The following is a 72,089-nucleotide window of genomic DNA, read 5'->3' as shown; positions in this document are numbered from 1 at the left end:
GACGACTGCAGTCAATGAGGATACATGCACACACAGCTTGTTTCAGGTTTGGGGCCTCAGTTTGGGCATGTGCACATCCTGAGGTTACAAACATGAGATGAGATGAAATTACATACAATGATATTTTTATTTTTGAATTTTGTTTAATTAATCCACTTTTTGCAGGTAGTATATCAAGAATGAGTTTTTAAAAGGAAGGGTATAAACTAGGAGAGGGTGGTGATTTAGGAATCAGAGATTTGAAGAGGATTCCATGCATGGGGTGATTTTTTTTAAAAAAAGCAGCAGAGAGGTGGGAGTGGAAGTTGGAAGTGAAGGAAACATCAAGCATAAACTTAATTTCACCACATTCTGAGATACACTTACAGTATTGCTGGTAGACAGGAAAAAGCAGAGGAAAGCAGGTGCTTTTACTGTATCAGGAATTTGAAAAAAATAAAATAACAGTTAACAATTACAATAAAGAAAATCTCAGCAAGTAAAATCTCAGCAAGTACAAAAGTTCCTCAACTGCACTAGAACAGAAAGGTGCATTTAAAGTGCCATTTAGTTGTTATTTTTACTAGGATCTCCCTGTCTGATCTTTGGATCTTGTACTGAAAGTAACAGTGCAATAAATTCAAAAGTGCTAGTGAACTGCCAAAAGTGCTGTATTTTTATTTTCAGATGGTGATACAAGTCTCTGAAAGGAAAAGACTTGCAATCTCAACTGTAAGCATGCAGCAGCAGTTTAAAGGGTACTGAAGAATTAGGGACGAATGTGAGAATACTGCAGCAATCATTAACAATCAAACTTTCTAATGAAGGCACATATTGTTTTTCTCTCTTCACATAGATCTATCATTTTAAAAAGTGCCTTTTGCAGAAAAAAACAGATAAAATGCTAGTATAAACAATAGGACAGAAAATTATACTGAAAATAGTACAATAATGCCATTATATAAATTGATGGTACACCTACTCCTTGCAATAATATGGCAAGTATTGGTCACCCTGTTCCTGTTGCATCTTTGTGATATCGAAAGGGTTCAGAGAAAAGTGACTAAAAAACCGTGAAGCACGAAAAGACTTCCCCCATATGAAATGAGTGTGAAGAGATTTAAATGTTTAGTGAGGAGACAAATAAGAGTGGATGTGCAAGTGGTTTATAAAATAACGAATGCTACAGAGAAAATGCAATGGGTATGGGTGTCCCATTTCCCTTCTCTCATAATAAAACAACAAAAGGCTAGGTCAATGGAACCGAAAGACAACAAATTTAAGAGAGATAAAAGGAAACTCTTTTATGCAATGTCTAACTAATTTACAGACATTGAGCTGTGGGTGACAGAAATTCTGTTAAGAACTTTGGATTTGGAAGTTTGGCTTTGTTAAAATCAGAATGAAATCAGATGTCAAAAATTCTCTGAAAAAATTCTGAAAATAAATTTTGTTTTAGATCAAAATTCATTTTGATTGAGGGGTTTTTTAATTGCCTATTATAATATAAAATAAACTCATCCAAATGAAAAGTAATTTCAAAAGGAATAATTGAAATTTTTCATTCTGAAATTTCAAAAAATAGAACATTTCTGCACTGTGGTAACTTTTTCCCCCTCCCAGTTTTTTTTGCTGAAACAATATTTTGGCAATATTTACACAATATCACAAAATATTTTGATTTAAATGGAACTGCATTCTCTGATGGAAAATAGTTCCATCAAATATTTTTTCCAACTATGCAGAAATTATTGCCACGAGGTGTCGAGCTCAAAAGATTGGGAATATCCAGACAAGGATTAGACAGTTATATAATAAATGACAAGATTCACGATGGCTTTAGACAAGACTTTTTAAAATGTAGATGGGATTTGAATCCCTCATGCTTCAGGGCATAAGACAACTACTGACTGACACCGTTAAGAAGAAATGTCCACTATGGGCAAATTATTCTATATTAGCCACTGCTGGGTTTCCTGAGTCTTTCTTTAATGCTTGTAGTGCTCACCACTGACAGATGCAGGATATTGAACTAGAAGGACCACTGGTCTAATCCATTATGGCAATTTTTATATTCCTGTGTTCAAAACTTTACTGTGCTATTGTTAATCTCTCCACAGGGATCAGTTCTATATCAAGAAACAGAGATTCAGGGCATAGTACAAGTTGTCAAATAGTACACAGAAATTTAAGACCTCTAAATTCACTTTGAGTTCACCTTCAGTTAACGTACTGAGAAAAACTGAATCTGTGGGCTTGATTCACCATGGTGTTACTCCAGTTTTACATCAGAGTAACTACTGAAGTTAATGGTATTACACTAGTCTAAAACTGGAGAAATGCAGTGGTGAATCAGACCTTAAACTCAATTCTCCGTCCAGTCCTGCAAAATTTTATTCATGTGAGTAAGGGGTTGCATATCAGTCCCTCGCTCTCTAAAACTCTGAACAGCTCTGGCGTTTGATAGCGTCATGCCATTAACAGCATGTTATGTCTTTAATGAAGTGTGGAACCACTTTGTTTTGAGTACCCTGTCATAATTAATTTGGAATCTGCTGTAGTAATATTGATGGTAATGAATTCATTTTATGTTAATTGCTATGTCATATGCATTATCATAGGGATTTCCATTATAATTTTGCCTGAATGAAAAACTAATTGCAAAAACAATTTGTTTAGTGTTCTAAAACACTGGAAGGAAAGAAACATGCCTCCTTTTCAATATATACAAAGCAGTATTGGTAACATGCCTATCCACAAATGACTCTATGATCAAATAGGGAGCTAATGCTTAATCCACCACTGTATGCAAAAGATGTAGGCTCAGATCTTCAGATGGACCTTGATTCAACAAATCATTTAAGCACATGTCTAGTCCCGCTGACTTCAGTAGGACAACTTAACTGCTTAAAGTTAAGCATGCACTTAAGCGTTTTGCTGGATGGGGATCCTGATATCAGATGGCAGACTTTCCTTTGACCGTAATGGGGCTACAATGGATTTACACCACTCAAGGATCTGCCCCTTGGGTGCCCTCTCAGTGACAGCTGCTGCACAGAAATGGTGGTCCTAGCCATGACTCTGTTTTCTCAGCACTTCAGCACCTCTCCTTGTGCTCAGGGGACTTGATCCCTCACTACTGATGTCAAAGGGAACAGGAAGAAGTCCAAAGAGGGAGTAACAAGCTGCATTACAACTGCCTGAGGAGCAAGAGAAACAGAGAAGTCAACTTTGCACCTTCTACCCACCTCTGGACACACACAGCCATAATGTGGACCTGAATCTGTGACCAATGCATAGATTATCCTTTGTCTACCTGTAGCTCTCCTCCTCCTTACTATAACAAAGTCTCATCAACACCACAAACTACAAAAAAACCACACTTATCCTGTCAACAGCTGTTTTCATTTACGACCAGAATCTGGCATGAAATATGGGGGATAGGTGTCTTGTTTGTTTTTGCAAGACCATCAAAGAGAGAACATTAGTAGGAAAGGTTTCCTACAGTTCTAGTATCAAGACACTGCATAGTCCCTGTAGCATAGTTATTCATATCTATGTTCAAAAACGTTTTTAGTGCACGGTCAAACTTTTATCTGAATGGTCCAGAGGTTCCCATTCAGATAAAATACTCCAACATTTGGGTGCTTATTCAGAGCCTCTTTGATCTGTACAATTACGTGCAAAAATATTGCAAGACTAGCTTTTGGGGGAGGGTGGAGGAGGATGGTCTTCTGCTTATAGCCTGGAACCATGATGTGATAAATGAAGAGAAAATGAACAACAAATTTCACTCAGTTTTTCATTTTAAATGAGGTTGGTTATGGGGAAAGGTACAGAGGCTCAGGCCAGGTTTTATTTTATCTACACTGTAATCATCAACCCCTGTTTGTTTGAAAAAGACTACTGAAAGGTTGCTGAATTGTTTTCTAACATTTTTATAGTAACATATAATCCAATAGCTCACAAATAAATGAGGTAGAAAGAAGTTCCCTCCCCAGTTATTTTCTATATTAGAAATTCAAGTCTGATCCGGACTGGAAGTCTGCACAGAGAGTGGGAGAATTAATGAAAGATCCACCTCACAAGATAGAAGAAAGTGGAAGTTGAGTTGAAAGGGGAGGGGAATTAGATAGTTTAAATGTCTGTTTTAAACATCTCTAACTATAGTGGCAAATTAACATGTCAGAGAAATTATATTAATGATTTAACACCCCCCAACTAGTCCTTCAGCAAAATAACAGCAAAGAGCTACATTCCTAATATTTCTCCAGTAAATAAGAAAGTAGAAAAATGCCTTTAATTTTTTTTAAACCCACTGACTCTTTTAGACCCTCTTTAAGTACAACCAACAGCACTAAAGCTCTCTTATGCCACTGGATGCACCACAACCTTGGATTTTAATTTCTCAAGAAGCATAGCATTTGCTACCTAATCCCAGCTCTGCACTGGTTAGATACCTGTCTCACTCTTTCCTTCTGTTTTGTTTTTTGTTGTTTTTTTTTGAGAAGAGGGAACTGGCAGATAGACTCACTATATCCCAGTGGTCCCTTCTGGTCTTGGAATCTATGAATTCCTCTTGGCAGCTTCTTCCTGGAGAGGAAAAGAAAAGGCTTATCTTGTGCTCATCCTTGGCTCTTCTGCAGCAACACAACTAAAAACTGCTCCCCCAATCTCACTGCTGCTACTCTGTACCAGTCCTCAAACCCACTCTAACTCTGAAATGCCCCAGAATGCAATCCTGTTATAGGAAATCTTGGATGTTAGCCTCAGAATTAGGAACTTAAAGGTTCAGCAGAATTGGCTGCAGTGAGACAGGAAGAACGTTTCTGGATCCTGGTCTTTGCTGCAGACACAGGAGGGAATTTCAGTCCCAAAGAAGAAGCCACTTGGAAAACTTGTGCGGGGACAGTCCTGCTGCTTCCCCCACCATACAAACAGGACGGGCACTGGTCTACTGGTAGAAGCAGTGCAAGTTAAAGTAGAAGTAGATGACTGGGTCTCCCCAACAGGGTAAGTTAAAGGAAAAGGGGCACCAGGCTTGTTGGAAAATGAGGAACACAGCAGAAGGAGGCAATGGAAAAAAATAGCAACAATTGGTCTGACTTTTGCTTTGAGTTTTAGACAAGCTTGAAGAGAGCTTGACAGGGTGCAAAAGCATGTGAACAGAACTTGCCTGCAGGAAAGGTTCATTGAAACCTACATGATCCAAAACTCAGCAGAATTTGCCCAGGAATACATAGAATTACCCAAAGACACCAAATCCTGCACTGTAACACATTTTCCAAGAAGGGTATAAGAGATGTTTTCAGCCTTGGTGCCAATGGCAATGCCAAAGCCTTGTATTTCACCATAGTGGATGGATTTAAGTGACTGAGACAAAAACGAATTTACAAATCACCTTGATTTTGATAGATATGTAGAAGGGACCTTGAGAAGTCATCAAATCCAGCTCTCTACACTTCAGTGTGAACAAATAACCTCCTTGTGCCAACTATGGGTGCCCTCATTGTCTTCTGATTTTTATTTCTGAGTTGATAACCATTTTGCCGGTGTTGTGGATCACCCAAGTGGTTGGTGTCAGTATGTAAAATCATTACAGTACTTAAACACTGAGGATTACGTCTGAATTTGCAGTTAAGTAGATGCCAGTTGATTTGAGATTTGTCTTTCAAAGTGAAAGGCTCACGGGTCATGCTCCAAGATTTATCCATTTAATTTAACATGTAGGAGATTAATTAAGATTATAAAATGTAAAAATCTGGAGTTCTGCAAAGCACAAGAAGCTGCTTTCTGTCCTCAAGTGATGGTGAAAATGGGGGAAGAAGGACATGCCACCAGCTCCTATCGGGCCTTATTTTGGTCAAATTTAATCATTGGGAGTTTTGCAATTGACTTCAATGGTGGCTGGATGAGCCCATTAAGAATTGAAGTTTAAAGAGTAAAAGCTAAGTAATCTACAACAGGAAACTTGTTCTAGATTTGCTTTTTAGTGTGATGGGCAATTTTGGCCGGTTTCCAAGTATTTATCCCACTTGGGGCGGGTGGGGAGAGAGAAGAACTCCATTACCTTAGACTTTAGGTTGCTCAAATGCATTTCCTGTCAAGGCAATCTTTAAAAAATTTACAGCAAAGCCAATATTCACATCCACAGCAACCTCAAGTCACACCTTTTACCACCCTCCTTAGTGCCATAACAAACCACTTTCAGTGCCCACACAGAACCATCGTACTGCACTCATCTTGTTCCTCACTCCAACCTCAACTGGACCAAGATAAATTGCCTCTGGCCAATATTTTCAAAAGTAATTAGTCATTTTGGGTGCCCAACTTAAGAAACCTTAAATGGAACTGATCCTCAGAAAGCACTGAACTAGCACTTTGTGGAGAAGGTAATTCTGTTTTATGGAGGAATTAAATATTTCAAAATTTGGTTTGGTTCTGATTTAAAACCAAAAATTTCAAAATTCTGTCAAAGGGAATGGAGTCTAGGCTCCAGGGCAGTCCACCTGACTGCATGACCCTGACCCATTCTCCCGGAAGGCCCTGGGATCCTTGACTTTTACATTCTTCCAGGAGGGCTGCTTCGAGCAGTGGACCCTGGAACCCCTGGCAGATAAGCTGCCAAGGAGTCAGGCAAGCAAGCTGGCAGGAAACCTGGCAGTTAAGTTTTGAAACCTGTTTAGTAGGCAGGATTCAAGTGGACCTCTGAGTGTGTTTCATCATAACTTCACTGAAATCAAGCCAGTTTTGTGCAACATTTAAATTTTGACAAACTGGCAAATTCCAACAAAAATTGTTTTCTTGGAACTGCTCCAACCAGTTCTACACAGAGTACTCATCCTCTGAAAAACTCAGACCCCTTCAAGGCATCTCAAGTCAGGTATCCAAAAACTGACGTGCCCAGCTTGGCAGCAAATCTGGAAGCTGACATTAGAGCGCTTCAAATTGGAAATGAGATGCAACCCTTTAACAGTGAAGGCAATTAATCATTAGAACAGTTTACCAAGGGAAGCGGTAAATTCATCATCACTTGCAGTTTTTTTAATCAAGACTGGACATCTTTCTAAAAGATATGCTCTAGTTTAACCACAAGTTATTGGGTTCAATAGAAGGGAAGAATAGTTTCCTCTACTATAGGAATTACCGAGTGAAATTCAATGGCCTGCATTATGCAGGAGGTCAGGTCAAATCATCATAGTGGTTTCTCCTGGCCATAAAAATCTATGAATCTATTGGTCTCTGTGGTAAGCCATAAAAGGGTTAGGGCGAAGATGTCAAATAACTGTTTACATTATGAATAATTTATTTTGAAGAATGTCCCTAGGTTAACATGAAGCCCTTTGTGAAATTTAAGATGTGTCACTTTTGAAATTGTATATCAGAGGAGCCAAAAACAACATTAGGGTCTCTGAGGAAATCTTTAAAAGGAGTGATTTTATAACTTTGAGAACTCTGGGGGGAAAATCTCTGAAGAGCATTCAAAGTAACTCTAGAATGGCATGTGCACTATTTTCTTGAAACAGTGTATGTAGGAGATTGATTTCTCTAAATGCTTAATTAAAAGATTTATACCATGGTTCCAGTGGAAAACTAAAAACAATCTTAACTATGGAGCCAGTAGGCTACCTCCATAATTATGTATGTATAGTATGTGTTAGATGGAAGAAAGTTCTCTCAGCCCAGGACAGAGAGATCCTTATTCCAGATAATTTGTAGTTTATCAGAGAATTAACAGAAGGTTTAAGCAGCAAAGGTTGGGGGGAGATTTATTCATTCAGCTCACAGTCTTAGCACTGGAGTAGAACTTCTGCATGTTTAAATAGGCTCTGCTCTTCTTAGTGCAGAATAGGCTCAAACTTTTGTCACACTATTCATTCTTCCTTTCTACTCATTTATAATTCAGTCCTCCAAGGGAGCACTGCAGTACACACTTACCTTGTTCCCAAGCTCTGTGAAGTTAAAGAGTGGTTGGACTTTTAAAGTCACAGTAAGAATGCTATTCCAGGGTGTTTCTCAATTATTCTAAATCAAAACTTTACTTAGTTCAGGGGCTATGGAAAGCTATTTAAAGAGAGTGTGGAAAGTGATGGGGGTGGTGAGGTGGCCAGCAAGCCCGACCTGCACTCACCCTGAAGCTGCTCCTACCCCATGAGGCCATCCTGGTTCCAGCCCATTGACTCATCACAGCATGATGCTCTCCCCTTGCGGTGTCCCTCCCCCTTCCAGGCCCTGGCACTACCAGATCACCAGCCCCAAACAGGGCTATGGTGGGTCCAAAAGTGGTTGGGCCATGGCCTGGGTATCCCCTGTGGCTCCACAGCCTGTGACTCAGTTTACCACTAAAAGCATGGTCTAAGTGCCAGAAGTGCAAACAAGCTGGAAACAAAAAATCAAGCTGGGTTTTTCCTGGCTTGTGCATCATTGACGGTAATAAAGATTCTGCAGGCCAAATTCCACCCTAATTTACAACTGTGAAACCCTGTTGTCATCCAACTCTCCTCTCAGCTACACCACTATATCTTATACTTTTGAAACCTAGCCAGACCAATCCAAATAAATAAATGAAGGCCCAAACATTACCTTTGTTTGGTTTACAGAATAAAAGAACCACCACATGATAATGATCTGATAGCTAAAATGGATTAAATTAAGGACCTTACGTATCTGTCGTGGAATCCACCCTTTGACAGAGAACCATGCCCCAGAATCTACGTTTTCATTTCTAACAGTTTCTAATCTTAATGGATTCTGTGAGGGGAAAACCCCACGCTGGAAGAGAAGGTGTTAAGGAGCAGTTCTGGGCCCCAGTGGCTCCAACCCAATGCATCTGCAGAGCTTGCTTACAGTTGAAGGAAGAGTTTAAGAGAGAGCCAGACACCCTAGAAGTGAGAATGGGGGGAATAGATCGACCAACCCTCTTTCCCTGAGAGCTACTGAGTAAGAGTACAGTGGAAGTTATGGCTTTGCGGGGTCCCCAAGCAGCAGCTGCCTCAGGCACAGAGGATGGACTAGCTCATCCTTAAGGATTAAAGAATTCTTAATGCTATCTTTTCTTGGATTGTTTGTGAGACTGTGACCATGCCCTGAACTGGGAGAGTAAATGGTACACAGGGAGACAGCCTCAGAGCACTCCTGGCTGCTGGATATTGCAGCCACTTGTAAGTCCATGGTTGGAGCCTGTTAGAAACAGAGGGACCTGGCTCCCCTACTAGCCAGTCATGAGGGTGGTATAACCCTCACCCTTGTGAGATAAGGAGGATAAAGATATTGTAAACCCTGAAATAAGCATGTGAGGCCTTCAGGAGCCTGGAAACTCCTTTTGGGGAGATATTGGACTTTATACTTTGTTGGACGCTGTTACTCCAGAAAGGGATGAACTTCTATGGTGACCTGGCCAGAGGGCCAAGTTACCATTACTGGAACAGAGACTGCCACCTTGCCAGAGACACAAGCAGCAGGTGACACTAGAGACAGACAAGAGTTGTGACTCAGGGACCTCATCACTTGGCAGTATGACCAATAGGACCAGCCCTGTCGCAGATGCATAGAAAACCTCAAAAATATTAACTGAATGTAAGTCAATGACCTGATTCTGGAGGCAGCATGAAACAATCATTCTGAAACTCCATGCAAGCTGCCCCATTAATGTCAATGGGGTAGAAACTTTAAAACCTAGAGACGATACATCAAATGTAAATTTTGTTACCTATTTTAATTGCTAATAGTTTTGTCATAATGTCCAACTAATGTTTATCCCATAATCCTAAATGCCTTCCATTCTTTGCCATGTTCCAAAAGATCTAACTGTGCCCTACTGACCTGCTATAACTTCCAGCTTTCCCCCCACATAGCATCTACAGTACAATTATGTGATATCAATGCAAAAGGCTGTCTGTCGCATATCAAAAATTGAAAATGTGGGACTGACTAAAGTAAATTGAATTAAATATCAAAATTAAGTAACTGGATACTGTGTTTATGCTATTTTTGTAAAAAATAATGGCTAAAAATACTTTAATGTTATTTAATTTGCTGGCTTTTCTCCATGGTTCTGCAATGAGTTCTCCATGGGTGGTCCTTGGTGACCAAGGAGAGCCCCAACAGGTCTTCATGCAGCTACAAGGATCTGTCTGTTCAGACCTCCCTGTAAAATCAGGGGCCTCGAATTATAAACTTGTAGCCTTGTAGCCTTCCTCAAATGCCTCAGAACTGATGTGATGAATGTGGGAATTTTGGGTAAAATTTTTATGAACCAGCTGTGCACCTCATTTTACCCCGTTCACTTTGTACTGCTATACACTGAGTGTAAAAGAGGAATGGAGGTATGGACAAGCATCACATAGGGCTGATCTAAACTGAAAAAGTTACATCAGCATAGATGTCTCTCAGGGGTATGAAAAATCCAGACCCTGAGAGACATCGTTAAGATGACCAAACCTCTGGTGTAGACATTGATAAATCTACAGAAGAATTCTTCCATTAATCTAGCTACCTCCTCTCTGGGAGGTGGATTAACTACAGTACTAGGAGAACCCTTCTGTCTCTGTAGTAATGGTGTCTACTGCAGAGTTGCAGCTGTGCTGGTGTAGCACTGTAACTGTAGACATAGCCCTAGGTTATTTGAGTTGGTATGAAGGTGCCATCAAGAATTAAATAGAATCAACACACATGAATGGAGAATCTGAAAGAGACAGTAAGAGCCCCAGAGACTGAATATTAATGCTTAATGACTGGGAAGCTAAAGCAGGCTGAATATAGGAACACAACGTGGTTACACTGAGACAAGAGGACAGGTGTCATTTAAGATTGCTACTGAGAACACAGAGCAAAGACACAGCAAGACTGGAACCCAAGATGGATCTCAGAATAGCATGGCATGCTGGCGCTATTGTTCCTACCAATACGGACTCTGACTTGAACTTGGCTTTACCATGCTAACATAAGGACACCTAGAAGCTGTATTTCAGTTATCTAATAAATGTTACCTTGTTTTGAAAAGGCTGTCCTGCTTCACGGCTGGTACCCACTAGTTGCATTGCTTCCCAAAGGTTTAGAAGTCTCTACAGGAGTTTGAACTAAAGTGCACTCACTGGAAGAGCCCACGTTGAGGAACAGGGGTTCCTAGAGCCTGAAGTCCCAGTCCAGGAATTGCTGGGGCTGCATGGCCTTCCCTTCTGAAAAAAAATGTGGAACCTTGGGGTCGCATACAATAAAAGGGTTACTGTCAGGAGACTGTTCAAAGGCCAGGTCATAACACAGATCCTGTAAAACGATGATAGCTGCCATTTAACATGATTCAATAGGATAATTTTAAAATCATGAGACTTAAATTTAGTTTACCTATGGGCAAGTGTAAGACCTTTGGAAAATTATATTAATGTATTGTATAACTTTGTTGTTGATTGAAAATAGCAGCCATTGGTGCAAAATCTGGCCTTACCATTGGACGCTTGTTGTTCGACTTTTCCTCTCTGACAAATCGTTTTTTAAATCAATGGCCAGTCTCCTCTTTGTCTGGTCTCCTTTCATTGTGACTTATGTTTGATATTGGGATCAAGAAAGCAGATGCCTGGATTCAAGCCTCCCAGAGGCATCTGAGCTCAATCTCATAATGCGTTGCTGTCTCGTGGATGCTAGTATACTGCTCCACCTAATGGATTTAATTTCTGTTCCTTGTGGCACTATACAGTAGTTAACTATAATTCATGCTCTTTGTGCTTCATGTCCTTCATTCCCTCACTTTCACACAAGGAAAAATGAAGAGAAAGACAATACTGTGAGAAGCATAAATTCCATAACATTTAAAAATCTGTAAAAAAAATACATTTCACTTTTGACTGGCTATAAGTGAATTTTCAGATTCAACAAAAACAAAACTTAAACAGAAGTTGAAGGTAAAATTAGAAGACAACCACTTTGCACAGGTGGTCCGACCACTTCAAAGTCTGTTAACAATTCTCTTTATGTTGTGAGTCAGAAAAAAATTGCATCCACTATCCCAGAGCTGTGTTGGTTCTGCTGGGATGACAATAGTCAAAAGTAGTAAAATTCTTACTTTTGTCACTGATGTCAGCAGCAATAAACTTGAATACACACCAGAAGCAGATCTGTGTGTTGAGTAACAAGGTGCCATTTTCCCCATAATCCTCTTGCAGAGTAGAATTTCACTTGGAAGGTATTCATATGATCTGTCTTGCATAATTGCAGTTGGAAATAAGAAAATACAACTCATTAGTATTAGATATAGTATTCAAGATACTGTCCAGACAATTAATTTTGTAGAATCATCTCCTAATGGTAAATTCAGAACTAGTCAGCACAACCTTCATCTGCTAATCCTGACCTAATCACGGTGTCCTTTCCATTGGTGGATTAAGTATTGTAAAATCTGCCAGCGTATTTGATAACTGGGATAGGTGGGTGGAACCCAGGAAGGCAACAAATAAGTCCTCTCCGTCATGTGAGGGAGCGGCCATAGAACTCAGAAATGAACAGATTACAGGGGACTAAAAATGAGCAAAAAAGGATGGGGGTAGAAGATCAAAAGTTGACAGGTCAGGAAACTCAAGTCCTCCCTTTATATATTAAGCTGTACATCACAGGCAGCAGGATCAATATCTTATGTCTTTTGACAATGTGTCTTAACTAGGGCTGAACACACTTAATTATGAAGAATTTATCCTATTAATTTTTCCTTTTTCCTGTTTGTGAATTATTCACAAATGGAATTTGACATTTAGGAATTAATTTGTTACTTTGGTAATTGTTAAAACGTGTTTTGAACATGTGTAATTTGGATTGTGAATTTGTCACTTAAGTAACATAAAATTGTTTATGCTCCCTGACTAGACAACTGAAACATTAAATGGAGAAAGCACGTTTGACGTGAACAGCAAATATTCGTATTCATTCGTATTCAAATACTCTCTGTCTTAGACTCCCTCTCACGAAAAGGTGGTGGCTCCGGTATCCCCCTTAAATGGGTATTCAACAACATAGAGGAGGACAAGCCCATGGAGGGGTTTGGGTGGGGGTTAAACAAAGAGGAGATTATCACACAAGCAGCACTTCCCCATTCTGTGCATTTCCAGCCAGGATCCACTGATTTTTTATCCTTTCTGCCAGAGAAAAATAGAAGGGATGATCTGGGCTCCTAATCGGTTAGTGAAAACTATAATATTTCAAAATCAATATGCTGAAATACCAGGGTACTTTGATAAAAAAGCCTGAACTTTCACACATGTCCACTAATTCTGGGTGGCTGAGTTTATGAACACCCAATTTGAGGTTAAGAAGCAGGATGGTCCAGTAGAAAGGGTGCTAACCTGGTCCACCATAGGCTTCCAGTCAACCTTTCACTGCTTGTCAAACAGTACAAAGAATGGAAAGGAAAGATGACAGATCTTCATAATCTGCTGTGAGTGGCATCTCATTTTGGTGCTATAAGTGGATGACATTTGGAGAGAACCATCACTTCTTCCACCTCCCACCCCATCTGACTGTTGGAGCCAAAAGGCCAGAGAGTAGAATCAGAGGAATGGAGTGCATCTGAACTTGACCAAAGCAGAACCAATTCTACACACTCCAATGGAACATCCAGGTCCTTCATCTAGCCAGCCCCACCCTAGACCAGCAGGGACCAGGTCTGCTGCGATGGTGAGTTTTAGGTCAGGAGATTTTCTTCCTGGATCTAATGGCCACTGCTCCTCCCTCAGACATCAATGCATCAGATGAAAATGTGACCTGAGTGTAAGTTTTATTTTGAAACCAAGAGGAATTGAAACTTTCTTAAAAAAAGACTAAAAACTGATATTCTGGAGACACCACATCACTGGGAGCTGAGACTCTAAGTGTATGTGTCCTGTGCCCAGGCCTTAATCTGGCCCTGGGCAACCAAGAGTACATCTGAATCCCAGTGATGCAAAGCCAAGCTCCAGGAGCCCATCTGGACCTGCGTGATCACAGATCCTGCAAAAGCTTAAAATATGAATGGCATAAGAAGTGGGAGAAGCGTGGGTTTATGACTAGAGTTTGAGAGAGTAGCACTTTATATTTTCCAATTCAAGCACTAACTAGGCCTGAAAAGCGTGTAATAGAAATTTTCCCCCCCAAATTGTCTTTCAAATATAGCTAAACTTAATGTGTAAGAAACCGAAGTCGTGTACAAATGAAGTGAAACCTTTTATATTGTGTTCATTTAACACTAATTTTAGCTGCATTCTTTTTTATAGCTGCAATCCAGAATTTGCAGCTTATTCTTTCATTTTATACAGCGGTTTGATTTTGTGTGTGTGTGCGCACGCATGTGCGTGCTGGTGGTTTAAATATATATATATATATTGATAGCAAACTTACAATGAAAGCAGGCATCTTCTGCAGAGTATTAGTGCAGACATTCTGCATATAGGAAACATGCATCCAGCGAACAACATGATTAGGCTCAAGTGACTGGCTAGGTCAAACAGCTCACTTTATTTTCTATTTCTGTCATACCAATGGGAAGGGGTTGCGTAACCCTTTTAAAAATAAAAAAAAGTATAGCACTAATCACCAAAAGCCTTGTAGCAATCCCCAGGGCTGATTAGCTTTCAGTCACTTTCTAAATCATTTGACTTCTTCTAATAAGATTAAGCCAGGGCTTCCCCCCCCTTACCATCATTCAGAAGGTCATACTGACTATTCACCTCTCTAACATTGTAATTCATTGTGACTTTAAATGAGTCTTGGAACTAGCGTTATATAAATCTCACCAACAACATATGAACCATGTATAGTCAATGAATTATCACAAACTGAGTGGCCACCTACTAGGGTTTGATTCTGATCTCATTTATACCAATGTAAATCAGGACTAATTCCACATACGTCAATGGAATTACACCAGTGTAAATTTATTACTAATGAGCATCAGACCCCTATATTTTACATAGGAAAAAGGCAGAGATTTTTTTTCCCCTCTAATCCACATAATACCAGAGCCAACATTGTTTATTTCTTTCCTCCTCAAATATAGAGCCTCAGATGTCAGAACCTTCAAATGGGTTGATCTCTCTTTCTGAAAGTGTTTCGGGAGTTATGACTCTTTGACTGTAGGCCAAAGATAACCCCACTGAAAATGTGAGATTTAGTAACTCCATGATTGGCATTTCTGTAAACATGTCTCCAGACACTTCCTGAACAATCGCCTTACTCAGTTAATCTCCACATCCCTTTAATTGGATGAACTTTATGGCATCATGTAGAATTTATTTAAAGAAATCTGTCCAAGATAAAAAGCTATATTCAGTTGGCTGAATCTATCCTTTTGTTTTATGAATTCTTGGTTTCTATAATTTTCTAAAACAAGTCTGCTGTTGTTTAAGGCAACCTGGACTCTCAGAAAGTAAGAAAAATTTCCCAAAGAATGTGATGACAGTCACTGACAGATCCCTCCAAAAAAGACTATGCTCTGACCTCAGGGAAGACAAGAATCAGAAGTGGATAATGGTATGAGTTCAAGGTAGCTGACATGACAGAGATTACTATCTTCACCTCCAGAACAGTACTGATAAGAGTGCTGGTGTGGGTCAATATGGATGTGTAAATTCTGATCCAGTGCTCATTGAAGTCAATGGAAAAAGTTCCTGTTGTCTTCAGTCGGACAACTCTTGGGGCCACGGGCCCGCATTCCAGCATATCAGTAATCCTGTTGACTTATTCAGATGCATAGTTACTTGAGCTTAAGTTTTTGCAGGGTCTGATGCCAAATGAGCTAGAGGTTCAGAAGGTGAACTTAAAACTAATAGCACTCCCTGTGGTAGTCACATAACCAAAAAGGTTGCACACAAGGTTTTTGAATAACACTGCAAAGTAGGCTTTAACAACTAGACACACAAGGTGGGTATGGTAATGTCTTTTATTTGACCAACTTCTGTTGGTGATAGAGGCATGCTTTCAAGCTTACACAGAGCTCTTCTTCAGGTCTGGGAAAAGTACTTGGAGTGTCACAGCTAAATACAAGTTAGAACAGATTGTTTAGAATAAGTTGCATTGTAAGAGACCATTCAAGGTCAAGTGGCCAATTAAAACATCTGCTGTCACAGAGGATAAGTAGGTTACAGATTGTTGTAATAAGCCATAAATCCAGTGTCTTTACTAAGTCCATGATTTGTAGTGTCTAGCGAAGTTATGAATTTAAGCTTCCAGGCTTGTCTTTTGATGATGCTGTGCAGATTTCCTTTAAGAATGAGGACTAAGAAGTCAGATAATGAGTGATTGCCAATCAATTGCTTTGTGAAAAATGTTCACCCATGGGTGATTTGGTGTTTTTGTCTTCTCATTTTTCTATGTGAATTCATTCAAGAGCTTAGCGATTGTCTGGTTTCACCCACGTAGTTGTCATTGGGGCATTTAGTGCACTGGAAAAGGAACACCACATGTTTGTGATAGGCATGTGTGGGACCCATGGATCTTAAAAGGTTATTGTGAAGAATATTGATCATCGTAGCAGTGGGGGGATGGCTGCAGTTTTGCATCTATTGTTATGGCAGTGTCTCATGTTTACTTTGAATTGGTCTGTCTTAGTCTGTAGGCAGCTTGCTTGGAGATGTTGGGAGGTTGTCTGAAGGCCAGAAAAGGGCAGCCGGGAAAGATTTCTTTCAGGATGTGATCCCCATTGATTATGGGTTGTAATTGTTTAATAATACCTTGTAGGGGTTCCAGTGTGGGGTGGTAGGTGACCAGGGGGGGTGTGCTGAAAGGGGGTTCCCCCGCCCCCCAATAGTGAAGCAGATTCTCTCTAGGTATTTGGGTGACCCATTCCATGATAAGGTCTCTGGTCGTGTGTTATTGTTTTGTGAAGGCACTATTTAAGAGTGTATCCCAGACTTTCTCCTCAGAGCATATTCTGCAGTATCTGAGTTCCTGGCTATAGATAACAGGTTTCTTGGTTAGTTTGGGATGGTTACTGGGTATATGAAGGTAAGTATGGTGATCTGTGGGTTTCTTGTATATAGTGTTCTGTAGGGTTCCATTGTTGAAGCTGATCATGGTGTTCAGGAAATTGGTGCTGGTGTGGGGCTGTTCTAAAGAGAGTCTGATGGATTGGTGGTGTTGTTGAAGTTGTGGTGGAAGTCTGTGAGGGAATTTAGGTCCTCTGTCCAGAGGATGAATATATCATTAACTTATCTTAGATATATCATTGGTTTCATGGCCCATGAAGAAACTGGAACACTGGGGAGTCATCCTAGTAGCCATGGCTATTTCCATGGTTTGGATAAAAATATTTGTTATGGAGCGTAAAATTGTTATGGATGAGGATGAAATGGATGAGTTTGGCGATATGTTTCTTGTAGGTATTTGAGGTACACAGTGATGATATCAATGTGAGGGACGCTGGTGTTTAGGGAGGCGATGTTCATGTTGGCAATGATGGTGTTCTGAGAGAGAGGTTGTTTATATTGCATAATTTCTGGAGGCAGATTGTTTTGTCCTGCAGGAGGTGAGTGGTTTAAGGATGGTTTCTGTGTGTCCTGATATTCCTTCAGAAGAGTAACATGACCAGATGATAGGTCTGCCTGAGTTCCCTTGTTTGTATATCTTGGGAAGCATACAGAAGTTCCATGGGATGGGTCTGTGGGAGATGAGGTTGTAGAATTTCTCTTGGCATTGTTGGGAAGGATTTGATGAGATCCTTCAATTCCTGGGTTGTCTTTCAGTTCAATATAGTAGGTGGTGTGGGAGAGTTTTTGGATGGCGTCATTAATGTAGTCAACATCCCCCTGTGTCTGCTAGTGTGATCAGTTTCTTGTGGTTCGGTTAGGGACTGTGTAGATGTCCTCTTGGCAGTGGAGAGATTGTGGGGGGATGTGATGTTTCATAAGGATTTCAGTCAATTTTTTCCCCCTGAAGTAATCAATGTAATGATCAAATGTGTGGTTTCATCCACTATGGGGTGTCCAGTCAGATGATTTTTTTCTTGTTATGACTGTCAGTGGGGGCATGGTAGTTGTGGATGGTGTCATCATTGATGTGAAAAAATTCTTTGAGGCAGAGAAAGCAAAATATAATTCTCCCAGTTCTCCATGTTAGTATGGTATCAGGTTCTGTGGTGGGGTTAAGTGGTAAAGATATTTCCTCACCCATCTTGTCAGGTTAGTTTGAAGACATCCTTATTTTAAGGATCCAAAGATTCTATTATGGTTTTGATCACAATTGGACCCTTTTAGAAACCTTCTTTGCTTTTCCTACAACCATCAAACAATAGTTCAACATTCTCAGCCAAGAAAAGTCTCTACAGGATACCAGACTCATTAATTCTTAAAACATAAATAAAGCTTTCTGTGCAAATGATGAACAGCTGTATCAAGGAAACAGTTGGACCCCTGTATATCAGCTAAGAATTTCATTTCTGCTCTTTATTGTGCCAATCTATTGCTAGATAAACAAAAGGTGTTAGATTCACTATTTCTGTAATTCACGATGTTATCAAACAATTTTCTTCTAGGAAAGCATCTGGGACAGACAGTCATATCTGATATCTGCAGAGGTTCCCACCTCCGCTGAACATCTGTTCAGTTTATTCAACAACACACAAAATAGGTATTTTTTTCTCTCATTGCTCTGCATCACCACTCTTATAAGGGAAGAGAAAGCAATTTATATTCTCATATTTACACTGTTTATAGTACTGGGTGTAAAAAAAAAAGTTTGTACATTCAGTTTACCTGGATTGAGTAGCTTTTATCTAACTGATGGTTTCTTACAGTTAAGAAATTGGAAAAAGAGGAATAGGCCTCAGTACTTCACTATCACCCGGTTAATAATTGGTTAGCAATGAATTATGCCTTGCCTTTGCTAGCAGCCTAGCCTAGCCTATTGTTCAAGTCCTTTAAGTGTTTAAGCACATGGTTATTTTACCATGTGGATGGGCACTCCAATTATGCCACTACAACGGTTTGTGCTCAGCCAGTTCTCCCTCTTATCACAACTCTGGGTGGTTAGATATCTCCCAGAGGGCTTTCCCAATGTGTGGAGTCAAGATCACAGGTTTGGCTAACGAAACAATGAACCTTATGGAGGAGAGGATCCTATGTCACCCAGGTATGGTGGGAATCATGAGTAACTCCCAATACGTATTTTACCACTGTCTACAGATAATCAATATGCAGGCAATGCTGACATGTCTGACTATGGTACCACAGCCAGAATGACACAGGAAACAGTAGCTTTGATCAGCTGCTTAAAGCTAAGGGCTATGGAAAGCATTGGAGGCATTGGCATGACTGGGACAGGAAAGAAAAAGAGGGGGAAAATACTCATCTAAATGAGAACGCTTCTGGTGGAGAAGCATAACAACATTTTCTTTTTTGGACCAGCAGACAATCCACAGACAGGCAAAAATGTTGCCTACATGTTAACTCTCTTTACACAGTACGAAAACTACCTTGCATATTTTATATTCTAATACAAGTTATTTTCTCCAGTAATACTAGTCTTAAGTCCCAGCAGATATATACTCATAAGCATTTCATAATGTAATATATGTAACATTACACTATTGTCATCCCCAAGCGTGCAAAAATCTTGAGCAACTTGGTAAGTTAAATTATATATTTTATGGAATGGTTAGTTATGTTATTTTCTATAATACTAATGGATACCTTTCTGTCCTTCCTGTCTTCACTTTTTCTATGATTCTACAACCCATATCCCCCCCCCCCCCCCAGCACAAATACAGTATGCTGGACTGGCTGTCAATCAGTTAAAAAGGCAATTTAAAAAAAGTGGCATCTGACAAATACATCAGCACACAACTAACTCCCCTCCCGGAGTAGCTACTAATTTATGCCTGTTTTTAATGACCACAATAGGATGAAATGACTAATAGAGATTGGCATGGTGACTGGTTTGAGGGTTTGTGACTGTAGTCACAAGTAACCTGCCATATTAACATCCTCAGAGGATTTCCTGTAGCACTGAAGTGATCTTTATGGGTCACACTGGCTGTAGAGCCAGAATCCATTGAAAGAACGGCACAAAATGGTTGCAGTGGGTAAGCTGGCTCTAAGGACATAAGTGAATTAATCTCACAAATAGCCAATAATTATACATAATTTTCTAGTACTGAACAACTAGGAATGCTTCATGGCAATAGGTTACCATAATGATTATGGAACTGTTTTTCTCTCTTTACCTAATGGGGAATATAATACATTGACAGAGTCTGTAGAAGTAACTGGAATAACGTGCTACTGTAACTTTCTCTCTTTCCATTTTAGAATGAATAAGGTAAACCACAGACTTCCTGGTTTGCTCTAACTTACATGGCCATTTTTAATTATTAATCTTCATACTGTGTAAGTGTTGTAGCATTTGTGAAGCTAATGAAAGCTATTTTTGCATGTTGTTTCTGTTTTATTAATTTATTTTTTAAACACAGGAGAAAAGTGTTATTGCTTCTGGCAGAAAGTCATTTTTTTACCGTTACATAAATCAAAGGTGTTTAAATTTGCATTATGTTTCTTAGCTCCATTTTCTTGTGTTCCATCTTGTTCCAATGACAGTTTACTGTCTTGAGCATTCAGCTGAGTATTACCTTGTGTAAAGGGGCTAGCCAGGGCTTGACCCTCTCTGGAGCGGCGGGGAGCCACACCAGCTCACTACACACAGCTGAAGATTGGGGAATTAGTTCAGCCATGGAAGTCTTCCCTGGCGGCTCTTGTGGAGGCAAAAAATAAGTACAGTTATGCCGGGGCCCTAGGTCTGGGCGGGGCAATAATGACTCAGGCCCTCAGGCAGGGCTGCGCAATAATACTAAAGCAGTAGCAATATAAACAGTAGTGAGCCCTGGCCCTAGGTCAGGGCAGGGCAATACTGAGTCAGGAGCTCAGGCAAGGCTGAGAGTAACAGTAGGCCCAAGCCTCCAAACGGTTTGGGAGAGGGGGAGACTGCCACCCACGAGTTGGGCGGTCGGGGGGACGCAGGCCCTCCCACTCCACTGCGACCCAGCCCGGGGCCCTAGCAGCAGTAGAAGATCCGCTGCTCTGTCAGTGGGGATCCTGGCCGCAGCACACTGACATGGGCTCTGGCAGTGCTGGAGCCAGACTAGGGTCGGCTGCCCCCGGGCTACTTCCTACCTCCCCCTCTGGTGGTACCTGAGTCATGGTGGAGTCCTCCAGGGGGGGTCCAGCACCATGGATTCCTCAGGGCACCGGAAGCAGTGACGGTCCGGCAACGCCTCCAGGTAGCGGGCACAGGGCAAGTCGGGCCAGTCCTGGCATGCACCTTGGGCCGCTGGGGCTTCCCAGTCGCAGGCTAGGCTGGAGGCATCTGGCCTCCCCGGTGGCTGGCCCTCTAGTGAGCTCTGAGGGCGAGCCTTTATACTTCTGGGTCGCCACCTGACCCTCTGAGGGCCGGGCTCAGAGCTCCCTAGCTCCGCCCACCCCAGCCTCTGGATGGGCTTGTCCCTCTCCGGGGTGGCGGGAAGCTACACCGCCTCACTACACCGTACCAAGGGGAGAACTTGTTATGTAAGGTCCAAGAGAAACATGTACATGGTTTTAAGAGAGAAACTCTTTGTGCGTTCCCTTGAATTAGGAAGATGAAGATCAAGGTCTGATCACTGTATTAATAAAGAGTTGAAAGTTAAGTACAACTAAATATCAAGATAGAATTATACAAGATGCTCCTTATCCTTGGTTGAAATGGGGGTCACTTTATGCAATTGTGAAATGGCCCTAAAAGAGGAGGAGTTGAGCATAGGATGGGGTTCAGTGTAGAGGGAATCTGATGATCTAGAACAGGCAAAATGCCTTATACAACACCTTCCCTCCCCGTGTTCAGTGTAGAGGGCAAAGCCAGGAAAAAGGCTCCATTCTACTCTGGCATTCAATAGAGGACCCTGAGCAACTGGTAAGAACTATGCCAGTGAACTGGGCCAATATTCAGTAGCTCCAAGATCAGGGGAGTACAAATGGAGTTATCTACAGTAAGGGTAAAGCTGTCATACAGGAGCCAGGATTTCTTGGAGACCAGGCCCAGACACTCTTGAAGGAGCCACCACCACCTTCCAGTCCAAGTGCAGGGCACACTTTGACCTTGGCCTTCAGTAATAAAAATACATATCACATCATACAGAAACAAAAATATATTTTTGTTAGAATCCACATGCCATTTTCCCCTTGGGAAGAGAAAGGAAGACCTGCATATGACAGAGGCTGGTCACATCCCTTCATACACTTTGGAAGGTTCTCAGACACCAGGTTGAAGGGTGCTGTACAAGAATCTGAATCGAACAGTGTCCTTAGGCACAGGAATAAAAAGAGAAAGGATTAGTCTTGGATAGTATATGCAGGATACCAATTAAGAGAGAAATAACGGCTTTGAGAAGCAGCCCTAGCTGAGACACCCTCACCTAGTGGCATCTCCAGGAGGCACTGTGTTTAGGAAAGCAGAAAGCAGAACCTCCCAAGGCTCCAGCACAAGTCAGTCTCTATAAAATGTGGATGATAATACTTTCCTACCTCACAGGGGTGAGATGAGGATAATTTTATTAAGGATTGTGTGGTACACAGATACTACAGTAATGGAGTGAGTCACACATGTCCCTTAAATTGAGAGATATCACTATAAAAAGGAAGCAAAAAGCACTGTCTTGCACTCCCAGTCAACCCTGGCTGGTGTGAAAGGATTGTAGGGCCATGACTCCCCTCTTTCTACCCATCCCCAGCTGTAGCTCCAAAACTGGAGCTATTTTGTTTCTCATGAATGGCTAAGGGGAATCTGTAATTACTGCAGAATAAACAAGGATAGCTTCTAATGATGGAAGTTAACATGGCTATCAAGTTAATATATCATCTGTAAATGTATCACTGTTATGTATAGAGGGAATGGTTATAAAGAAGGGCCAAAAGGAATATCTAGCAATTTATATACAAGACTTTATCCTAATTGCAATCAGTACAAATAGCATAATAATGCTGACATTATTGAATACTCAAATATGGCTATCATTTCAAAATTACCCAGAAGTATTCAGATTAGATTCAATAAAGTATTTTTAATGTCTGAACATTTCTGTTCAGCTGCAGCAAGGCTAGAAATAGCTACTCCTTATTTCTCTATTATTTTATTACCCTACATATTTTTGCAATATTTGTGTAACACTGTCACCTAGACACTGACATTAAACATGGCAAATAGATGTGATTAAAGTGAAAATCCCCCTTTTATGCTGGGCTGAAAATAACTCAATTGGTTTGAAAACCCTTGTGGATCAAACCCAGCGTGATTGAAACAATCCAACGTGATACATCACACCACTAGAAAAATCAGATGAAACGTAGAGGGGTAAAATGTGGTTTAGTCAGGTACATGCTTCAAACTATTTTTAAAAGCACATTGGAAACAGCTGCTTCAAAAATATCTACATATCTGAGAAACTTTTGGATGTGGTTGTGTCTATTGCCACTTGAAACTTTTAAATGTGTGGCAAACTATCAGAAGCTATACTGATTATTTCCTATAGAACGTCAATAATATAAACACATTTATTAAAAATTCCACCATCTTTGTTTGATTTCTCAAGTAGTTTGCACTTTAGAATCTAATAGCTTAGCTAGAACCATGGCTTGAAAAAGAAAAAGCCTGAGGTCCAGAGCAGCATATGCTGAGGTAGAAACAGTGGGGTTGTTAGTCAGGGAATACTATCACAATTTTAAATTACTAAGAGTATGAAGGTACCTGAGATGTCTTTTCCGGATAATTTTCTCTTACATGCACTTTTGTGCTAGAAGACTTAATGTTAGATGAAGGAAAACAAAGAAAAAAAGATCTCCCTGACAAAGAAGTCTCATTCTCACCCTTTAAGATACTCCATCTTGAATCCCCATGCAGTCCTGCCACCAGGCAGACATCTTAAATGTAAAAGTTGGCAGCTACATGCACCATAGAAAGTATAGATTTTTGACAGTTGTTGGTATGTACCATGCCTATTTATGGAGGGGGGGGACCAATAAAAATATCCTTAATTGGGTGCTACTATGCAGACATTTTCAGGATCATCCTGTAACATATGACCCCCAGTCAAAGGTGCCATGGGGTACTAGCTAATTGCAACAGTTTGGCACACAGAGTTGGTGATTCAATGGATTCAGTAGACCTAACACTTTTCTTAATTGTCCTTGCCTTTTCTTGCCTTCAGTTCCACAACGTCTCCATGCTTGAGTTTATGGTTTATTTTCATTTTGCTTTATTCTTTGTCTTTGAAAAAAGTGTCTGTGGTCAGAACAATTTTTGTTGTTTTACTATTAATTGTAATGGGATACTGAAAGTTTTTACTCATTCATTTTATTCTCTATCACTTTGTAAAGTAAGTTGTATATGAGAAATTGTCTGATCATGGAGGGAAATGGTGGTTCTCTCCCCCTAGGTCTGCCCCCTAGTTGTATTTGTGTGTGTATTTTGTTTGACATGAGGACAGGGAAGTGAGTGTTTTCTTCCTCTTCAAATGCTTGTGTGTTATGAGTCTTGAAGAGACTTGCACCAGCTTCAGTCAGCTTTGGATACACCCCTATAAAACCAGATAATTTATTATAATTGTTTGTCTTGGAAAATGTTGTCTTTGGTGTGGATGCAATGAATGAATTCAGTGGATGAGTTCGTGAACCCAGTGGGTGTCAAGACACCTTATTTGTATCACACTGTTTATGGCAGGTAAGAGTCAGACAGCAGCAGATGCCACCTCATGTGATATAGCTTTGGCAAATCCCCTAGGCTTCTAAGATAGAAAGAACAACAACTACTTCCTGCATCAGCTGGGAAATGTCCTAATTTATTAGTAACTAGGCTGACAATGAGAGCTGGTTTAAAAATTTGGAAGTTTGGACAAAAAGAAAATAAATTGACTATTTATTCCTTTTTCTTATTGAACCATTCTAACAATTCATGGCTCTGTAATAGACTGTCACCCTGATGTGGCATGTACCAGTGAGAACTGGTTGAAATAACGCTGCAAGACTTGGTACATGTTTGGTTGATCACAAGCAAAAGTAGCAAAGAAAATGCATTTTCATCCTGTTTGCAGTACATAAGATGGCCTAGCATAAACACCCATGTATTCAAGCAATTGGTCACATTCCTTATCTCTAGGACAAGATGAACACTTATGCTTCTGCTGATCTATAGGCTTCCATTTTGTATGCAAGATCAGCTGTAAGGCCCTACTTCATTCATGATATTGTGAATCCCAGAATATTGGGCTTCCACTTCAATTTGGTTTTTAATTAGCTTTCTTTGCACAGTCCACAATTTTGCATACATTTAGTGTGTGCAATTAGTACTGCCCCAACATTCAATGCCTGTAAATTGTAAAAGGCTAAAGTTACTGGACTTGAGTTCTACAACCGTTTGTTAAGAATTAAGTCTTAACCGTTTGTTAAGAATTAAGTTGCACCAGTCACTTAAAAAAAATTAATGTAATATAGTTGCAGCAAAATGTCTGGTTATCAAAAAAATTATCAGGCATAATACTTAATGTTTTTATGGTTCCAGCAATTTTTTCTTAAACAAATAGGTCTGCTCTTTTCCAAATTGCCACTAGAAAAAAAGGTCCATTATTACTTTTCTGTGATTTTCCATGTCTTATTTGCAACTCAGTTGCCATTATTTGAAGATCATCCCCCGCTTCAAGTAGGGCCTTATTTATCTAGTACTATACGTGGGCAGAGCAACTTACAAGCAGATAAACAAAAAAACAAACAAACAAAAAAAGAGGATTCATGTAGGTGCACACCCTTGTGCAGGATACCCAGCCACTGAAAACAATTCAGGTGTTGGGGTGGAAGCCGGACACAGAGCTTGCAACTTCATGTATGCTGGAGGTCTTAGCGTCAGCCAATACAGCTCCAGAAGTGGAAGGGGAAAGACTGGGAGAGCTTAAATAGCCAGGTCATCCACTGTTTCAGAGCAACCCTGGGAGCTTTTGCAATGGAAGCTCCTTCTTTGTCCAAGAGTCAGAGCCCTGATCTACACTACGGGGTTAGGTCGAATTTAGCCACGTTAGGTCGATTTTAAAATGAATGCGTCTACACAACCAACCCTGTTCCATTGACCTAAAGGGCTCTTAAAATCAACTTCTGTACTCCTCCCCGGTGAGGGGAGTAGCGCTAAAATCAACCTTGCTGGGTCAAATTTGGGACAGTGCAGATGCAATTCAGCAGTATTGACCTCCGGGAGCTATCCCAGAGTGCTCCAACGTGACTGCTCTGGACAGCACTTTGAACTCTGATGCACTAGCCAGGTACACCTGAAAAGCCCCAGGAAATTTTGAATTTCATTTCCTGTTTGGTCAGCATGGCGAGCTCAGCAGCACAGTTGACCATGCAGTCTCCCCAGAATCGCAAATAAGCTCCAGCATGGACCGAAAGGGAGACACTGGATCTGATTGCTGTATGGGGAGAAGAATCTGTATAGGCTGAACTCGGATCAAAAAGAAGAAAAAGAGCCAAAACCCTCCCAAGGCAGGATCCCTGACCCTGAAGCCAGAGAAGGCAGCTCTGGTGAGTTCACATTTCTAACTACAGTACAGGGTTTAAAAGCAATAGTGTTTAATGTTTGATTTGCCCTGAAGAATTGGGATGCATTTGCGGCTACTGGAAAAGTCTGTTAACATGTCTGGGGATGGAATGGGAATCCTCCAGGGACATCTCATTGAAGCTCTCCTGGAGGTACTCTGAAAACCTTTGCAGAAGGTCTCTGGGGAAGGCTGCCTTATTTCGTCCTCCATGGTAGGACACTTTACCACGCCAAGCCAGTAGCAAGTAGTCTTGAATCATTGCAGCATAAAGCATGGCAGCAAATGGTCCTGGGTTTTGGTTACATTCAAGCAACTTCCGGTCTTTATCTTTCTGTGTTAGCCTCAGGAGAGTGATATCATTCATGGTCACTTGGTTGAAATAGGGGAATTTTTGTAAGGGAACAGGAAAATGACCCCATTCATGCTGGGTTGTTTGCGCTTGGCTAAAAGGGATCATCCCGGAGAATAGCCATGCCACAGGGGGGCGGAGGGGGCAGGGGCAGGGGCTGTGTGCTGCACATCCACCCAAAAACCACAGCCCCTCCTTTTAAATGTGAAACCCAACCAGCATCGCTTGCTATGGGAAAGGAGGGCGCTACAGTTTGAAACCATTCCCACGTTATGAAGGCGTAAGAAGCCAACCCTGCATACCAAAAGGCTTACCATGGCTGCCTGGAAATCAAATTCTGTTGCCCAGCTGTTTGTGATGTGTCACCATACCGGCAGGCACTCAATATAAAAGGCAAAATGCAACCTTGTACCTAAAGCACCAGTGCTGTCTGCTGTGAATTGCTTGATTCACTGTGAAAGAATCTCCCTTTTGTTCTCAAAAATGTATCATCTTAAATTTTACTCTCCCTTTTTATCTCCCCCCAGGTGCAAATGTTTCTATGCTCCCCCTATCATATCCGTCCCTGAGGTTATCGCAGATTAGAAGGCGAAAAAAACGCACTCACGATGACATGTTTTCCGAGCTCATGCAGTCCTCCCTCACTGATAGGGCATAGTTTAATGCATGGAGGCATTCAGTGGCAGAGGCCAGGAAAGCATTAAGTGAGCACAAAGAGCAGAGGCAGGAGGCGATGCTGAGGCTAATGGGGGAGCAAACAGATATGATGAAGCATCTGTTGAAGCTACAGGAAAGCCAACAAGAGCACAGACCCCTGCTGCATCCATTGTATAACCACTTGCCCTCCTCCCCAAGTTCCATATCCTCCTCACCCAGACACCCAAGAACACGGTGTGGGGAGGCTCCAGGCACCCAGCCACTCCACTCCAGAGGATGACCCAAGCAACAGAAGGTCGTCATTCAAACAGTTTTGATTTGTAGTGTAGCTACAATAAACAATGTGGCCTTGTTCTTCCCTCCTCCCGCACCCCATCCCACCCGGGCTACCTTGTCAGTTATCTCACTTTTTTTTTTTAATTAATAAAGAAAGAATACATGGTTTCAAAACAATAGTTACTTTATTTCCTTTGTCAGCTGTGATGGAAGGGGGAAGGGTGGTTGGCTTACAGGGAATTAAAAATCCACAAAGGGGACGGATTTGCAGCAAGGAGAAACACACACAGCTGTCACACCATAGCTGATGAAACTGGTTTTCAAAGCCTCTCTGATGTGCAGCGCACCTAGCTGTGCTCTTCTAATTGCCCTGGTGTCTGGCTGTGTGTAGTCGGCTGCCAGGCAATTTGCCTCAACCTCCCACCCCGCCATAAAACGTCTCCCCCTTACTCTCACAGATATTATGGAGCACGCAGCAAGCAGCAATAACAATGGGAATCTTGGTTGCGCTGAGGTCTAACCTTGTCAGCAAACAGTGCCAGCGAGCTTTTAAATGTCCAAAGGCACATTCCACCACCATTCTACACTTGTTCAGCCTGTAGTTGAACTGCTCCTTACTACAGTCCTGGCTGCCTGTGTCTGGCTTCATGAGCCATGGGAGCAAGGGGTAGGCTGGGTCCCCAAGGATAACTATTGGCATTTCAACATCCCCAACGGTAATTTTCTGGTCTGGGAAGTAAGTCCCTTCTTGCAACTGCTCAAACAGCCCTGAGTTCCTAAAGATGCGAGCGTCATGCACCTTTCCCGGCTATCCCACGTTAATATCAGTGAAACATCCCTTGTGATCCACCAGTGCTTGCAGCACCATGGAAAAGTACCCCTTGCGATTTATGTACTGGCCACCCCGGTGTTCCGGGGCCAAGATAGGGATATGCGTTCCTTCTATTGCCCCACCACAGTTAGGGAACCCCATTGCAGCACTATTGCCACATAACATCAACACAAGCCTGGCTGGTGCAGAGAGATGCAATTTGCAGTGGTGAACATGGCCCGAGGTCTCTTGCCCTTCAGTGTTACAGTCTAAATTAAAAGAGCACAACATAAGTGACAACAAGACTATGGTGGTTTAAGGTAAGGTGGGAAAACATCAATAAAGTCAAGTAGAGGGGAGCTACTCTGGGGGAAGTGGTGTTTCCATAAAAAATTGGTTACTTGTATAGAATCATAGAAGATCAGGGTTGGAAGGGACCTCAGGAGGTCATCTAGTCCAACCCCCTGCTCAAAGCAGGACCAATCCCCAATTTTTGCCCCAGATCCCTAAATGGCCCCTTCAAGGATTGAACTCACAACCCTGGGTTTAGCAGGCCAATGCTCAAACCACTGTATAGATTGCTTTTACTTGTTGTTTCACTTAGAGGTTATTAAAAATTGTTTTAATTATTGGAAACAATCTTTTATTGCATTGCAGTATGACATTGGAGTCAGTGGAGAATGCAAAGATGCATACATCTTGATCACCTACAAGAGTGGGAGGAGAAGATGATGAGTATGACTGTCTCAGCAAATGCATTTGACATGTTCACATTTATATAACGTGTTATTTAAAACATTGTGTGCTTAAGTAGCTATCAGTCCATAAATCTCAAATTAGTCACCATCCCATGTTTACAGTTGTGGAATAAAATAATCATTTTACTGGCTTATTGATTTTAACTGATAATATCTGCTTTTAAATTAAACAAACTTTTCCTGCCAAATAAAGAATTATATAAATTACGCACCAGAAACATTTTATTATGGTCTTTTTTATCTGATCTGTCCTTTAACTGAATTAGTAACATTTCTATAGATTTTAATTGACAGTTCTAGTGCCTAATCATCTTACGTCAATAGAATCCATTTTGAACTCTAATAGAATTTTAATGTTTGTTTTCTAATTAGGACAATTATTTGTAATTAAGCTCCACTTACCAGCTTTTTAAATTAAATGGGTTTTTCCTCTATTCTCAGACCTATCATTAGGTGAGAAGCTGTGAGCCTTTTATTATTTTCCTTTATACTTGGCTCTTCCAGATTGCACACAATGTTTTTGCCTACAATAGGGCAGTTTATTAATTCTCCCTGCATACTGGAAGCTGTAAGATCTAAAGAAAAGGACTTTATCACTTTTTAAGGAGATCCTTTTCCAGTTAAACTGTTCCTTGCAGCCAATCAATTTGTCATATCAGTGGCCTATCTTTTGAGAGAGTCCCTCTGAACTAAAGCTGACAGGGTTAGGCCAGGGTCAGCTGTCTTATAAATCAAAGGCAAAGACAACTTAAATCACCATAGGGGAGAGAGGGCTAGGATTAGCACAGATGGCATTATCTGCTAGTTGACATTGAATAAAAACACATTTGCAACAATCTGGTTCCAGGATTTTCTCCCTCCCTGTCACACTTACATTAATTAGAAAAGTTAGAAAAGGGGCTTATAAGCCATTTATCTAGCAGGCTGTAAGGCTAGCATTTTTAATCATGATGGTCTTTAGACAAAAATTTAAGATTAAATGCTATCAATCTTTGCTGTAAGCTATCAACACTGATGGACCTAAAGGTGTATTAAGGATAGATGTAGCATCTAAACTCGAATACATGGGATGAATGCCTTATTTAAAGATTCTCTCTCCCAGTGATCCAAACAGCATGAAAATTCATATACAGAAATGAAGGTATAATTTCAAAAGTGCCAAGCCATTTAACGGTTATAAATCCAGTTTTTATTCTATGTAAGTCAATTTCTATCTTCTTCCTGACAGTCTTGAAAGGATTCATGTATTCCTGTGTATGGTCACAATTCTTTGAAAGTAAATGTTAATATACATCTAGGTATTCAAGACTTGTGCAGAGGAAAAGGCTATTGATTGTTTAAAAGATTGGACCATACACCTAAGTTCAGCCGGATCCAAAGCTCATTCAAGCAGATAGGAGTCTTTCTAAACTTCATGGGCTTTGGATCAGGATAAGAGAGAGGGGAATCACGATTATTTTAAGACATATTCTATAGTCAAGACAGACCAGTAATATACTGTCCAAAAAAAAAAACTTTGGAAAAACATTCCTGTATGATCTGATCTTATGCCCATTGAAGTCAATAGGCAAATTGTCTCTAAGGTCCATATTATGAATCACTGCCCCACATTACCAAGCCATGATTCACATGAATAGTTCCATTAATTTCAGTGGAACTAATTATGTGATTTCTGAAAATTATATGCTAATCTTTAGTAAGAATTATATTTCATCTATAAAATTCTGTCAGGCTCAATCTCAGTAAGACGACCATTATGCCAAGCTTGTAAGCAATTAGAAAGCGATGTGAATTTTTGCAGAAAATTCTGTTTTGCTGTTCTTCATTCCTGGAGAATCCACCTTCACAGCAAATGGAAGATCACAAAATCTGTAGTTTTAACTAAGATGAAGAGAATGGCTGCCTAGACTCATCTCACTGACTTCTTTCTATTGCTGTCCTGAATGAGCTCTAGACATGCTAGCATCATCACAAAATATAGTCATTACTGTCTACTAATCTATAGAATTTAGATTACAATGTGTCAGAACCTCTGGAATTTACCTCCCCCTTTGGAAACTGGTTAACACAGGTAAGTGCTGTTTGACAGTTAATAATAATAATAAAATCACCTACAGAACAGTGTTCCAAGGCTCATAAGCTTCATTAACTTCCTAGATCCTCAATAATGGTCAGAGTAATTTTAAGTACATACATTTGTATTTTGGTTTTTAGCACTCACAGTAATATTCCCATACCTATGCTATAACTTTTCCTGGAGAGCAGAAGGGGAATAAACTGAAAAGCTGATCATACCACTTGCACAATAATATCCATGCAAAGAGTAGGAAACTCCCCAATGAAGTGTCCACCATATTCTTCCATTGGAAGGAATGGTGTTGCCTTCCTCTGTAGCAGAGATTGAGAATCAAGCCCATAAATTCTCTAGATACCCTGAAACCATCAGGCAAGCATAGGTTGAGGAGTACAGAGAGTCGTAGTTGCAGGGGATCTGGTCCCACTCATTAACAGCATGACTCCAGTCCACCAAGGATTTCTCTGTCAACTGTTGCCCACAGAACTTCCTCAAAAGGGAAAACTTTTCACAGCAGTGAGGGGTTGCAGAAGGTTTTATATGGTTGTGTTACACTGTGAGTAGAATCCCTACATGATTAGTGTGGGGAATGTCGTCTCACCTATACCTCGCTCCCACAACCCACATCATTCTAGGACAAGCCCTCCATGAGTTAAGGGGATGGAAGATAATGCCCTGCCTGCTTGGTATTAAAATCTATTTTCTATGAAAGGAAGAAGAATTACATATACTATACATTGGAGGGAGTACAGGTGTTAGGCCACAGAGTAGCAAGGGCTTCCAAGTAGAACTTGGCTCACGAACTCAAATGAGTTGGGAAGCAAGAGAAGTTGAGTGTCTTTAAGAACTTTTTAAAGTTGGGTTTATAGTATACTGATGCAACTAAAAAGGCATTTTCCATTTGCTTCAATGTATAGTGTGACTGAACATTATTTGTTCTGTTGAACAGAATCTTCTCATGGTTAGTTCACATTTTCCTATAATTAAATTGAGTAACCCAGCCCACTGGCCTGAAATTAAAATCAGTTGAGTCAGTAGCACTAGCTGCCAACCTTAGGAAATAGCTTTAACATTTAATTCAGTAAAAAGAGTGGAAAGGATAGTTACTTAAGGAATACACGTTTGAAGTCTGAAACTAGATGGTGTCTGTACACACAAATTACTATGTATTTGTAATACAGTAACAACTAGAGGCCCGAACAGAGACCAGAACTTCTATTGTGCTGAGTAGGATACATACTCTCTTCAGGATAGGGACTGTGACTTACTGAGTTTACAATCTAAGCAGCCAACAAAGAGCACCTGGGTGGCAGCGGGAGGAGGAAGAGAGGGAGGGAGGGGGAGAAGGCACAGAAGTAAAGTGAGTTGCCAGAGGCCACACAACAGGTCAGTGGCCAAGCCAGGTCTAGAACTCAGAACTCCAGACTCCCAGGATCCTACTCACTAGTCCACCTTGCTTTCCTCTTGATCGCCTACGAATATTCCATAACCCTGGCTCCTACAATGCTGGAAAACTTTAGCATTAGATTCTTCACTGATAGGTAGTTAGAGTAAATATGGTAAATAGATTATGTGGTAATTATGTGACCCTGGTATTACATACCCAAATAATCTGTTGGTGTATAGACCCACTGAATTTTAACCTAAACACTACAGTTCTGACATACTATAACAAATTTGTTGCAACTTCTGAACTGCACTCATCATCCTGCTGCACCCACTGACTACTTAGGACTGCCTGTTAACAGTGGGATGAGAACATTGACTTACCTGCACCTACATCTACCACTATGGAGGAATTTCCAGAAGCTGTTGAAATAGTATTGGTAATATGACACACAATTGAGAGGCTGGGACATATTTACACTTGCCAATTCATTGTAATATAGCTGTCAAACCAAACTAGCAAAGTGAAAACATGTTTTTTTCCCCCTCTAACAAAGACTGGATTTAATTTTTTATTTTAAAAAAACCCTGACATACTATTGCCCTTCAAATCCACAATCAAGTGGAGCACAAAATGAAAAAAATATTTGATGGGAAGCATTTATGGAAATCAATGAATTAACTGAACCAGCTCTAGCTACAACCGACTAGAAATAAAAAAAGTCTTTGATAAAACCTAGATTCACATATAAGAAGTGATGTGGTTAAACCATATACTTCATGCTAATATAGAATTCTTGAATTTGTCTAACAGTCAGTAAAAGATTGGAATCTTTTACAACTTTTCCTCTCCCCCAACCCCATCTCAAGAAGGGGAAAAAAACACTCCGGACTCTCTCCATATCCCTGCATAAATAGACATAGCTTCAAGCATGCTTGAAAGGCCATCAAGTTTGGACTGTGATCAGCATTTAGAAAATGTGAAATAATGAGCATATTTATAAAAAAAACAAAAAAAAACAAAACAAAGTCTGTTTGGACATTTCATGAATGGATGAGGGGCTAAATTTCAACTTCATTATTCACTACAAATTGTTTCCAAATGTTTTAAAAATATTTAACCTTCCATTCTACAGTCAGACATGAGTGTTCATTCCTTTGCTCATATTCACTTCATGAATCAAAAGATCATCTTGCTTTTTAAAAAAAACCCTGACATACTATTGCCCTTCAAATCCACAATCAAGCTGAGCACAAAATGAAAAAAATATTTGATTTTGGACTGTGGCTAGCAGCTGAATGGAACCATGAGAGATTTTATCCATAGTATCTGAAAATAGCTGATCGCTATTGTTTTTTCATGTCCACAAATTTAACAGATTTTTAGTGAACCTATCAAATGAAATCAGTAAGGAAGAGAGGAGATGTTGGCCAAAAAAAGCAATAAGAGACCGTTCATTTAAAAATTGTAGCGCCCTCCCCCCCCCCCAAGATAATTCTGTGATGTCATTTTAACAATGTTACCACATTAGATGCTCAAACTAGTCCTGAACACCAGTAAGTTTTGGACAAGAGCAAAACAGGGCTCCAACTTGAAAGGTTCTGAGAGCTCTAGTCCCAGTCCAGCAAAGTACTTAAACTTAAACATATATATAAGCGCATGAGTAAACTTGTTTTCCTTTCTTATTCTTAAATTGGGCTTGAAGTCAATGTGACTATTAACATGCTTAAGATAACACACATGCAGGACCAAGCCCTTCATGAAAGAAACAGGTTCATGAAAAATGTAATAGAAAAAACTGAACACCATGTAATAAAGCATGTACCCATGTAAAATACTCATGTAACACAGACCTGGTATAAAAGATGGTAAAACCAAACAAATAGGCAACAAGTTGGATTTCTAGACTTTACTGGGTTGTCAATTGGTGGAAACCCAAGGTTAAAAAAAACCACACCACCACCACCCACACACAAAAACACCAAGAGAAAAAAATATCCAAACACAGGCAAAGGAATACAGCACTCAGTAACAGACTCAAAAGTTGCCTTGACTTTCGTTGCAAAAGGTGTGTAAAGAAGGCACCTCAAAACATCTTTCACATTTTACTGGCACCTCAGTCAATTTAACTTGTGATCATGGTGTTAGTTTCTCCTGTTTAACAATTAACTATACAACATTTTTGTGGCTCCTGGTGAGTGGGAGGGAGAAACCGGAAACAACTTCCTTTCAAAGCCCATTGAAAGACTGCAACATTCTTTCATTTTGATGCAGCAATACTCCCATTGAAAGGATGCATAATGAACATACTTGTAAATATAACTGATGTGTTGCCATTCAGCTTAGGACACAAAACTACTATCCTCATTATTTTCATTGGTTTTTGTGTAGTAGAAACCAATATCCAGACAGACAATCTACTCATTTTGCTATGGATAATACTTAGATATTAGTGGTGCCAGCATGCAGTTAATTTCAAAAGGACTTAGTGGCAAAACATTTATTACAGGCTCTGATTCAGGAATGCATATAAACATACATTTAAGAACCACTGATGTAAAAGGATTGAGGTAGATGCTTATGTGCCTTTCCTGAATAGGGATGCTTGCCTGAACCGAGGTCACAGTGATCCAGAATGGTCTCTAATATATATAGAGGAGCATAGTGATGGTAGAGTTTCTTACACCACCTTCATCACTGTTCTACCCAAGGCCCCTGCAGTAGAGCAACATGACTAGCATCAGTCGCATGTAGTTCTGTGGTTCTCATTCTCTCCCCAAGACACACAGACTAGTACTCATCAGGGACCAATATTGGTCATCATAAGGTAGGTTCATGAGATATACATTGCTCAATGATAAAATGATCAAACCAAATACAGAAAAATATTAAATTATGCAATAAATATTGCTATTCAATTATTAATCCGGGGCGGAGGGAGGGGGGAGATTTTCAACCTAACAAATGAGAGTTTGGTGCCCATTCTTATTTCTGACTTGAAAAATCACCCCTCACCAAACAATGTTCAACCAATTCTAAAAGGTTTTTTTTGTTTGTTTGTTTTTAAATAATACAATTATTTGTTAAATAGTTCCCTTTATCCAATTATTTAATAGACAAATACTGGATTCTTTCTAGAAAATACTATAGAATAGAACCAAACCACACATAATTTCACTGTTTTTTTTCTGAAAAAAGACCTAAAATATTTGTTAGCCTTTTTATAAAATCTGGTTCTTTTCCAATGTATAGTTAACATTAGATCCCGGGAAAAAGTTAAATACCTCATGAGTGTATGAACAGTTGCCCTGCAATGCATAATGGTTTTCTCATGCATAGCCAGCTGCCATTTAGCACATGGTGGAAAAGATCAGTCTAAAAACAAAACAAAAAACACGAGATCATTCCCAATATCTTTCATTAAAACAATCAGACTGTGCAATTAAAACTATGGCACTATGATAACATGGCAGAGTGTAAGTGTACTGCTTTCTGAAGTATAAAACCAGAATGCATTACATATGCTTACACACGTTTTTGTAAAATGTACTTCTTATGGTGACATTAAATAATTAAACCATGAATGAGGGGAAAAATATTTAATTTTCAGGAGTAATTTAAAACTGATCAAGTCAGCCATGTTATCAAACTCCATAAATAGGTCTCAGGAGCAGTCTCCAAATTCTAATATTCAAAGTATTAAAATTCTAAGCGATCATGTATAAATCCTACCACCTATAACTACCCTTCCCTCTTTTAGAATGAGACAATACAGTTTTACTGTCGGTGGGCTGGTAACACCACCTATTATTAAGATTGCCGCACACTTCCCATTGTAAGGCGCTTTTTCCTGTTGCTCTTACATTTGCCAAAAATGTCAATCATTTGTTCCAGTTTTTTCCATGCTAGGTTTGTGCCTCAGCCTGAATTCTTATTTATTTTTTGGGGTAGAGGGTAGAAGGCGGGGGAGGGGGGGAGGGAAACGGGGACAGGATGGGAAAATTTCACCCAGAATGATTCAGCCGTTTATGAGAAGGCAGCGAGGGAAAAAATACATTGTTTTGCCCATGTTAAAAGAAATTCTGGTGACCTTGTTTTTGAGAAGACCTAGCCCTCCTCCCCCCACACTTTGGAGTAGGGCCTTGAAATTTGGCAGCTGGTGTGTGACGGATTTACTTTTTGCCATCCTTGTGAAAATCCATTCAAGTTACAAGCCTTTGAAAAAAAATAAATACAGATTTGCACATGTTCTGTAGAGACTTGCTAGACTATCACAGTGAAAATCTGCAAAAGATTCCACCAACACCAGACATGCTCTAAGCCAGGATTTTAATCTTGAAAATTAAAGTAAGTTTGTTTTGGGTTCACCCCAAAATGAAAGTGTCATTTTCAACAAACTGATAAGTTCAGAAAAAGTGCTTTGTTTGACCTGAAACAAAATATTCATTTTTTTAAAATAAATTTTGAAATGGAAAGCCATTTTGAATTACAAAAAAATGGTTCAGAAAGTGTTAAATGAAAGTGAAAAAAACCTAAATACCCTGAAAAAAAACCACACCCCAAAATAATTTTGCAGATTCAAATTCAACATAAATCCATGGAATGTTTTGGGTGTTCTGAATCTGCATTTTTCAATTAAAGTTTCATCTGAAAAATTTAGTCCAGTTCTATTTATTCCTTCTCAGAACTTCAGTACCTCTACATTTTCATTTTCTAACAGTTTTTTTTTTTCAAAATTGATGTAAAAAACTGTCCAGTCCTGGAAACCCTGGCACCTCCTTCTTTCAGGCCCTAATTCAACAATGTACTTAAGAGTGCATCTAGCTTTGACTTCAGTGGGACTACTCACATGTTTAAAGTTAGGTACCTAGTGAACTGGGGCTTGAATGAGGATACAACTGAAGCTTTTCTTCCATCAGGCTTAATGCTTTCAGAAGAGGTACCTCACCTATAAATGGCCAGGCCACACCGGATGACAATCCTACTGAGCATTATCCTGACAGCTCTAGTTGGTTCAAGGATCTTTATGAGGACCTGATTCAACTAAGCACTTTAAGATGTATTTAAGTCCCAATGACTGCAATAGAACTTAAGCACATTGTCAAGGTTCCTTCCCTACTCTGAACTGTAGGGTACAGATGTGGGGACCTGCATGAAAACCTCCTAAGCTTACTTTTACCAGCTTGGGTTAAAACTTCCCCAAGGTACAAACTATTTTACCCTTTGCCCTTGGACTTCCACTGCCACCATCAAACGTTTATCTGGGTTTATTTATTAGGAAAGCATTGTTTGGAAATGTCTTTCCCCCCGAAAAATCCTCCCAACCCTTGCACCCCACTTCCTGGGGAAGATTTGGTAAAAATCCACACAAATTTGCATAGGTGACCACAGACCCAAACCCTTGGATCTTAAGAACAATGAAAAAAAAAGCATTCAGTTCTTGAAAAGAAGAATTTTAATAGAAGTAACAGTAAAAAAGAAAACAATAAAAAGAATCACCTCTGTAAAATCAGGATGGTAAATACTTTACCGGGTAATTAGATTCAAAACATAGAGAATCCCTCTAGGCAAAACCTTAAGTTACAAAAAGACATACAGACAGGAATATCCATTCTACTCAACACAGGTTAATTTCTCAGCCATTTAAAGAAATCATAATCTAACACATATCTAGCTAGATTACTTACTAAGTTCTAAGACTCCATTCCTGTTCTGTCCCCGGCAAAAGCATCACACAGACAGACCCTTTGTTTTTCCCTCCCCCCAGCTTTTGAAAGTATCTTGTCTCCTCATTGGTCATTTTGGTCAGGTGCCAGTAAGGTTATCCTAGCTTCTTAACCCTTTACAGGTGACAAGATTTTTCCTCTGGCCAGGAGGGATTTTAAAGGGGTTTACTCTTCCCTTTATATTTATGACACACATACTTAAGTGATTTGCTGAACTGAGGCCTAAATCTGAGGTCATGTGCCTTTTTGGAATAATCCCAAGTTATTGTAGTTCCATTTTTATGTCATCTTCATCATCTATATACTTTCATACTATATTAGATGTATAGTGTATACATCTCAGATGTATACATCTGAGTTTGAGGCATTCTAAATATTAATCATAGGAATCAGTGCCTAAAAAGCTGCATTACTGTATAGCCCTGAGCAACTGAAGAAAGCTCTTATTTTAGTTTCACTTTATTTGCTTTGACCTTTTCTTGAAGCGTTCTTATATTCCTTCTTACACCACCTTCCTGACACCAAGTGATGTTCTTTGGCTTCCTTAATAACCCAACAGTGATGAGAAAGATAACTTATTTAATGTTCAGCAGGAATTTCTAACTACACTATCGAGTCAGTCATGACCTTACACATTTCCATCAGTATCCACAAGGGACAGCTCCAAAATTTGATAGTCTATGAACTCTTGTTATCACTACACTTCTGAGAAATGATACCTATTTTGCTATTACTGCCAACATATGCTTACTCAGTAAGCAGAATGATCAGAAAGTTCAACAATGACTTGAAAAGCAGAACTAGCAAAGGTAAAATTGCCACTATGTGTGGACTGAAATTTAGAAATGCCAAAGGTTCCAAAAATGACATTTCCAATAAATGCTGACTGAATTGCTCTATTCTTGAGCCTATTGCAGGAATAGAGAGGAGGTGGGGAGGACAAAAGTTGCTTGCTGTCTTTATTCTGAGCCCTGCCAAAAATCTCTGGGTAAGTTAGAGCAACCTCATGGCCACTGGAACCAGAGAACAGCCAGAGTGCAGTGAACTGTAGCCATAGCTTCTCACTACCCCATCTCTGATCACCCTGACTCTCCCTGTAAAAACTAAGGGTCAGGAGGGAGTCACTCCACAAATTTTACACCAGCAGGGAACCCGCAGCAGCAATTCTCCCCACCCTCACCATTTATGGCTTCTTTAAAAAATTAAGCATGCTCTACTGAGTATCTAAATGGATGTACATGATACCTAGGTAGCCTCACTTGATTTATACATTAAATACATTTCATAGCTTTTTTATTTTGCAAGTACAGCATAGGTAGGTAAGTTGGTTCTTAAAAGCATCATGCTATAATGACATATCAGTGTGTTTCTGCTTGCACCAAGCAGCATGTACAGCTGGAATGTGTATTGGTCTCTCCTCCTTCCCCCTTTTAACTCCTTCGCTAACCTATTCCAGGTCAGCTACCCAAAAGTACAATAACCGGATGTCACCATTACTTTGCCTAATTGGTTTACTTCAACCATCTCTTCTAGGGAAGATACAAGAAGAGTAACCAATTTAAGTGCCATGTTACATGCTGAACAACTGGCTTGTCTCAATCCTCTTCCCTAAGTTACCCTATGTCTATAGACCAAATTAAGGTATTTGTTCATCCAGAGCTTCTAGAAGGTGTTCATTTATTAAAGATACTTTAGTCCATAGTCTGCAGATATAGCAGCTGACTTTGCTTCTCCTCCCTTATGTCACACAGTCATTTGTAACAGAGCCTCTCCTTCCCCTTTTGCAAACTGTTTTTACCCTGCTGGGAGAAGTAATTAACTCTGCCTCTCCCAAATTACAGGTTCTCATAGTTGAACATTTTATTTCTAGAGAAAAATAGCTACATAATTGCAAACATATGTCAGTCACAGCACTACAGGGCAACCATATAGTTCTAAGGAGTTTCTATTCATAACCTTTATACCTGTATTTTCTAAGTGTTTTAGTGTATATATTCTTACAGAAGTATAGTCCCAATCCTGAAATAAATCCCATTATCATCAGTAGGGAGCTCCATGGGTCTAGGGGTCTGCCCACACAGAACTCATTGTGATTAATATAAAATTAGTAGTACATTCACCTCCAGCTGAGTCCATATAGCTTCCATTGAAGGAATACATGATACCACCAACTGTTGTAAATAAATTCCAATATTTTTGTGAAAATGGATTTTTTTTAAAGTTACAATTCCACTAGGCTACCTAACATGTCAGAAAACAAAAACAGTGTCATCCACAACACTGTCAACATGCATAGTCCATTGTAAAGATACCACACTATTCTGAGGGCAAACATTCCCCCCAAAATAAGACTCTCATGACCATACTTTCATTATGGAAGTAAAGTCATGTCTAATCGGTTACCTCCTTACTAACAAACAATATTCACGCCACCAAATTAATATACTTGAGATTTCACTGATGATCTCTAATTAGGCAACTATAAACTGGGAACAATTATGAAATGCAGTGTCATAAATTATGTATGAGTCAAAATTTGATCTGTCCCCACACTTTTAGTCAACATCCTTATGGAAGGCACTCAGATAAATATCTGTGAAGAAAAAACAATGATCTCTTTCCCCTCTTCCCAAGCTGTAGGAGAAATAGCTTGACAAGCGAGTTTGGTTGGTTGAATTAGGTGATGTGCAGAACCTGTAAAGAAATTATTGAAGGAGAGCTAAGTAGAATTGAATTATTAGCACCTTAGGAACACTTTCTGCAGCAAATTCCCTCATTTAGGTCCATCTTCTGTGAAAGTTCTGTCCCCACACTATTAGTCAACCGTTTCACAATTCTCATAAAACATAGTGTAATGGGAGGCCATGGTAGTGAAGGGAAGGGTAATTCCTCTCATGTTAGCTATAACCAGTTCCATAGAAAGCTTAAAATATTAGGGCATAGATCTTGAACTGGGTTCTGCATTCATTGGTGAGCCAGTGCAGGGGGTGCAGCATTGATATGTTCATTTGGGGCCTGCGTTGCTAAACAATTTTTGTATTTTGCATGAACTGAAGCTTTTTCGGGGTTTTTGTGGCTTCATTCCTAGTTTTGAGTATAGCTGACCAAAACTCAGAATTTCTCTTTGTAATGGAGATTGCTCTACTCACCACTTGGCAGCACCTCCTCATGGGTCCCCTGGACAATTAGCTTGGACACCAGCTCTGACGCCCTTTCCTGTGGTTATACAGCCCATCATTCCCCTGCCTTACTCTGTGGCCTCATATGCTGGGAGCTGCAGCACTTTCCTCTTCATGGCTTAGTCCTCCAGCTTAGTCACATAAAAGTTCTCCCACCTTCCAGGGTATCAAAGTCTTCTTCCAACCATCTCCAAATGGGAGATCTCTAGTGTGTCACTCCAGCAGTGACTTCTAGGGGAACCCGGGCCCATCCTCTACACCGGGTTGCAGTCCATAGACCCTCAACACAGCTGCTCAGGGCTTTTGCTCTCCTAGCCCCTACTATTCCTTCCCACTTTCCCTACCAACTTCCTCTTTTTATAAATTCCACCCAACTCCCCCCTCAGCTAGACTTCATCTGCACTCCTTGGGTTTCCTCCAGTTGAAGCCTAAGGTTAATTGGCCTAACTTACCTTCTCAGGCCTTGTGTCAAGTGTCACCCCTTTGCACTGTTCTACAGGAAATTCCAACATTTCAAAAACGAGAAGTTCCAAAATTTCCCATGTAAAGCAAATGCTGAGCAAGTCTCTTTTAAAATTAAATTTAAAAAAATTCCCAAAATAAAATGGGTCAGCCAGCTTCCTCCCACCCCCCGACTCTGGGGAAGTCCCCTATTGTAGAACAGGGATCCTAGAATCCCTGAAAGACTTGGGTAAAGACTCCGGACTGCACAACAGAGAGCCTGGATGTCCTGAGATGCTCATTTTATATTGGGACTTTTAAAGCTTCCAGGCTCCCTACCACATAGTGGAGAGCCTTGGCACCTTGAGAGCTGTAGCTCCAGCCAGGAACCTTGCTTGTGTTTCCATGGAAGTTTGTGGATACCACACCATTTCCATGAAATGTTTCCATTCTGATGAACTGGTATTTTCTGATAAAACCAGGTTTGGAAAATTCCTGTCTAGCTCTAGTTATAAGCTGCAAAAATCAAATGAGTGGCCAGGTCTGTCAGAGGATGGAGCAGAGTTTCCTGACCAGTCACAGATAGAAGTGCGAGTTTTCTGTCATTATAACTCTATGGGCATACAACACTGAGGAATGAAGAAGGGTCCCAATGCTGTAAACCAACTTACCAGTCTGGGAGGAGATACCTTGGAGAGTTGGGGCTGCTGCTGACATTCAAAACACTTACCTCATGACCAGCATCAACTCAATGTTGTCTGTGTCAAGCTTTAAGACATAACTTTCTGTTCTTAGCATCACTTAGAGAGCGAGAGCCTGTCAGGAAATGCAAAAAGTTAATGTTTCTAATGTAATGTTCACTTGATCACAGAACTGCACTATACCTTATATTCCTGAGCAGTTAAATACGTCTATCTACTACATGTATTTTAAAAAATATATTTCAGGTTGATGCTGCAAAATCTGTGCATTTCCCAGATTTTTTTTAAACTATCCAACCTTACTCCATATTTGTTTTTAATTTAAAAAAAAAAATCTTAAAAATGGCAAGAGTCAGTTTTGCGTATTTAACTAGTAACAAAGAGGTTTTGATTCTGATCACCTTTATTCCAGTTTTATGCCTGTGTAACTCCATTAACTTCTCAGGAGTTCCTCCCAGTTACTACAAGCATCAATGAGATTAAACTCAAGCCCTGAATTTTTAAGGGGAACAAGATAACAAAGGGCTGTGTTTCTATCTTTGGTGCTGTTATTGTTTAGCCTGATAGATTCTTCTGCAAAACAAATGCCACAAGGCAACGGCACCTAGATTTACAGCTTTTGCAGTGTATCACCCCCACTTAGGAAAAATAAAAATGTAAAACCTAATTCTCCTATTCCTTACACCAAAGACAGTCAGGTAAAACTGTATGTGTGAACAGAATCAGACTCATGGCATCCTGAATGTGTTTCAACTGGATTTGGGCAGTAGTAGTAGCAAGGTATGGATCTAGAATGAGATTAGGTTCAGATTTAGTCGGGTTTGAGGTAGAAGCCATGCAAGCGACTAAGGCTTGGATTCTACCTTACTGAAATTTCATGAACTGTGCTTTCATCGTTTTAGCCAAAGTGGCGGTCAGACCATTCAATGATGTTTTGCCGTCTTTCATGGTGGAAGCTTCTCAATATCAAACTAGAATCTTATCCATTCTACCAACTTAAGCAAAAACCTTGAAATAGCAACTTCTGAGATTTCAGCTGCATCCAACCCCAAATAGGCCTCTTCTGCTTTGGGATTTAATTGCAATCAAAACTATGGATCCAGGCATTCAAATCAGTACTTTTCTTGAAACAAACTGGGCTTTGGATTCTAAAGCTCCATTTAAGCCCATTTCTCATTTGAATGAGAGACTTAAAATCTGCTTCATGTAATTAGTATCAGCAGTAGACTGAAGGCAGCATCCCCTGAATCCATTATGCTGTTCTGAGTGAAGGTGCATTCTGGACTCAGCAGTGATTAGATACCCAGGATGACAGGTGCTATTAGAAAAACCTAGATAAATTGGATACAGTTATGAGCTGGGTAAATCTTGTTGTGGTTTGAGTTGAAATGCCATTGAGATTGAAGGGAATTCAAAATGATCAATTAACAATACTGTAAGCATAAGCCCCCAACTAAGACAGGGTGGGTATGAACCTGCCAGGAGCTTATGGCTGATTATTGGTTGGGACGGGGGTGTCACATGAACACTGAAAACAGACAAGTATAGAGCGGAGGGCAGAGGCAAGAAAGCCAAGCAAGAGCCTGTAGGCACAATAGGATCCTGGAAAAAAGCCAGAAAGATTGCTTTTGGGTCTGGTGTTGGCTAGCAAGTCTTCGGGGCTGTAAATTAAGAACTGCTCCCTTTGTTCTTGGTTCCTTCTATGTTCTGAGACACAGGATTTTGTACATTCTTTGTAAATAAACAAGATGACATCAAAGAAAATACTAGATTCCATTAATTTCTACTTCCAACTGGAACAACCCCATGGCCCCAAACTTTGACCAGCTGCTTAGGTTGAAAAAGGACAGCACTACCATAGATTAAATTGGTAGAGGATGGGGCGTCTTTAGGCTCTGTATGTTAGCAAATTCTTATTGAGCAAGCTGAGGAGTGTTTTTCACCTTCACTCAATTTTAACATTCAGCTCCCCACCCCATAAACCTAGCCCTCCTACCCTACTTTAGTGAAACTTCATATTATTAGCATCTTCAATCCAAGAATATCAAGCACTTTGCAAACATTAATTAAGTTTTGACATCTGTAAAATAGGCAAGCATTAGGACTCCAATTTATACAGATGAGAAAACTGAGTCAGAGAGAGAATGTTACTGGGCCAAGTTCCCCACATAATGCTGTTTATTCAGACAGCGTGCTTGCAGGTAGAATTTCACCCTAACTCAATAGAGCTAGGTTGAATTATTATATGTGCTGGTACTGGGAACTTCTTATATGATTTTTAAAGGGATATTCATAATCACATTTATGGGCCATGCTGTTCTAATCATGGGTTTTCATCCAAAGACTTTTCCTAACAATGCCAAACTAGATGACAGTATTGCATTACACACACAAGTTGAGTTAAGAATAAAACAGACCACATTTATTTCAGTTCTTATGTATAAGATTTGAACTCAGGTCTCTACAACTGAAGTATCAGTATACAAAGGACTGCATTATGTAGCCCCTCACCCCTCCATAAAGTCTGTTTTTGCAGGGGGGTTTCATACCCATGAGATGGGCAGTTTTACAGTGTAGTCTACTTGTCATTGCAAACAAATTGAGTTTCAGCACCTTGAAGCTAAAATGGTGTTGATCCAATGATGTATTACTCAAAATATGTAGCCCACTGAGAGAATCAACAGAGAAACTGCACTTTTTAAATTAGTTTTTTAAGCTTATAGATTGACAGTGGCAAAATTCTTTGGCCTTATCACTGGTGGCAGGCGCAGTGTACTCTATTAACAAATTGAATGTTATTTTCAGAACAGGTGCTACAGTGGCAGGTTGAGCCTCAGGCATCCAGTCACCTTCTCTGTTGTCCTATACTCCATCCTGCACATAACTGCAGAGGATGCTCCTTCAGTGTTGGATGCAAACAATTTCCTATATTTGCTTTATACATATACATTTTGCAATACCACAAAAGGGCTTTTTGAACTGAGAGATAAGCAAGTAAAACTTCCCCCCAGTTTTTTGATGTTCATGAAGTATCTGGACCCTGCCTTTAAACCTCTTCATAGTATTGAATCAGTTTTGTTGAAACCAATTTAAAAAAAGTTTAGGGTGAGATTTTTCAAAACTGTCTAAGGGATTTGGATGCCCAGTTCCCAATAAAATTAACAAGAATTGGGTATTCAGTTCCCCTAGAAAGGTTTGAAAACCCCACCCTTTGAATTTGTTGTTTCAAGAAGGGCAGTTATCGGAATACGTACAACCTTCTGATCTCCACTGAACTACCTTTCCACACCTTTGAATGCATGAGGACCAAAAGCTTTTTGTTAATCCCTTCTCTTAAGGTGTTTCTTGCAGGAATGCTGTAACAGGATCTGCCAAACATCCATTCTAGAAGCTGGTGATGTGATTCTCGGGGGGAGCATGGGGTGTCGCAGGAATGGTGCTTCCGAGTTTTAACAACGAACAAAGGTAGACGCCAAATTACACACACTTTTTTGGGTAGAGAGCAAAATCCTACTTACAAATCTTAAACACCTTCCAGTTTCAACCCCTCCTCAAGTTAGGTACAGTTGCTTGTGGTGGGGTGGGAAGACTGGGAGACAAGATGAGGAAGTCTTGTCTCCTTCAGTTTACTTTTCAGTATCCTGTTTATGTCCTTTTCAATGTGGCTGTATGAATAAAAAGTTCTTAATCCTGGTGTCTCCAGTTTTTTTTACTACAAATAATAGTACAATATGTTTATTATATTAGGATCTGAAGGGTACAAGCACGATTGGGAACCCATCATCCAGGACACCACACAAGACAGACCAGACAATTCCTTGGTTAGAGTTTGTTTTCAGCCCTAGGTCTGGAGGAGACAGCTACCCTTCCTGGACAGAGAACCCTCTGCTTCAAATTAATATTGATTGATAACTGCAGTGCGATGGGATATCGGTTAGCTAGACTGACAATTATTTTAAAATTGAAAACACTAGCATGATGTACATTAATATGAATATTACTAAATCACATACACAGATTTCTATATACACAGCCCTTGTCCTCCCAGTCAAGCATTAGAATCACACAATCTCTGGACTAAGTCCTTGTCCCTTAACTGCCACCAGAGAGGATTGTTACCTTGACATTTTATATTATGGTTTTAATTTTAAATTAGTGAAGAGATGGGCAATGCACTACTTCTTTTGAAATACTATTCCATGATCTAAATAAAGAATGTTTCTAGGAAATGTGTGTCAGCCATTTTTTGTTCAGTTTTCTGCCATTACTTCTTGTTAGATTGCCATAGACGAAATAATTCTTCTCTCCCTCCCTATGCTATTCAAATATTTCTGGGTAGTTATACTTCTCACTTTCCTTATAAATAGATTGTTGACCCCTTCCGCACATTTATGAGTACTTACTTCTGTGACTAGTCACACTAACTTCAATCTGGACCATTCGTTATTTAGCCAAGGTATACATACTGGTATCTAGTTCTTTAAATTTGTTCGTATACATCAATCCCTCTACTCCAGTCTTTGAATTCTCTCCAAATTGTCAGCATCTTTCTATTCTTCAGATATGTATATCATCTAATGCCCATTTGCACCAGGTGGTGTTTATAGCTCTCTCAAGTTATCATTTGCTATATACAACTTTATTTCCATGCGAAACATGGCTGGTATATGTAAGGCTGCTTTGACTATCTGCTGCCTTTGCAATAGTGGTGTGCCATAGCAATTACAACTACACATGTATGCCATCTGGTCAAGGACTGTCAGCAAAAAATGCTTTGCAAATTATGTGTTATTGCTTTTTAAATAGCAGTTTACAGTCCACATTAAGGATAAGTGTCTTACTAAATTCCAAATGCATACTCAGACCTCTAGTTTGTAAAGTGGATTGATGTTTTAATACAAAAATATTAGGAGTGGAACTTGAAGAACGGCAGAAAAAGATCTGTTGATTATAGACATTAGCCTGAGTTCAATGATTTATTTAAATTTAACAGAACCAAGGTTGTTCAATCTGGGGCTCAGTTTTGCTCCTTCTGCTTTGTATGCATCTTTAGGAGAATCATACTGAAAATGCTATAGTCTAGTTACTCCAGTATTAGAAGAGATTCTACCGTCTGAAATTAGTGCAGTATAAACTAAGTGCAATGTTTATCAATATGTTACATGCTCAACACCTTCACTTGTATGAAGATTTTCTGTCTTCGAGATAAACTTATCTGTCATGATTGTATTCATGAACCAGTAAAAAGGAAATACTGCGTACGCACATAGCATCTGAGCAGAGTTTGTGAGGCACAATGTTGCACCAATATAACATCTTTCATCAGGGGATTTCAAAGCAGTTCTCAAATGTTAATTAAGCCTCAGAATACCACTGTGGGTAAGCATTACTTACAGAATTGTAATCTGCGGCACAAGGATTCAGCAGTTTGCTCAAAGTAACACAAGAAGTCAGACAGTGGCAGAACCTGGGAACTTGAGAATCTTGGCACATAGCCTCCTACTCTAAACCACATTCAGCTGCCAGAAGGAGAAAGTGTTTTGATGCAGATGTTCATTACTTGCAGCTGCTTGTTTGCACCTGGTATCTGAAGGACGTGTCTGGGACAAGGTCCCGTGCTCCTTGATATTACACAGATGGGAACTCAAACATAAAATAAATTCTTTTGAGTAAGTTCTGGCTAGCTCTCAGAGTTATTGGTGTCAGTAGCTGCTAAGGGAAGTTCACAGAGTCACTGTATTTGCACAGGTGAGTGTGGTTTGAGGAGGGGATGGGCAGTACACTCAATCTTTACAGCTGCTTCATGAAAGTTCATAGCACACTTCCATGAGCACCAGTTTCTAGCTGCTAGTCTCCACATATGAGTGATGGAGACCAAGCATGTCCCTTAGCCCATGGCTACCTCTATCCATCCACTATAGACATGGAGCACTCTTACGCACATGCTCCCATTTAGCACTCAAGACAAAAAGCCTCCAAAAATATCTGGCCAGACAAAGGGTGAGAGGCTGTGATATGTTCCCTGTGTCAAGAGACCTATGCAGGACAAGAGAAGGCTTTGTCCTTAATTTCCTAGTGTATTTATTGATTTTAATTCATTTCCTAATATCAAATTATGTTTAAGGGAGCCATATTGCTTACAAACACTTATTCTCAAAATGTTACAGTCACTGAAAGGAAACCTTTTTTTTTTTTTGGTGATTTTTCAAAAACAGTTCTACTGTTCCCAGCCCTCCCCCAAGGAACATAAGAATGGCTATACTGGGTCAGACCAAAGGTCCATCTAGCCCAGTATTCTGTCTCCTGACAGTGGCCAGTGCCAGGTGCCCCACAGGGAATGAACAGAACAGGTAATCATCAAGTGATCCATCCCCTGTCACCCATTTCCAGCTTCTGGCAAACAGAGGCTAGGGACGCCATTGATGGACCTATCCTCCATGAATTTATCTAGTTCTTTTTTGAACCCAGTTATAGTCTGGACCTTCACAAGATCCTCTGGCAAAGAGTTCCACAGGTTGACTGTGTGTTGTGTGAACCTGCTGCCTATTAATTTCATTTGGTGACCCCTAATTCTTGTGTTATGAGAATGAGTAAACACACACTTCCTTATATATTTTCTCCACCTCTGTCATGATTTTATAGACCTCAATCATATCTTCCTTTAATCATCTTTTTCCCACGCTGAAATGTCCCTGTCTTATTAATGGATGTTTCTAGTTGTTGGCTCTGTATGGGCTCAGCAAATCAGAATTATTTGGCAGCTAGTTTCATTTGTGCAAGTGATGTTTACATTAAACTGCTGTACTTTGGTCAATTGGACCAAATTCTTCCTTTCCCTTCAAACCCTAGCCTCATATCTCTATGCTCTCCCATGGCACCTTCCAGCTAAATCTCCCAATGCAAGCTGACAATTCTACTTTTGACTAATGTAAGAGACTGTAATTTACCTGAAAGCCAAGCATAAACAAGACAGAGTCCTAGATGGTAGCAACACAGAGCAATTATACAGCTGCCAGAGAAATCATCATGTAGATCTCACCAGATTTCCAGGTGGCTGAGAGTCGTACTATTTTCTGAGAACCTTTAGAAATATTTCTACTAAAAGGTCACCAATCCTGGCAAACCCTGCTCTTTCTTCCAACCACAATTTGGAAACCTGCTCAGGTCAGCTGCTACCCCTGGACCCTGTGCACATCCAATACATTCAAGCGACTGTACTCTGAACAAGATTTTCAACAATGGCTCCTCTGGCCAGATATTCAGAAGTGCCAAGAACTAAACACTCCCATGGGAGTTAGGAGGAAGTAGAACTCAATGTGGTGAGCACCTCTGAAAATTAGAACTTTTACTTCTCTTCATGCTCACTATATTCACCTTAACTAACCAGTAAGCCTCATTTCTGTGGAGTTGTTGTGGGGGATTCTCTCACATCTATGAGCACTTTACATGTGTCCCCACAATAAGCCTAATCCTACTGCCCTGAAGTCAATATGACATCAACACCAATGGGAGAAGGACCAGGGCCATAGTGGACACCTCTTTGCATACTGACTTTCTGTAGCACTCTGCTGTATATTGTTCCCTTTTCCACAGTTTTACTGCAACCCACCCACTGGATTCTCAACATGGATTAGGACCGTCAAATTTCTCCCAAAGCCACATCTTTGACAACAGCAAATTCTAACAGCCTCCCACACAGGAATGGCATTGTCTGAAACCATCAGGTTACATTCTATAATGCTCAGGATATATTGAACTTAGATAGTTAAGTGTTTTAGATCTTAGAAAACTTAACAGATGCTGATAGGAAACATGAGGTAATGGTGAGAGAAAAGGGAGCATGCATAAATCAAGAGAAAACTCCTTAAGATCTCTTTGGTAGTGGATCAGAGAGATTTTGTTCTAGATTTTATTTTTAAGCCATCTCTTTAAACATGCTAATGAAAGATCAATAGTTTGAGCTCATAATAAATATACCATTTCATTTTTGTTATAAGTGCTTTGTTAAAGTTCAAGTGTGTGTTGGCGGGAGGAGGAAAAACTATTTTTTCTGATGTTCAACATCAGAAAATGGCGTCATGCAGCATATGGCTGCTTGGGCTTGTCTGCATTATTTGTTCTAGACAGGAATTTTCTAAGTAATTGTAAATCACTCCTATACACAAATGAGGTAACGAGAAATCACCATCTTACCCTAGACTTATATCAGCTGTGCTGTGGAGTGAACAATTATATTTCTTTTTTTAGCTTAAACAGGCACAATCTAGGGAGACAGAAGGAATGGACTTGGACTCAAGGTATCTGGGTGCTATTCCCAATTCTGCCACTAGCTGACTTGCTGTGGACTCTTGGACAAGTCACTTCCCTTCTCTGTGCTGCTGCTTAACATGGAAGCTCTTTACAGAAGGGACTGCCTCTTCTGTGTTTATACAGTGCCTGGTACGAAGGGAGTCGTATTTCAGTTGAGGTCTCTATGCACCAATGCAAATCATGAATTTAGGTACCACAATTCAAGTCAACATACTCCAACATTCACCACACTATGGTATCTGAGAAAGAAGGTTTTTTTTCATTCAGCGTATAGAAAAAATATCCTGGTGTCTCAGATCTCAGAGCGTGGGAGCTCTTGGTAATGCTGGAGTTTAGTTATAACCCATATACGTGCATATGCCCTGCACTTTATATAACAACTAATATTATGTAGGTATTTCATTTTCCGAGCAACAGCACAACATTGCCTTTGCTATTTGTCATACATTTGTTTTCTGTGTTGATACATCTTACTGAAGTCTCATCTGTATAGGCAGCTGACAAAAGCATCTAGCTTATACAAAAAGCTCAGTGGAGTATCAGCAATAAAGAAAAAGAGGGAAAAATCATAGAACATGATGTTAAAGGTCACAGCCACCATTGGGAGGTGGAGGGGTCTCGCTCCCACAGGCAGGTCAGATACCAGAATATGAAAGCTCTATGAAAGAACCATCACATTACTGATACTTTCACTGCTGTTGCTATGACTAGCGTTGCTAGGGAAGTGTCTGGCCAAAAACCACCTCCTAAAGGCACTAGGCACAGGATGTGAATTTGAGGAAAGCAGTGATATATTAATGTCACGAAGGGCCATATATTTTTCCTCTTCCTCCTCAACTGGATAGTTAAAAAAATAAAAAACAACCTGTAATAGGGCAATGAGAACTAAACTCCAACATATGACATTGCAGATTCTTAAGTGGCATAATAAAGAAGTCAGTACCAGTATCAGTCCATTGCATATTTAGCTAAAATGTTCTCCTTGGTGGTGAAGCATGGAAGACAGATAATCTGACAGCTATAGCAGACTGTGGCCTCTGGACATGACTAACAAATAACAGCTCCCTTTCTTCAGAAGCAGGGGAAGTGGCAGTGGTTATAAACAGCACTAAAAGATTAAGACATGATTAGTATTAGTCTCAGTCATAACAGCCCATTATATCATTCACATGTTTGTAAACTGCTTGATAGACAAAAAGCACTAACTAATTATAATGTTCTCTACATTTGGTTGGTGCTAGCTATCTGCTGTACTAAACACAAAATGAAAGAGCTCTGTGGCAGATAGTCAGTTGTGCAGTATAAGGGAGCTGTTGCCCCTCATCCATTTTTCTGAACCTTGCATATGCCAGTTATTTCCTTTATGGAGCTGAATCCTATTTGCCTTAAGAAAAAAATCACACAAATAATGGCATTGACTTCAATAAGTTAGGAACAAGCAGGAACTGGTCAGCAGGAGGATCTCTATGGAAATTCTAGAGCACAATATTTGTCCCCTTTTTTGTAGTTTGTCTTGCAATACTACAGTGATCACCCTTAAATCTGCCGTTTGCTTTTAATACCAAGGTAACCTTGTCTTAGTTCTTGCACTATTTTGCATAATCCCAATTGCAAGTACAGGTAATTCTGCAAATACTAAGGCAACTTTAGCAGTTTACCTCTATTTAATGAAAGGTGGCAACTGAGTGAGAGAAATTCAGCTCTCCAGAGGAGATGGAAAAAGAGAAGAGCGGTAGATTTATTTAATGTACATAAAGATACAATCCCAGAATCAAGGCACCATTGACATGCTTACATATTTATATTCTTTTTACCACATCTTGTGTGTTTTTTTGTCTGCTTAGACTGTCTCAGGGAAAGGGACTTATTTCCTTAGAGCTTACTTAAAAGCCGGTTTATTTTCCACCAAAAAAATTCCCACCGTTGCTATCAGCCTTGCAGCTTCCATGGTGGGATCTCTACTGTAGACAAGCTGCTGCCACCTGCCAACTTTTAACCCCTATCTCTTCTCTATCTGCTCTGAGCACAATTAGATAAGATGGAATGCTTTGCAGCAACTCTGAGCCCTCCCCATCTAGTGTCCCATCACCAGCCATAGTTCTAAGGTTGGCATTCAGACACCATGCCTCTACTAAAACATCACATGCAGATACTATCAATTAGATTATAGCTGTATGGAAATGATATTGATTCATCTAATACAGAGCTAGCACTGCACACTTATTGTCAGGATGGAGGCTTGAGTACAAAATTTGCTCATGAATAGGTTTACTGAAAGAGTTTATGCAACAAAACCAGAAATTATAAAAAAAATTAGTGCCTAAACCGAAATTGCAATTATTGAATACTTACAAAAAAGCAGGAAACGAGCTGAAACAATATTTCATTGAAGTGGTTACAAATGTGAATGGATTTGGTTTATTAATTGCTGTTAGATACATTAGATACAGATTTTAACGGTCATCTTAAAAGGTGTTGTGTGCCTTACTAACAAGGTCCCCACACACCACTGCCTGCTCCCTTTTGTGGCTTCCGACTCTGACCCTCAGCTCTTGTTTCCTGGTTTCTGACTCCAACTCAACCCACTAGGCCTGGCTGCCCGTGTTCTGGCTGTGACATTAAATGATTTTTCCAAGATAATACTCTATTCTGAAGCAAAGCTGTGAATTGAACCCAGATTTACTAAGTCCCATTCCATTGTTTTAATCACACATCCAATCTATTTCTGATTTTTTTTTAACAAAACTCCTGTCTGCGTTTTGGTTACATACATTATACATATGAAATAGTGTCCTTTTATTTAAACCCCATTTATCTTAATTAATTCAATAACCCTGTTCCATTTAAATCAACAGGTTTCTAGTTTAAGTAGCATGGAAGTTATACCGTCACCCTCCCCCTCTTTCCAGAACCAAATTTAAATTGAAGTTGTATTATGACGTGTGTCGAGAACTCGAACCCCCAGACGGCACGGTTCGTTGTCTGACTGGAGACAGACAGGCAACACCAGCAAGGTCTGAACATGAAGCTCTTTATTGAAGAGTGCACACAACAATAGAGAGCAGCCCATCTCCAGAGAGAACCAGCAGCCTCTAAGTAAAACTAACAACAGGTTTTTATAGACAGCTCCGTCGCGTCACAGATTTATTCATAAAGCAGCTCACCACTCCCCTATGTTAGTTAAAATCCGCCTTCTCTATTATGCATGCACTTCTACCCCCTTATTGTAGATAACTTTTAGCAAATCATAATGCTTCACTAACTTTATTGGTATGGGTGTCAACCAGGAGACGAGGAGTTAAGAACAGACATAACACAAAACCAAGGAGTGGAAAACAGCATCTCCGTATCTCAACAAGACAGTTCCCAGAACATCTGGTACCAAAATGCAGGAATGCAGGCCTCCCCTTTTTTCTTACTCCCTGCAACTTAAACAAGTATTCTTTTATTCTATTTACCTCATTCAGGGACTTTCCCAGCAACCTTTATTGGCCTGACTTTGGTTCGGTTGGCATAACTGCTTCATATTTAATTTTTCTCACCTAACACATGGAAAGATCATTATATAACTGTTGCTATTTTATTTTCCTGACTTAAAATATTTGATTCCTCCTGCTACATGGTTCCTTTCTTTTGAGTTTAGTGGATCATTTTACAGAAAATGCATCACTCTTCAATGATTTCCATACAAGAAAGTGAGAAATTCTGTTGTCAGTTGCACTGGGGGTTCTGAAGCTTAATATTTGTAAAGTACTTTGCACTTTAACAGAGCCTTCCATAGAAAGATCTCAAAGTATTATTTTATTAATAACAGCCTTTCCCCTGGAAACTTCTCTCTCATCTCCACAAGAGAAAGAAAAACTACAAACAAAAAGATAATGAGGGAAGAGGCCATCCAAATATTTTACAACCTTAAGCAAATGTTTGAGACGTGGGGCAATGCATCAGGTAGGATCATTTTATTTTACCTAGTTTTCCCATTCTGATATTCTCTAAAACTGAGTTGTCTTCATATGGCTTGTCTGAACAGTGGGGTAATGTGCTTAGTTAGGAGGATGGGTGGGGGATTGACTGTTAAAACACCTACATGCTGTGCATTAATGGGTTTATGTAGACCCTGCTGGTGTGCACTAATGGTTCCCTAGTGCTCTTTAAACAAAACTGCATTAAAACCCATAGGGTGTAAAATGCTGAATAGCTTGTTCTGGTTTTTCTGTGCTATAGTAGAAAGTGGGTTTTGATGTGGACAAAGTGGCAAAATGATGACAGACAAATGCATGGAATTAAGTGGCAGGCCACAACTTCTATGAAACTAACACAGGAGAGAGACGCTAGCTGCTCATCACCCATACTCTCCTATACCAGGCATTTAATTGGTTCCAGTGTGGGGGTTACCGGGCCCCTTATCATACAATCTGAAACTAGCACCAGAGTTATATGGGAAAGGAGCCATTTAACCCATGACACAGGGTAGGGTCTCCTCAGCTTACCCCGTAGGACTCAGCTCTCTGAGTTCTAGCACTCTCCCCCATGAGAAGGTACAGCAGGGTGGGGACCTCTGCCTTTGAAGGCCACAAGGTCCAACCTTCCCTGGCACATGAGTCAAGTCCCAGCACCAAATTCCCAGCTCTTTTACCTGTGAGAAGCATTCATTTGATTCTCTTAACTGCACTGGAATCCAGCTGCAAGTTGCAGGGAACTCCTCCACCCTATACCTCAGTTAGGTACTAAGTGTGTTCCTCTCAATTTACTGAGGTTCTGTTAGGAGGGCAAAAACCTTCTTGGTCTACTGCCAATTGGCACATGGAAGAAATAATTCCTTCCTAACCCCCTAGACAGTCACTCAGCTAAACCCACAGCATCTGTCAGGCCAGGTTTCCATTCCAAGTTCAGGTGGGCTGCTGGAACAGAGCCAAGAGAGGCTCGAAATGACCCTTGCACTGAGTTAAATCCTTCCCCCCAGCTGGCAAGAGGGTGCCAGAGATTCTCACGGGGAGGGGCTACCTATTGTACCTTGGTGAGTGTGCATCCCCCTTGCTACTGGAACTGTCCACCTTTCACCACTGACCACATCAAGTTCCCCCACCCATTGATGTGAATGGGTGACACTTATTCAAAGACGACACATAGAAAGGGTCTCCCGAAGAACATTCAGGAAACAAAACGATAACTTATAGCTTTAAAGATACGCTAGGAATTCTTCAATTTTATATTTTGAAAGTTTAATTTTTTATGGAAGTTAGTACTTAGATGTTACACCTTGGGGCAGGGACCATCTTTTCATTATGTGTACACAACGCCTAGCACAATGGATTATTGCTCCCTGATTGAGGCCTCTAGGCACCACTCAATATAAAATATAAACAAGCACAAACACCATACCAAATTACAACACAATATGGGTATTTTGAAGTGCTATTTTCAAACAGAGAATTAGGCATATTTAGGACGTTTATGAAGTTGACAAGTTAAAACAGAAAGTAATCAATTTCTCACACTTTTATCAGCTCAAATTTCCATCATCTTTCATGAATCTAAGCTAGTATTAGATACAACATATATAAGAAGCTTTAAATGGGTTGAAGACAAATCCGTTTTTCAAAGGAAAATAAAACCACTGCATTTCCACTTACTCAAAGAAATTGAAAAGAAAAGGAACTTTGTGAGGTGAAGCAATTCTTCTCCAAGAGAAAATGTGTTGTTCTACTGGTTTAAACAAAATGTCCTATCATTTTCCTAAAGAGCCCTCTCTTGCTCATTCAGCAGAATTTCTACTCTTCCTCTATCCTTCTACATGATGCGGTCTCAGAAGACTGTGGCCATATCGATGCTTTATCATCATTGGAACCCTAGTAAAGTAGGATTTTTGGACATTTGAAGCATGTGTGCGTAATTAGAAAATGATTCAGCAGTGTATTCCTCAAGTGTCTTTTAAACTCACTGAAGGTTTAGACCCCCTTTTGAATATTCTTATTCACATGAGTAGCTTTAACTGCGGCTTCTCACATCAATAAATTAAACCAAACTAATCATATAATTGAGCATTTGCAGGATCAGGCACTTAGTTATCTACTAATTTGTATTTGAATTATGTTTCTTTATTGCAAAGACACTAAAATCAGTACACTCCATTTAAGGATCCAGTGTGACCAGCACTGAAGCAAACAATAAATGTATCAAATAGCTTTTATTTAAGTTGAGTAGAACCATTTTGACAAAACGCAAGATGACAGAAGCTCATTTAAGTTGTGACAGGTATACTATGATATTTATTCAAAATTATTATGTGCTGATGAATATCTGTCATATAAATATAAGTTTACCAAGAACATTCATTTTCCCAATTACCAGTGGGAAATCATGTATAAACACAAAAAGTATAGTATGTAACAACTAACACCTTAGTTATTTTTCCTCTGGCAACATCTGCTCAATCATATGCCTATAACAGACATATTTTAGTGGGTATTAACATCTAAGTTCAATGAAAACTGAAAGCATTCAAGATTTATGAACATGCAGTTCTCATGGGAGATAGTTTTGAAATGTTGGAGGGGAATAGTTGGGTGAGGAGATTAAGAAGCGTAGAGCTGAACTGCTGATATCCCACATCACTATCTGAATAGACAGAAGTGACCAAAATGTTTTACCCTCTGACTGCTACTCAGTGGCTGATGTGAAATGGAATCTCAGCCCATCACCTTGTAGATAGATGTCCACATGACAAACACCATCTCTGGAATGGACACTCTAGATAGAAGTTTCATTCAAGAAGGCAAAAGACTGAATGGATGCAGAGAATGAGTTACCTTCACAGATATGGGACCTTTCACAGAGTCTCTTGGGCACAGTGAACATGGTAGAGCACAGGTGGTCTATTTCACGTGTGACTTTAGAGACATTGTGTAAGTGGGTCCCTCCCTCCCTTTTTTAGTCTACCCATTAAAACATAATGGCACTGAAGTATCATCTGTGACCATCTGGAACAGGATTGTTACAGCTTCTTTTATTCACAATTTTAATACACTTAGGAAGAGAACACACACACAGTTAGGGACGTACTTCAGTGTCTCTCTTCCATGTTCCCTCAAAAAAAAACAACAAAAGATGGTCCTACTGGAACGAGGGACAGTACGGTACAAACAGTAATCTCAAGAATGACTGATGCAAATCCTTACCCATTCAGATCAATTGTTCTGATGGGATTTTAGATTCAGTGCTGGACTGAGGGCTCAATTCCACACTTTTTACCCAAGAATGTGTTTGTTTGGAATGATAATTTAAACGCTAAAAACATACTGGTGCTAGAGGAAGAGGAACAGATCCTGAGTAACCTCCATTCTCCCCTGCTAGAGTCCGTCACTCTCTCCCTTCCCTCTACACAATTAATTTTAAAAAGCTGCCCATCCTAGAAGGCTAGGATCCCAGTAGGATTAATTGAAAATAGAGCTGGCTTTGTCCCAGATCATGCTTTTCTAACCAAGCACCACTTGCTTTATTAGCAGCCTCTTATTGAGGCTTTGATTCCCCCCCAACCCCAAACTATTTTAAAATACTCATATTCCAGCCCTCCCCTCCTGTTCAGTGAAGGAAGGGGCTGTGAGAGGAGCACACTGCAGGACCAATCAGGGTGTAATTAGCCTGCTCTGGCTCCTGCACACTTGTGGCCAGGGGAAGGAAAAAACAGAGTGGGATTAGTCAAGTGTTGTAGGAATAGTGGGGGTGGAGGGATGTAAGTTCTTAAAAATCCCAGAACCTAGGGTCATGTGATGAAATACTGTCAGTTTCCATTAAAACAAGAGTGTTTAGCTCATGTTTGCAGAGAAGAGCTTGAGAATGTGAACCCAGAAAGCTCAGACACACCCACAAGTATCCAAATGTATTAAAAAAAAATCTCATGATTTTCTGCAGCCTGATTAAAGATTTTTGAACACTGTAAAAATATGTTACAACTTAAGGGGGGGAACGTAGCAAAGGTGTATTTATTTTTACTGGGCAGAAAGTCTGCCTCTCAGAGTCTGATCCTCGGTGACCTTCCTGCAGCCTTCCTCTAGTTCTGGCACTGTACAGGCAATTCCTTCAGGACCCCACTAACTAGGCAAGGAGACATCTCCTTTGTATTATACTGAATTAATATGTTCCTTTCATTATCTAGCCTTCCTGCACATCTGTTTTTCTGCAGACAACAACATTGGCAACAAAATTGAGCATCCCTATACTGAAGAAATAGTTTCTGGTTTCATTGTTCAGATTTCCTTGTTGCTGTCTAAAACAAGAGCATAGTGCATGTTGAACCAGATGACTGAAGGGATGCTTTTAGATCAGGTGTACATGGAAGGCATTAAGTCATACAGCACTTATAAGGCAAGACTCAGGAAGTAACTGATAGCCAAAGACATCATAGAAAAACTACACCAAAATATCAATTTTCTTGCAGTGGTAGTAAGAAAGGATATATTTATTTATCCTACTCATGGAACTCCTGAAGCACCTGCCAGGTGTATTACAGACTCACAGGGACCATTACCAGCCAAAAAGGCACTGCTTCTCCTACTGCCTCATGTTTTCTTTGAGGAAACAGAAACCAGGTGTGTTTCATTAGCAATAAGGAATACAAACAGAGGTGCCAGTGTTAATGCAGTGGCACGACTATCTGTCTTCTAGCTTCTCCCAAGAGCCAACTCCAGACTTGGGGAGCCCCAGGTCACTCCTCAAGCTAGGCCCCTCCTGACACCTGATCCTCTTTCTCCAATTTCACTCATCATACTACATTAGGGAGTCCCTGGTAGAATTAAAGAAAATTAGCATCCAGGTGTAATTGAGAATGACTAATGTCCCAAACAGCTGGGAATCCAGAGCCAGGATGTGTGCAGCAGGCTTTTGAATGGCACCCGTGGTGATGATCTATCCAGTTGTTTATCCAAGACTGAGTCAGGATTAGCTCACTGAACCAGCATGCAGTACCAGGAGACTTTGAATGTACTAAGTGTAGATACTAATTGCTAAATTGAGAACTAGACCTAGACCACTAACTGTGTGTGTGTGTGTGGGTGTGTGTGTGTAATATTATGCAAAGCTTTCCAAGCATATATTGGGAGCAGTTTATTTTTTTAGTAGTACAGTAATTAGATGCACTTAGTGTTGTGGTATTTTATGTTTGTCATATTCTGAAAAAAGGGACAAAACTAAAAGTCAAAGGCAGATTATTAACACACATCACTGAATAGATTTTGGAGCTAAGTACAATTTGGCTTCATAAAAGGGAGATGTCAAATATAAGTGGGCTGTAGGAGGGTTATATATATGGAAAACAAATGTCAAATCTCTATTTTTTCCCCTGAACAAAAAACGCCTGTAAAAAGAAAAAAAAATGAGTGTAAATCTCAAAGATAGCTCACTTTCATTGGATAAGTTATGTGAGCATACCAATACATTGGTGTTTATTTTTAAATGGTTAGGATTTCATAAATAAGATTAGAAAAATATACACTTTGTTACTCTCTGAAAGGCAATTGTCACACTTTCAAACACTGTAGTTAACGTTTCTTTTTCCAGCACTACTTATAGATATGGTAACCATATGTTTCATATTTACTCATCAGGTTTTTAATCACTTTCATAGAGGTGTTAAAATACTAAACGGCTCTATCCAGCTCTGACATCTTTAATTTACAAGTTTAGAGTCCAGTCCTGCAGTTCATATGCAGGCAAATGCTCATTAACTCCAATTTTGAACTGCACTGACCAGGGGAAAGAGTACATTCTAGGTTAAAAAGCTCTTTGGTTCCTTTATATAATTTTGAAACATTTTAGCAAATTTAATAAAGATGGGTGCAGAATCAGACCTTCGACATCTTTATTAGATATGGACAATAAACGACAACCTATCCGGAAAGGCAGCGTTATTTACTCAGTAGATTACTAAACTGGGCCTCTGGAGACCTGGTTCTATTTCCAGTTTTTCCACTGGCCTACTGCATGATTTTGGGCAAATCACATACCCAATGTGGGGATGATTATTTTTTTTGTGTGTGTGTGTACTCACATTTTAATAGTTCTAATTAGCATTTTTCATCAGTAGATTTCAAAGCACTTTCCAAAAGAGACAAATATCATATAGCTACTTAATCCCAACTAATCTGAAACCAGCTACTTTGTGTCTTGTGTCAAATACTTGAAATGTCAAGAGAAAACCTTTGTTTCTTGTCCCAGTGTTGCTTCAATTGCATTTCTGACCTGAGTCCTCCCCTATAAAGAATGATAAAGAAAGGGGTACATCTACTGGCCTGTTTTCAGTTGTGATAGCATCTGATATGCCAATGCTGCAGGAATGAGTCACTCAAAACAAGGGGATAAAGATAACTTAACATAGGATAAGCTCTGTACCAGGAATGTCTCGAGAGCTACCCTATCGCAAAAGGATGCATCAGCACTAGTAGCCAGAAAGCCACAGATAGAACTATTTTTCTTAAAAGCCAACAACAAAACCCCACTGACCCATGGTCCCTTTCCACCCACCCCCCCCCCCCCGCGATCTGAAACTTTAAAATATATAATGCCTGTTCCCACCCACACAGACAGTTACGCAGAGACATGCTTCATGAAAATAGAGGATACAATGTTTGCATGCTATGGAATGTTGACAAAAAAAGAAGTGATCATTCCACGAATAACTATTTTATTGGCATCTCTGAGAACACATTTCTCTTATTGTTAACGTTCTAAAGTACAGCAGGTGCTTTAGGCTGCAGATGTTTCTCTCTAAAATGTAACAAGCCCCTAAAAGTGTTTTTACCTCATTTATAAAGACCAAACATTAGAGAGAAAAAAAGTGAAGTCAACTGCAGTGTGAAGAATCTCAACAAGAATCAAAACATCCAACGTGTGGGCTCGATTGCAGCTGACCTTGCATAGGCGCACAAGGGCAGAAGAGAATTCAAGGAGCTTTTTGCCCCCTTCCCACGCCTACTCTCCACATTGTGGCAGGGCACAACTTAGTACTGTGACTGTACCACCAATGACATCAACATCTCTAAAGGGGTGGGATGTCCAGCCCCAGAAGGCACCAAATTACCCTCCCTGTGTCACTTCCTACCACTGATTTTCCCTCTCAGCTTCTGCTCCAAGATAAGATGAAAAGAAAAGTAAACCAAACTATCAGCCCCAGCCGGGCTCAGCATATAGTCCAATTCCCTCAGGGACGCTTCTGTGGTGCCTTTGACAGGAACCTTCAGGATAGGTCTTTCTTCCTCCCCAGACTTCCCTCTTCTATGCTCCCTTTTCATCCCTTTCTCCAGTTGGCACATGTTCTGAAGGGCTGGAGGGGCTGGGTTACCTGGGCCCAGAACAGTCTTTTAACCCCTTCTGACCCAATACGGGGTTAATATATCCTATTGCAGGCCCCATGGAGGAGGTACAACCTGAATTTTCCACTTAGGCACCAAGGATCTCTGGGAAGAACAATGCACTGTTGTGCAGATCCTAAGCCATCCCTGTGAAATGCCTTGCACTGTGCTACTCTTTGGGAACCCAGCTGCCAGATGGAGGGGTTTCCTTCAGTCCCTGATACCATTTGGTACTCTCTCTTCCTATGTTCTCTCTCTGACTGCCATGGGTTACTCTTCCTTACTGTCTGCTTTTACTCTTCTAAATGGGTAGACACTGCAGAGTGGAATTAATATTACTTCTTGCTAGGGACTTAACCACACCTGGTCTCTAATCACTGAACATTTTAAAGATTACTATTACCTCATTCGAGATCTACAGTTAGGACCTCTGTATTCCTAGAGCTAAAACATTGTGCACTGCATACATATAAGGTCTAATAACTCACCATAACTGTAAATACACCACTGACAAGGCACACAGGTAATGCACATTTACTACTATGTGAAAATTCCATGCCGCTATCTGAGATTAAACATTGCAATATTAGTAAAAGCATAGTTTTTAGCAATGATTCAATTAAAAATCAAGTCAGGAAATGAAGATAGTCACATTTACCAACCCCTGGCTATAGGCTACATCCAAAATGAACGGAATGTGAACCACATATTTATGGACATATTATTTCTATTCCTTGTTATATGTGCAACAGCCGGACAAATTAATTTTGCTGTAGAAACCTTCACTTCTGCATTTCCTGTTTTTGTTTTTGTTTTAAATATGATGTACTAACAGAGGTTTCCTGCCCATCTCCCTATACAATCTATACAATTGCTGGGAGAGAGTATAATAAGAAAATACTGATATGGACTAGTTTAGTTTTAGTTTTGTTTCAATCATATTTCAGATAAGTTCCACAGGGGGAAAACATTCACCTCACTGCATGACAGATTAGATGTTTGATGTTCTATATTATTTGCAGGAATTGTGAATCTTACACACTGTGAAATTAGCTGGAAACACTGCCCTCCATCTGCATAATTTTAGTTCCCAGAAAAGACTTGGACACACTACCATACTTTGAATAATGGTATATTTATTTTCCTTCTGAAGTTACTTAAAAACCTGGAGATCACATAGGCAAAGTTAAAAATGAAGCATAATTTCAAACTTAATCTAAAATACATATGTTTTACACACAAGCTTTGTAAATATGGTTATAGCACAGCTTGTGTTTGGCAACTGCATTCAAAGGGGCATGAGAAAATTCTTTTAAGAGTTATTTACCACAAAAAGATGTAGATTGTATAGGATTTTGATACATTAAATCCAAAAACATTAAGTTTGGAATTCAAAAGTCAAGAAATTCATAGTTAGATTTCCACTGTTGCTTTAACCTTGTCTCCTTCAATCTATGAACAGTAGAGTCTGCTTGCATGCTTATAAAACAATTTGCAATACCATAGTATGTTGCATTATTTGCCAAACAACATAACAGAAAGGAAAGACATTTTTTATCTATATTGCTACTCGCATGAGTCTAAGTAAATATGTTGATTTGTGTTAACTCAATTTTTTTTTAAAAGGCTAATCTGAGAAAAATCCTTAAAGCATCTTAATGCACATGTGATTATATTCCCACCTACACATGAACAAATCAGATTTTTATGAAACTTTCCAAAGAAACTTTGCTTCTTAGTTGAGACCATGCATGAAAAGACTGCAGTCCAAAAAGGTAATTGAGGAAGCTTTCAGAGACAGAAAAGAATCCTGCTCATTGTAGAGTCAAAAGCAAATGGAACTGACTTCATTGGTAGTAGGATTAGGCCCCTTGAATGAAAGGGCTTTTTTAGACTTTTTTAAAATAAAAATCACTCCCTCAAAAGGTATAACAGCTTAGAGCTACTCTATACAATGTACATGATAAAACTGGTCACCTTGATTTCAAAGACAATATTGACAATCATTGTTTGTATTACTGGGTCTTCTCCAGACTCCCTAGACAAATTTGGGAAGAACAAGGTTTACCACGCTGGCCACAGAGCCATTTGCCTAGTTATGTTGATAGAACTGCATACTGTTTCAAAGCGTGGTGCGGTGCTTCCAGCTGCTCAGCACAATTCTTCTCCAAATCATGGAGATCTACCCTTAGGACACAGCACCATGCAATACAATCAATCACCAGTTACACAAAGGCCATGTCAGAAACTTCCATTTTGAAGACATTTTGTTTCAGGAGGTCTTTAGAACATTTCATTTGCCCTCCATGCTTACTATTGCTGGAGCTCAATGCAAAATATAAGCCTTGTTCTGATCAACAGGTCTTAGGCATATGAACTACATAGCCAGTCTATCTTACTGGGCGCAGATCAAATAAGCCTCAATGCTGACTGAGGAAGTTTCGCTAGGACTTCAGTGTTGGAAACCTAGTTATGTCATGTGATGCCCAGCAATTGTCTTAAGTGTTGCAAATGGGAACGGCCAAGCTTTTTAATATGCCATTGATAACAGGTCCATGTTTCGCACCCCTAGAGGAATGATGTGAGTATTACAGACAAAAATCAAAGCTAATAATACTGCTGACAGATTCAACATTGATTCTATATTTGGTGATGATACCACTTTCCTGGCATAGCACTTTATAAAATGAATCTCATGACATGGAAGCAATTAATGTTTTTGGTATACTTCATTTAGGTTATTCTTTATAATCACAGAAAAGAACTTTATGGAACAGAAAGATGAGCTAAAATGTGAGCTCCTGATGGGTAAAACTATTGGAAAATATTAAACCAAGTGTCAGCATGAACAAAAGTGGCACTAAAATTAATCTTTGTCTATCTGTAAAAAGACAATGCAAATAAATGAAGCCAGGGACATGTAGCTATAATTACAAAATGTTCTCTGGTATAGCTTGGGATGAATTTAAAAAAAAAGAGAGAGAGAGAGAGAGAGAGAGTCAGAATTGGTGACTTCTATGACAGACACAGAGTCCTAATTATATTTATAACAAAACACAATCCTTCCCCTCATTGAGCCCAAGTTATAAGTTTGAGACATTGGGCAAACATTACAATACAGTACAATTAAACTTTATTCAAACCAAATATTTTTAAAATAGATTTTAAAATTAAAAGTATAATTAGCTAGGATGTCTAGGGACAGAGGACTATAACTGCCATTATGGACCACACCTATAGTTCATCTCAGCCAGTATCCTATCTAACCAGGGACCAGCATCAGATGAAGATGAAAAAAACAGCAATGGAAAATGGTGCAACACCACATTTAGGGAGTAAATTTCTTAACCAAAGATAGTGAGTGGTTGGATTCTGTCCTGAGACATGGAGGGGATTTACTATTTTTAATCTCTGATTATTCTTATTACTCAAATAAATGTCTATTTTTTATCACTTCTAAGTTTTTGGGAAGCTCAAACTAACATGTGGAACACACTGCCATAAGGTAAATATGTATTGTGTAAAAAAACATAGTATTTTCTTTACCAGTATTAAATATGTTGTATTTCAATGTTATTGATTGAATCTTTGAATTGTTCTGGCCCATGACTATTGCTCCTAGGCACTATGGTATTACATAGATTATTATGTTATTTGTATGATTCAAGGATTGTCACTCTGAACCCTAGGATGTCTGCAGAGTCAGTGTGAAGCTTTGGAAGCAGCTACAAGCATGGCTGATGGTCTTTAAACAAAAGAGCTATCACTGGTTCAATCATCACTGGGTTTCATGGTCTGTACCCTCCCATTTTAAGTTCTCAGCTATGTTCACTTTTACAAATTACACCTGTGTGACAGCATGTGCATTCAGCTACTATAAGAAAATTATGAGAAAAGGTAAATAAGAATCTAAAGTGGAATTCTTCAGAGCATTCATTATTTTGTACACTGCAGCTGCATCAGCTTTTTTCATCCTATCCCTAAATATTTTTAATCTCTTCTTATATGGAAATATATCCATGCCCCTAATAATTTTTGTTGCTCTTCTCTGGACCTTTTCCTACTTCTACTGTAGACTTTGAGCTGGTGTAGCTAGTTCAGCCCTGAATTATGCCAGCTTCCCCCTAGAAAGACTACCCAGAATGGTTTTATAGTAGTGCTATATGAAGTGGTGCTTTATGAAGAATACCTTTTTGGTATCAATAAGCTCTTGAACCTTGCCATTTAAACACTAGGTGAAATCCTGGCCCCTTTGAAGTCAATTGGAGTTTTGCCATTGACTACCATACAGGCAGGATTTTATCCAGTTTTTCTCTCCCCACCCATTTTTTTAAAAGGAGTATGTGACTGTTATGATCTGGTTAAGTATCTTTGTGAAGGGGTGGAGTCATCACTAGCACCTCCTTGCAGCTAAGAGTGGTGTAGCATCCCTCTCCCCCATCAAGTACCTCCTGCTGAGGGTCCACTCCAGGTCTGCAGTGCTCTGCCTGTTCCTGTGACTTGACCCTCTGGTCAGGTCACTTTAATGTCTCCAGGTTTCAGGGCTTGTCAGCAAACAAAACCAAGTGAAATTAACAAGAATAAAACAAGTTTACAGGTGACAGAGGGGGAATGGTTCCCTCTGTAGGTGTGTCAGTATCTGGCCTTCCCTTTCTTCAAGACGTGGCCATCGGGCAGCAGTCAGCTAGGGCGCTGTCATAAATATAAAGGGAAGGGTAAACCCCTTTGAAATCCCTCCTGGCCAGGGGAAAGCTCCTCTCACCTGTAAAGGGTTAAGAAGCTAAAGGTAACCTCGCTGGCACCTGACCAAAATGACCAATGAGGAGACAAGATACTTTCAAAAGCTGGGAGGAGGGAGAGAAACAAAGGGTCTGGGTCTGTCTGTAGTCGTCTTGGCCAGGGACAGACCAGGAATGGAGTCTTAGAACTTTTAGTAAGTAATCTAGCTAGGTATGTGTTAGATTATGATTTCTTTAAATGGCTGAGAAAAGAATTGTGCTGAATAGAATAACTATTTCTGTCTGTGTATCTTTTTTGTAACTTAAGGTTTTGCCTAGAGGAGTTCTCTATGTTTTTGAATCTAATTACCCTGTAAGATATCTACCATCCTGATTTTACAGGGGGGATTTCTTTATTTCTATTTACTTCTATTTTTTATTAAAAGTCTTCTTGTAAAACACTGAATGTTTTTTCATTATTTTCAGATCCAAGGGTTTGGGTCTGTGGTCACCTATGCAAATTGGTGAGGCTTTTTATCCAACATTTCCCAGGAAAGGGGGAGTGCAAGTGTTGGGAGGATTGTTCATTGTTCTTAAGATCCAAGGGTCTGGGTCTGTAGTCACCTAGGCAAATTGGTGAGGCTTTTTACCAAACCTTGTCCAGGAAGTGGGGTGCAAGGTTTTGGGAAGTATTTTGGGGGGAAGGACGCGTCCAAACAGCTCTTCCCCAGTAACCAGTATTAGTTTGGTGGTGGTAGCGGCCAGTCCAAGGATAACGGGGGTAATATTTTGTACCGTGGGGAAGTTTTGACCTAAGCTGGTAAAGATAAGCTTAGGAGGTTTTTCATGCAGGTCCCCACATCTGTACCCTAGAGTTCAGAGTGGGGGAGGAACCTTGACAGACTTCTTTGCTGAGTTCAAGGATTTTAATTTCCTGACTTTTTCACTTTGAGGTCTTTTCAACTGACTTCCTCATGATTACATTTAAATCACCAATTCTAAAGTTTTTAGTGTCACAGGACTCATTTTGGTACAATTCCTCATGTGCGGTTGTTGACTATCTGCAGGGTACCAGTTCCCACTGCTACTAGCACAGAACTCCCCACTTGCCCTGGGAACTATTCATAAAAGCAGCAGACCTGCTGCTGCTCCTACAACCACCCTTAATTCTCATTCCCACCTACTATCCTTGCATGCATACATGCGTGTGCGTTTTCTAGCATTCTAACTTCCCAACTCCAAGGAGTTCTCTGAGCTCTGTAGGAGAGGGTTAGAGGGGTTGCTACACGAAGGTCTATTTATGTTAGCTATCACACATCAAGCTGTTTATATAGACAAGTGGTATAAAATTGTAAGGCAAACCACTTCTGGAAGACATTCTTCTTATACACAAGGCCTACCAGCATTTAATAGTGGAATTTGCCTCTTTTCACTCAATCGCAATGCTTACCTGCGCACAAAGAGTATGTGGGAAAAAAAGGCAAGGAGAAAGAAAGAAGCTATATAGGAACACCCCCCCCCGCAGAGTTTTATTTCAGGGATTATGGAACAGATACAAGTCAAATCAATGAGACTACGAAGGGAATAATTCGCTATACCCCAGAGTTGTGCACTGGAGAAATTTCCACTGCATTATATGCAGCAATTGTGCTTGCCTCTAAAGTATATTTCTCTGTAAATGATTCTTGCAAGTGTGCAAAGCTCTTTCAAGTAGACTGTATTTATTTAAATTGTCTTCCTATGAGTATTAGAAGGGTGGGCGGTAATATGAGAGAAAGAGAACACACACCACATTATAAAAACAGGAAGCAGTTGCAGTATGGAGACTTCTGACCAACCCTTCTAAAGACAGCTACTGACAGGAAAAAAAAACCCTATTCAAAATATTTGTGGCTTCTGTTATATTTTTTTGTACAAAATTACAAGGTATTGGTGGGTAGGGGACAATTTCATCATCAATAAGACTGCTACAATTAAGGTATGACAGAAAGTCATTGACTTTAGCGGTTTTTCATATCTCAGGGCAATATTCTTTCACATTTTGCAAGGGACAATGGTGTCAGTTTGGAACTTCCCAAGTATTACCATTAAACATTGGCATTTTGGGGTTTTTTGTTTTTGTTTTGTTTTTGTTTTGCAGCCTCCAGTATTTAAGTATTACCATTAAACATTGGCATTTTTGGGTTTTTTGTTTCAATCATATTTCATTTTGTTTTTGTTTTTTTGTTTTTGTTTTGTTTTTGTTTTGCAGCCTCCAGTATTTAAGTATTACCATTAAACATTGGCATTTTTGGGTTTTTTGTTTTTGTTTTGCAGCCTCCAGTCTGCAGCTGCAATGTAGATAATTACTGAAAATAATGTTACTGCTTAGCTAGCTCATCATGCTTACAAAAGTGGTAGCATTTCTCCCCAAAGTTAAGTGCAGACACAAAATTATAGACGCAGTTACATGCATGAGTAAATGTGGCCACAAAACATGAAAACCCATTCTTAAAAAAATCAGACCCTTAAAAAAGTCAGTTTCTGATAATCATTTGTTTTGCAGTAGGACCTTTGAGTTCCAGCCAGAGACCAAAGCCCAATTATGCCAGGTGCTGTAAAAACAGATGAACAGCAAGAGTAACACCTTTTCTCAATCATGGTTTAATTCCACACCTCTGCTCCTATCTAGTTGGATTACTCTATCATTCCCTCCCTTCATTTGATGGCTCCTCTTGGATATCACCACCACTTTAAATGTAACATGGCCAAAATTGAATTCATTCTCTCCGTTGAGCTATATTTATGACTGCCAACACTACCACCATCACTATCCTTACCATCACTTATGCTGATAATCTGGGTTTTGTCTTTGACTCTTCTCCTCCCCCCTGTTCCTTACATCCAGTCCTTATCCAAATCCTGCTGCTGCTTCTTTCATGAGATTTTTAAGATCTGTCCTTTTTTCTATAGCTAAAAAAAAAGTTCTTGTACAGGTCCTCCTCATTTCCCACCTTGACTACTGCAATACTATCCTCACTGGCCCTAAAAACCTACATTAACCCTCTTCAGGCCATATACAGTGCAGCTGCTTAAATCCTATTTCTTTCCCATCATTTTGACCATGTCATTCCCCACTTTGAATTCTTTCCCCAATATTCCTGCATCAAATGCAAGCTGCTTGTGCTTGTCTTCAAAGTCTAGTGTGCCCACCCTTCCCATTGATCTTCCTTCTTGTTTCATTTCAGATCAACCCCCTATCTCCTCTAGTCTGCGAACACCATTCACCTTGTCTGTATGTTTGTCAATTTGTGGTACAAGGCCTGATCCTTTGCATCTAGCAAAACTGTAATTGGCTTGAGTGGTTCAGGATTGGGGCAATAAACATCTTTGTGCTTTCCTACACGATGTTCTATGTTCATTGTATGCCCTACCCAAAATCATTCACAAAGTCCCTAACCCTAAAACGTGGTCCAGTACCAGCCTAACCATGCTACTTATATGCTGTAATCCTCCTACCACACACACATTGTAAACTGTACCTTAATTTTATTTTAAGCTCCTCCTAACAGTCAATAAATCATATTTACTGTCAAGTGCCTAACCCATAAGAGCACGACCAGAAACAAACCCTCTTGTTCGGGGTCTGATCCAAAACCCACTAAAGTCCACGGAAAGATTCCCATTGATTTCTGAAGGCTTTGAATCAAGCCCTAAATGCCTCTGTATTATTCTGAATTGTACATGAGGAGGGCTAGTTTTGTTTGGTTACTGATTTGCAGTACAAAGAGGAAAAAAATGTTCATCAGAATATTTTGGTTAAGTACAGACAGTTTCTTGCCCTTTCCACTGGTGGGGAATTAGTGAGGTAAAAGGACCGCCCTGCCCCCCCCTCCCCCCCACGTTCAGCCTGCAGAATGGCCATGCAATGTTCCATTGCAGTCCCAGTCCCTCTACTCATGGGACCACAAGGATCTACTCCTCTGAGGGCAGCGTGGAGGCAGTGCTATGACTCCACTCTTTCAGCAAACTAGCCTGCAAAGTTGGCCAGCTATACAAGGGGAGTAATAACCTGCACCCTCCCCCCCACCTCCCCCGCACCGCCCCAGCCAAGGGGTATGGTAGAAAGTGGGCCTGTTCTATATACTCATGGGCTCAGGGACAAATAATTCCTCTGTGTGCTCACCTGCAGGGGGTGCAACTCTGCACTATCCACAAGAGATGGCTGTGGATAGAAGACACGCATCAAACTCTTAACTGATTTCTGGGTCACACATATCATTTTTGGATCAGAGAGATCTTTGAGAGCAACTGTGCCAAAATTTTGTGTTTTCTGTGTTTGCTACTGGGGGGGGGGGGGGGGGGGCTCAGAGAAGCAGGTGACCAGGATATAAAGTTTACCCATGATTTAAAAAAAAAATTAAAATTTAATGCTTATTTTATTACAGATAAACAGAAAGCGAGAGAGAAGTGCAGTCATGTTTCTTAATGCATTACTGGAAAAGGCTCAGTGGGATGGGTTTGCTCTATTCACTGCTGGATGGCATTGCCTCCTAGGGATTATAACCCATCAGTTTCTCCTTTACAGGCCCTTTCAGTCTCAGGAACTGCAACTGTCCTCTTCATGACTCAGCCCTCTGACCAGGTCCCTATTGTGGTTTCCCTTCTCAGGGGAGTGTATCAAGGTTCCTGTTCTCCAGCAGTCTTCTGCTTCACAGTGCCACTCCCCCACTGGCTGGCGGAGGAACCTGGGCCCACCTTCTACTCTGGGTTCCAGGTTAGGAGCCCTCTACACAGCAGGCAATGTCCATTCCCTGCATCTTGCTGCCTTTCCATAAGTCC

The sequence above is a fragment of the Lepidochelys kempii genome, chromosome 1 (assembly GCF_965140265.1).
Source record: "Lepidochelys kempii isolate rLepKem1 chromosome 1, rLepKem1.hap2, whole genome shotgun sequence".
Lineage (NCBI taxonomy): Eukaryota > Metazoa > Chordata > Testudines > Cheloniidae > Lepidochelys > Lepidochelys kempii.
The sequence above is the reverse complement of the archived record's forward strand: the minus strand, read 5'-3'. Positions refer to the sequence as shown.